General features: G+C 48.7%; 1 protein-coding gene and 2 pseudogenes across 1 annotated transcript; 1 reads left to right on the forward strand and 2 right to left on the reverse strand.

The window, feature by feature from the left end:
* Nucleotides 1-1379: 1379 nt before the first annotated feature.
* LOC123361211 lies at nucleotides 1380-16574 on the reverse strand (annotated as a pseudogene).
* A 6640-nt stretch (nucleotides 16575-23214) lies between these two features.
* On the reverse strand, nucleotides 23215-32547 carry LOC123361216 (tumor necrosis factor ligand superfamily member 10-like). The gene is made up of 5 exons (XM_045001344.1): nucleotides 32422-32547; nucleotides 28103-28255; nucleotides 25718-25763; nucleotides 24792-24884; nucleotides 23215-23749 (listed from the first exon to the last, which is right to left on the reverse strand). Exons 1-5 carry the CDS (start codon nucleotides 32545-32547, stop codon nucleotides 23298-23300), a joined length of 870 nt encoding a protein of 289 aa, XP_044857279.1. The 3' UTR covers nucleotides 23215-23297.
* Nucleotides 32548-32936: 389 nt separating this feature from the next.
* On the forward strand, nucleotides 32937-45720 carry LOC123361212 (annotated as a pseudogene).
* Nucleotides 45721-71510: the final 25790 nt, after the last annotated feature.

The following is a 71510-nucleotide window of genomic DNA, read 5'->3' on the forward strand; positions in this document are numbered from 1 at the left end:
AAATGCAGATATCAGTTTAGTGCAGTGGTTCTTCACCTGGGGTGCACGCACCCCCTGAGGCAGGGCAAAACCCTGGGCAAAACTTCCACCTTGCGCTCCCGCCCCTTGCACTTCACTTCATTGAGGGGCAAATCCCAATAAGCCTTTATAGACCCCAGGGGCCAGCCGTGCCCAGGGGCTGCTCCCCAGAACAGGTTCCTCTCTCCCTGCCTCCTGAACTCCCCTGGAGGGTGCACAGCCCCCCCGCGAGCCCTCCCCTCCCCTCCCCACCCCACCCCATCCCATCCTGGTGGCTTCCGCCCCGAGTCCACTCACTGGCTTTGCAGAGCTTGGGCCGCTGCAGCAGCCTAAGTTACGCAACTTCAGCTACATGAATAATGTACTGAAGTCGACGGACTTAGATCTACTCACCGCAGTGTCTTCACTTCACTTCAGTGAGTCAACTGCTGCCGCTCCCCCGTCGACTCTGCCTGTGCCTCTCGCGGCGCTGGAGTACAGGAGTCAATGGGAGAGTGCTTGGGGGTTGATTTATCGTGTCTAGACTAGACGTGATAAATCGACCCCCGCTGGATCAATCGCTGCCCGCCGATCCGGTGGGTAGTATAGACATACCATAATTCTGCTTCTGATTTAATTATTTAGCAATTCCCTGGAGACATGTGGTACCTTTATACCCACCACTTTGACGCTTTCCTCTCTATGACCCCCAAAATGAACACATTACAATGACTTTCATGCATTTGCCCTTCCGTTTGGAATGTTCTGACTCTTCTGTATACACCAGTCACCCGCAGCCCAAGTGCAAGAGAGGGTTATGACCTGCCACCAAACCATTAACTCCTTTGAGATTGTGACTATGTCAAAAAAAGGGATTTTTGTGGGGGGGGGGAGGTTTTTTTTATATAAGTAGCTGGGTAATGATCAAGTGACTATAAAAAAAAAAACAACCAAAAAAATACAGCTACTTATATAAATATATTAATCCCTGCAGGCAATGTGTCTCTTCAGCTTCACCAAAAAGGTTCATGAACAGATTGCATAAGCAAAGAATTTCTACATTCTTTACACTTCTCCTCCCCAGAAAAAGAAAGGGTTTTTTTCCTCTTCTTTATATTGCAGGCACAGAATGGCAACTCTGGCACTCGATAATCCATTCCCGGAGGTCCAGAAGTCAGCACCCCTACATTTAACAGGGGGGTGGTTTTTTTTTTTATATATATATATATATATATATATATATCTCAAATCATCTTGGCTAGAGATTAGTTCCTTCAGGAGAAACAGTGCTTTTAGACTTCTTATACAGCAAAATGGGGAAAAAAATAACCCCAAACTTCTATGGCTCAACAACAAAAAGCTTCTTGAATTACCAAGCAGTTTCACGGAACAGCCTTCATTGCGCAATAGTCTCCCGAAGAGTGGGTGCTGTGTGTGTCCTGGCGGGCGGGGGAATACTGCTCAAATGGCACGGAGAAGGTCAAGGTACTCCTGCAAGGAGAGAAGTCACATGGTTACATGGTCGGGGGTGAGGGAGGAGAGATAGCTAATGATGCTGCAACACTTTTCAGTTACCACAAGCATTAGGGTTAGAGCTGGGGATGCCAGAGCTGGGTTTTGAACACCCCCAAAGCATGAGGGTTTGGGGATCTGGGATTTTGGCTTAGCCAATTATAAAGATAGGGGCCAGGTCTGAATTTCAAGCCACCTCCAGAGCTCAACTGCAGGGCTCTGGTTCAGGCCCATCTCTGCTCAGGACTGATCTTTAGCCAGAGAGAAACACTTACCTCCGTTGGTGTTACAGTCAGGACCCTATCCAGGTCTTCCACTAGCTGCTTAAAGGTTGGCCGTTCCGATGGGACTACATGCCAGCACTCCTTCATGATCATGTACCTGAGGAGAACAAAGAGCAAGAGGCCTTCCCTGTGATGGGGTGGGGGAGAGAGAAGAGCACGTGTGCAGATCTACATGTCCCAGCACAGCCAGGCTTTGGCCCATGCACCTGCTGGGGCAGAACCAGCCCCCACTCCTTTGCATTGCTCTAAACAAAGTGAGACATGCAGCTCCTTCTGTGCCTGAACCCACTGCCCAGCCCAGATACAGCCACCAGTCTGTGCATTGCTACAGGGCGTAACACAACCCAGCTGGTATGCCTGCAGCAGAAGTAAAGAAAGGGGATCCCCTAGGTAAACCTCTCCAGCACGGGGCCTTAGGAACCCACAGTGCCGGAGCCCAAGAGGGGCAGGTATGGAAACTGGGTGTGAAGAGGGAGGGAAAGCCCAGGCTACAGAGTACTGAGAAAGGCAGCTGGGTCTATCAGGAGTTTTATTACTGTAGCTGTCTATCACACAGTCCTTGGCAATGGCATTGGGAGCATAGGCCTAAGGTTGCCAATGGCTTGGTGCTCTATGTAGCCCCAGCATTCATGGCCTTGGCAGCAGGACCAGAGGCCCCAAAGGGAAATCAAGGAGGAGGAAATTCACACTTCAACTTCTTTGACATGCACGCACACCCCTTTACAATAAGGTGGGTGACCTGCAAATCACAAAGCTAGCCATAAACTGTCACATTTGACTAGGAAGCCATTGGATTATCCAAACAGAAGCCCCTAATGTCCTAGTCGGAAATCTGGTTTGTATGGTAAACAATGCTAAGGCCTGGCTCTCGCCCTGTCACTTTGCTAGGAGCAAGAGGACACTCATCAGGGCCTATTGGTCTTGAGTGCCCTCTCCCTGAAGCAGGAACCAATGATGTTTACAGGAGAGGGCGTCCTCCCACAGAGATGCAGCACTTATGAAACAAGAGCAAATACCAATTTCATACAGATTGGTCTGCTTTGAAATCCAACATACAGCAGGGAAAGCTTTGCCTACAGCAGTTTTGTCCACAGTGTGGAGTAGGCAAAGCCAACAGGACCAGGGAAGAGTTAAGAGACAACAGCCGGGAATGGCGAGACAACAGGCTTAAAATGGAGTACTGCTAGCACGACACTCACCGAATAGTGATTCGTCCTGCCTCAGTCCCAGCGTACTGACTGGAGTTACACGCAGGCAATTAAATGTTACTTAATTCACATTTGTTTAGGGAGTTACTGAAGTTGAAACAACAAGGAAGGAAACTAAACGTAATGATGCCATTTTCAGAGGCTCAGAACCGGCCTCCTAGCAATGGTCTCAGGGCCAGAGAAAGTGTTTCTTGCCCGCACAGTGGCCAACGTGCCGGGAGCGGAGTACTGCTGCAATCAGACAAATACATCAGGCAGGAAATGCTGCATTCGAAGGGTAAGTCACCAGAGGCAGTGCTAGCCCACTGGGGGCTCAAAGAAGGACTATCCTCTTCCCCTGCTCCACCCCAACAAATACTGCTTGGGGACCTAAGCGATTGCTTAGTCTGCTTATGCCTGAGCCTCCCTAGGCAAATCCACAGACCTGAGCTGGGCATGGGTTGACATGAATCGACCAAGCATAGCAAGCGTAGCTGCATATTTTGACTGTCGGTGATGTAATGAGTCTAAATGCATCAGGCTCGGTAAGTCTATCTGGAGCCAGCCGGACAATCGCACAGCAGGACCAGCTAAACAGTAGTAAGTGGGGGTCAGACAAAGGAATGGGCAGCAATATTTATACACACACACACCCTGGAGAAACTGAATTAAGAAGGAAAATAAACTCGTGCGTCAGCCAAGGTTTCTAGAAATGAAGCCATAAAGCTACTCCCTCCCTCACTTACAGGTCATGAGTGCAGTTTGCTGGCTTGTCCAGCCGATTGCCTTCTTTTAAGAATTTGAAGAGTTCCTTGCTTGGAATTCCCGGATATGGAGACCCCCCCCAAAGTAAAGATCTCCCATAGCAGCACTCCAAAAGACCAGCTGGGAACCAAAGAAAGATGTTTAAAATTCAATGAGGTTTTTCAGTTTGTTTGTTTTTTTGCTTTATTTCAGTGCAGCCATGCACAGCTAACACAGCCGTCAATAGCATGACTAATTGCCTAGGCCATTTTCACTAGTTACTTGGAGATCTCTGCTGATCCAACTCACTAGCAAAGAACTCCCAGGCACCACGTCTGAAACTGAAATCAGCATTTAATCAGATAGGTGACAGCCCATTTATTACCCCTGGCTCTTCGTTAGGTCTTCCACCAGCTCCACTGAACGGAACAAATCCAATGATTCATGCCCAGCTTCACTGAATCACAGGCTAGGAACCACAGGCCACTGTGCAAGCTGATAGCAAAGCTTGCTTGTTACAACCCTTATTTCACTGGCCGGACTGGAAGAAACACCCCCTACAAAAATCAGCACAGATCTAATGTTAAATGCCTTGGCACTGCTGCTGTGCTACATTTAAAAGTCCACTTTTTCAAAATATATTTTGCCTCCATTTTCTTTTTTAAAATAGAGATTGTGTGTCTCTTTCTCTCTCTCTAATTTAGGTAAACTGACGTGTCCATTGCTGCATTACCTACGTGCTGAAACTACGATTTTGGATCACTGAAGCTACAGCATGTGAAATTTACAGAAGAGAGAATACAAATAATGCTTACACATCGCTCTGGTGAGTGTAGACCCCATCAAACAATGCTTCTAGAGCCATCCATTTCACAGGCAGCCGACCCTGTAATTAGGAAGACAAAGGGAATGTTCCATCAGCATATTCACTCAGCCACAAGGGCACTGTCATGGTCTCACCCCCACTTGGAACTGTTGGGCTCCAATGTGGGGACCTGACTTGGTTTTCCTCTAAACTAAAATCCTAGTTTAGATCTAGTAAGCTGCCACCACTCAATCAGGAAATATGGATTGAGACACAGTCCTTCCCCAAAATCCTAGGGGATTCCAAGAGCCCCAAATCCATGGAGTTCTTACACCCAGGAGAAATAAACCATTCCCCCTGCTTTCTCAGTGAAAGCAAAGTAACAGTAAACAGGAATAAAGAATTTTCTTTAGCAAAACACACAATTGCAAATGTAGAAATCAAATTATAAGACTAATTCGCCTTTCTAATTAATACTCACTATTAAATAGTAGAAACTACTCCAGGAGAACTTGGAGACATGACTGTCCTCTCTTAGATCCAAAAAAGAGCTTTTTAACAAAGAACACAGACAAAGGCTTCCCTCCACAGAGATTTGAAAAAATCTTGTCTCTGATTGGTCCTCTGGTCAGGTGGTCATCAGGTACTGCATGTTAACCCTTTACAGGTAAAAGAGACCTTAACCCTGATCTGTTTATTTATGACACAGCCTTCCAAGGGGAGTAGTGGAGACAAAGGACATATCTGGCTTCAAGACTAAGCTTGATAAATTTATGGAGGGGATGGTATGATGGGATAGCCTAATTTTGGCAATTAATTGATCTTTGATTATTAGCAGGTAAATATACCCAATGGTCTGTGATGGGATGTTAGATGGGGTGTGATCTGAGTTACTACAGAGAATTCTTTCCTGGGTGCTGGCTGGTGAGTCTTGCCCACATGCTCAGGGTTTAGCTGATCGCCATATTTGGGGTCGGGAAGGAATTTTCCTCCAAGGCAGATTGGCAGAGGCCCTGGAGGTTTTTCGCCTTCCTCTGCAGCATGGGGCACAGGTCACTTGCTGGAGGATTCTCTGCAGCTTGAGGTCTTCAAACCACAATTTGAGGACTTCAATAACTCAGACATAGGTTAGGGGTTTGTTACAGGAGTGGGTGGGTGAGATTCTGTGGCCTGCGTTGTGCAGGAGGTCAGACTAGATGATCATGACGGTCCCTTCTGATGCAGAGTCTATGAGGCAGGTCAGCAGCAAATGTAGCACTGAAGAGGAAGGGCCAATGGTTAGAACACTAGCTTAGGAAATGCAAATTCAAGTCCCAGCTCTGCCACAAAGTTCCTGTGTGACCCTGGGTGTGTCACTTTGTCTCTGTGCCTCAGTTCCCCATCTGTGAACTTCCCTACCGCACAGGGGTGTTCTGGGGGTAAATGAATTAAAGACTATGAGGTGCTCAGATACTATAGTATTGAGGGCCACCGAAGTACCTAAGAAGGTTAGATAGGGACAGGACTCAGGTCAGGTTCCCTAGCCAAGCGGCCACTGACAAACATCTCTCTTCAGAACCGACACACAAACATTAACTCAACTGCCTCACTGCCCTGTGGGCGAGCATTATCCTTTCCGTTTGATGGCTGGGAAGGCTTAGACATAGAGAGTATTATGTGAATTGCCTAAACCCACAGGGCTGGGACTCAAAGCCAGCATATTTTGGGCATTCAGGGAGTAAATAATAATAAATGACAGTCAAACCACCACTCTCTCTGCTTCCAGCTCCATTTTTTTCCCAAAAAAGGAGGACAATAAGGAAAAGCTTTTGAAAAACCAGTATCGATAACAGGTAGAGCCATATATATATTTGCTCCAACATCTAAAAGCCACCCAACTTCTCACTGAGCAAAGCAGTTAGTTATGTCTGTGCACACAATTAATCTTGTGGCTAATTCAGATGCATGAAGAAAGGGTGAAATCCTCCTGGCCTCTACACAGCCTGAATAAGAGGCTCCAGGAGCACAATATTACATTACAGGAGGAAACCCCTCTGCTTGCTGGGCCAGAAACCTGCAGTAGAGGTATGGAAAAGCAACTGTGTACACATAAGGCTGAGCTAGTACGGTGTGCACCACAGAGCAGAATGGGACTGCTTCCCACTGAAATCATGAAGTACGATGGAAGCATATGGCCTCTCTGAAACATACCATCCTGCGTGCAGGCGCCTAGGAGGTTAATGATATTTTTGTGGCTCCCAATCATTTTCAACATTTCCATTTCGGACACCAGGTCAGAAAGATCCTCGCCAGTAGCATCATCTGGAGAAGACGGGGGGAAAAAAGAGAAAGAAACTGTTAGGAAGGGAATAGGCGTTTCTTAGCCCTGGTCTACACTTACCTTCCCTTCCAACGCGGGGAGTTCGACTGCTCGGAGTTCGAACTATCGCGTCTGATCTAGACGCGATAGTTCGAACTCCGGAAGCGCTAGGTCGAACTCCGGTACTCCACCGCGTCAGGAGGAGTTGCCGGAGTCGACCTGCAAGCCGCGGACGTCGCTTCCCCGCCGTCTGGACGGGTAAGTTTTCGAACTAGGGTAGTTCGAATTCAGCTACGTTATTCACGTAGCTGAATTTGCGTACCCTAGTTCGAAATAGGGGGTGTGTGTAGACCAGGGCTTAGAGTCTAGAGAGTAAAAGCATAACTAGATTGCATTAGTACTATACAGTATGTTATACACTCAGTGAACGGAGGCTGGCCATGTGGCCATCTGAGCATTTCTGAGAGCTGGTCATCCTGCAGGAAATGTTAATCAGGAATCACAGAACTGGAAGGGACCTCGAGAGGTCATCTAGTCCAGTTCCCTGCACTCATGCAGGACTAAGTATTATCTAGACCATCCCTGACAGGTGTTTGTCCAGCCTACTCTTAAAAATCCCCAATGATGGAGATTCCACCCCCGCCCCCCAGGCAATTTATTCCAGTGCTTAACCGCTCTATTTGCTTTTGTCCCAAATCAGGGTGAAAACTTGAAACATCAAAACTTGTTGCCAAACAAAAAGTTCTGAAAAATTTTGACACGGAAATAAAACATTGTGAGTTTTGTTTTGATGTTTAGAAACTGAAAAAAAAATTGGATTGTCAACTTCAGTTTTAGGATTTTTTGGGCTTCACCGCCACTCTACCCCACCTTTTTACATCCATACAAACAAACTTTTTCCCATTTTTTGGTACTGCAAAAAGAATCAGGGGCAGGTAAAATATGTCTGGAATCGTGGGGTAAAAGCCCCCAGAATAAATTGGAAAACCAATTTTGTTTTTTAGTTTTCAAAATCAAACCAAAACATAAAACATCAAAATGTTTCAGTTTGGCAATGTTGAAATCTTCCCCATCAAAAAAAAGTTTAATCAAAATTGACCAATGAGGTTTTGTCAAACCCCACTTTCTCATGGAAAAATTTTTCATTTGGTGTTAGTATTAATACTGTGCAGCACCTCAGCACTTCTTGCTTTGGCTTAGCCATGCCACTCCCCTCCAGGTGTTTTCCACAGCTAGTCAAGTCACTGCAGCTTCAGTGCTTTAGGCAGGGAAAACAGGAGAATCTGGAGAAGCCCAACCAATCTCATTGTTTTGCCTCTTCTTAAACTGTTGAGATGTAGTCTCAGGGTATGTCTACACTACAAGACTATTTCGAATCAACTTAAGTCGAATTTGTGGAATCGACCTTATGAAGTCGAATTTGTGTATCCACACTAAAAACACTAATTCGACTGTGTGAGTCCACAGTAACGGGGCCAGCGTCGAATTTGGAAGCGGTGCACTGTGGGAAGCTATCCCACAGTTCCCGCACTCCCCGCTGCCCATTGGAATTCTGGGATTTCCCCCCAATGCCTGCTGGGGGAAAAAATGTGTCGAGGGTGGTTTTGGGTAACTGTCATCATTGAACCGTCAATCACGCCCTCCCTCCCTCCCAGAAAGCGCCTGCGGGCAATCTGTTCGTGCACTTTTCTGCTCAGTGACAGCACGGGCACCACAGCACTGCGAGCACGGAGCCCGCGGCAGTTATGGCCGTTATCAACTCCTCGCACTTTATCGTCCACCTCTTCCACAGTCAGCTGCTGAGAAATCAGGCTACTTTTCAATGGTGCTGTGAGCACTGGTGGACCATGGGGGACGTTTTACCAACATCAACGTCGGGTGGCCAGGCAAAGTTCATGACGTGCGTGTTTTCAGGAACTCTTGTCTGTTTAGACGCCTGCAGGAAGGTAGTTTCTTCCCGGACCACAAAATAACTCTTGGGGATGTGCAGATGCCTATAGAGATCCTCGGGGACCCAGCCTACCCGCTAATGCCCTGCCTCGTGAAGCCCTATGCAGGCACCTTGCACAGCGACAAGGAACTCTTCAAGTACCAGCGAGCAGCGAGCAGCGTGACCTGTGACTGTTCAGTTTCTTTACAGAGAAGCTGAACCTGCCCCTGTTTCTTTACCAAGTTACTGTTGACCAGCATCTGCAGTTACATACCCCGTCCACCCTGCTTCCCCCACTTCCAACACACGTTTAAAAATAAAATACATGTTCCACTGTAACTTTACAAAGGTTTCTTTATTGATGACTTTGCATTAAAGGGTTGAAACTGGGACGCAGACTGTGCTGGGTAGGGTGTGCGGCGATGTAAAGACCACCTCTAAACTCGAGGAATGACAGGCTCCTGCTCCCAGAGCGGTCTGCAGTGCTGGACCGGTTGTTTCAACGGAGCCTGCCATCCCTCCTTTTTGGGACTCTGTGTGCGGGGGCTATGTGGCCTTGTGGCGGGGGAGGACGGATACAGATTCCTCTGCTGCGTGGCTCTGTGGTCCAGGACAGGGACTGTTGCATGAGATCTGTAACCCCTCTCCCCCGCTACAAAGTCACGTACCCCCCCCCACCCACACAGAACCTGCAAACCACCTCCCATACCGACCAGGGTGCCTACTGACTGCACTGTGTGTGTGACCTGCTGCTGATCCTGCCCCCGTCTCTGTACCCTGCTAAAGGTGACTGTCCTATGCAATACCCTACCCCCTTCCCCACCCACCCCTTCAAACGCAGCATTGTGTAAAAAAGCATGACGGAAACAGTAATTAACAGCAAATTATTTTTAATAATTAACCAGACAGTCAGGGGATGAAACTGGGATTGGGGCTAGGATGAGTCCGGAAGGGAAGGAATTCTCAAAAATTAGGGTATGAGAGCTTCTGTGAACTTGAGCACTCGGCTGGGGTGCAGTGACAGTTTTCACGGCCCCTGGCACCACTCCTTCTGGTTACTTTGGGTGACGGGAGGTATGGGACTTTGTGGCGGGGGAGGGCGGTTGCAGATACACTGCGGGGGGGCTCTGTCCTCCTGGCTGCGGTCCTGCAGAACATCCATAAGGCGCCGGAGCGTGTCCGTTTGCTCCCTCATTAGTCCAAGCAGCGTTTGAGTCACCTGCTTGTCTTCCTCACGCCACCTCTCCTCCCGTTCGCTGTGTGAGCGCTGGTACAGAGAGAGGGTCTCCCTCCAGTGGCTCTGCTGGTCCGCCTCGGCTCGGGAGCACCCCATAACTTCAGCGATCATCTCGTCCCGTGTCTTTCTCTTTCGCCGCCTAATCTTTGCCAGCCTCTGTGAGGGGGATGCTGTGGCAGGTCTGGAGACAGTCGAAGCTGTGTGATGGGAAAGAGGGAGTGAATTCCTTGCAAAGATACATTTCTGCGAACAATGAACACAGTCTAGTCTGTGTCTGTGAACAACACCATGCACAGCACCTATCTCGTCCGCACTCCTGCAGCAGGCAATCCGGAAAGCATAAACTCTGCCCCTGTTCCACCCCATCGCAGTGTCCCCCGACCCTTGGAATTCCGGGTTGAGATCCCAGTGCCTGATGGTGCAAATTTCATTGTCGCGGGTGGTTCTGGATACATGTAGTCACTCATTCCTTCCTCCGGGAAAGCAACGGCAGACAATCATTTCGAGACCGTTTTCCCTGGATTGCCCTGGCAGACGCCATAGCGTGGCAACCATGGAGCCTGTTTTGCCTCTTGTCACTGTCACCGTATGTGTACTAGATGCCGCGGACTGAGGCGATTCAGCAGCGCTACACAGCAGCATTCATTTGCTTTTGCATGACAGCACAGATGGTTATCAGCCATATTGTACCATCTACCATGCCATTGTAAATTGGCAAGGTAATGATGGTTACCAGCCGTATTGCATTATACCTTCTGCTGCTGTCATAGGTGCCCCTGGCCGAGATCAGCCGGGGGCGCAAAAGACAAAACTGGGAATGACTCCCCGAGTCAATCCCTCCTTTATGGTATCTAAAAATAGAATAATTCCTGCATAGAAGATGGGGCTAGTGTAGTAGAGATCCAGTGTTTCAGAGAACCAGAGAGCACAGCCGCTCCGTGTCAGATTATGCAGGAATGATGAGCTGCATGGCATTCACAGGGGGTGCTCCTGCAACAACCCCACCTGTTGCTTCCCTCCTCCCCCAGCCTTCCCGGGCTACCGTTGCAGTGTCCCCTGATTTGTGTGCTAAAGTAATAAAGAATGCAGGAATAAGAAACAGTGACTTGTTACTGAAATGAAATGAGGGGAAGGCAGCCTCCAGCTGCTATGATTGTCCAGACAGGACATTAAGCAGTGTGGTGGGAGAGGAAAACAGCATCCTGCTGCTATGACAGTCCAGGCAGTACAGAATCTTTTCTTTACACATGAAGGGCGGGGGCTGATGGAGCTCAGCCCCCTGTTGCTGTGATGAAGACGGTTAGCAGGCCGTCTACTTATGGGCTGATGATGAGGACGGGTACCAGTCATATTGCACTACACCATCTACAGCAAGGCTGATGATGATGACGGATATCAGTCATACTGCACCGTCAGCCACCCATGAGGCGGAGGGGGGAAAGGATGCTACAGTACAGTGCCGCAGCATCACGTCTACCAGCAGCATTCAGTACACATAGGGTGACATTTAAAAGAGTCAAGAGACGATTTTTTTTCCTTTTCCTTCTGGGAGTGTGGGAGGGGGGTACATTGACGAGCTATGCCCTGAACCGCCGTGGACAATGTGTTTGACCGTACAGGTATTGGGAGATCAGCCAAGAATGCAAATGCTTTTCAGAGACTGCAGGAACTGTGGCATACCTTGCGTCCTCAGTCCCCCCTCCCTCCATGAGCGTCCATTTGATTCTTTGGCTTTCCGTTACGCTTGTCACGCAGCAGCGTGCTGAGTCTCTGCTACGCCGTCTGTCCGGAGATTTTTTAAACATACTTTGGACCAGGCGTAACATTACAGTAATTCCCCTAATTAGATGCAGGAGTCGCCGAGCGAGATCGCACTGAGGAGGGTCACTGAAGGAGATAGAGAGCGCATGCTGCGTGAAAGCCAGCACAAACCAGGGCCCTATGCAGCCGTGCTCGGGGAGGCAATGCTCATGAAAGCCTGGCGCGGAAAAGTGTGCTACCACAGAGCACCCAATAAGGCAGCTCTCCCCAGGAACCTCCTGCGGAGGCTTTTCGATTACCTCCAGGAGAGCTTCGTGGAGATCTCCCAGGAGGATTTCTATTCTATCCCCATATATGTAGAGACCTCCTTTTCACATACTTCAGCTTCCTGTTATATTAAGAATAAAAGTTTACATGTTTAAAGTACTTACCGACTGCTCCTTCCCCTGATTCAGGGTCCGGGTTAACGGCCGGGGAGGGTTGGTAGGGGATCTCCGTGACGGTGATGAAGAGATCCTGGCTGTCGGGGAAACCAGCGTTGTAAGCGCTGTCGCCTGCCTCGTCCTCCACAAACCCTTCCTCATCTTCCCCGTCCGTGAACATCGCCGAGGAACTGTCCGTCAACACTGTCCCATCGTCAGAGTCCATGGTCACTGGTGGGGCAATGGTGGCAGGCTCCGTAGCGTCCGTTTGCCGCTTTGATTTTTTGGTAGCCTTGTCTGGGGTCCTTGATTTTCACGCGGCGCTGCGTTGCATCCCGCCTGTATCCTCCGTCTCTCATGGCTTTGGAGATCTTCTCGTAGGTCTTTGCATTCCGTTATTTGGAGCGCAGCTCCGAAAGCACAGACTCCTCGCCCCACACACCGATCAGATCCAAGACTTCCTGGTCAGTCTATGCTGGGTCCCTCTTTCTATTCAGAGATTACATGAACTCCTCTGCTGGAGAGCTCTGCATTGCTGCCGGTGCTGCTGAGCTCGCCCCGATGTCCAACCACGAAATGAGATTCAAACTGTCCAGACAGGAAAAGGAATTCAAATTTTCCCGGGGCTTCTCCTGTGTGGCTGGTCAGAACATCGAAGCTCGGACTACTGTCCAGAGCGTCAACAGAGTGGTGCAGTGTGGGATAGCTCCCGGAGCTACTAAGTTCGATTTGCATCCACACCTAGCCTAATTCGACATAGCCATGTCGAATTTAGCGCTACTCCCCTCGTCGGGGAGGAGTACAGAATTCGAACTAAAGAACCCTCTATGTCGAATTAAATGGCTTCCTGGTGTGGACGGGTGCACGGTTAATTCGATTTAACGCTGCTAAATTCGAATTAAAGTCCTAGTGTAGACCAGGCCTCAGGAAGCTTGGCCAGGGTTCCGTTTGATAGGAAGATCTATTGAAGTGCTTATATGACCCTCATCACCCAAGTAGACAAGCACTTTACAACCCTGAATGGATTTTATACTCAATACACCCATGAGATCGGGAAGCATTATCCCTATTTTAAAGGCCAGGTGCTCTGACAAAGGGTAAAGAAAGTGACTTGTCTAACATCATAGAGGAAATCTGTGGTTGAGCTAGGAACTGAACCCAGGTCTCCTGTAGCCAAGTCCAATGCTGTATCTACTCAGCTACCCTTAAGATAACACTCACCACTTCCTGTGATCCACCCTAACAGAAATCTGTGGAAACAAGCATCAGTTATGGAAGCCAAAGGGAGAATTTGGCCTTAGGTTTGCTCTTCTTATGTAGTCATATTTTTTAAATAAAAAATGAACCCCAAACCAAGATAAATGCCAAGGGCAAATGCCTAACAGCCCCAACTCCTGCCATTCCTTCATGGTGCTGTTCTCTGTACCTTTTAACATCTTGACAGCTACAGTGATGGCCTTGTCTGGTTTGTCCTTATCGATCCCAGTCGCTTCTGCCATCACCACTTGACCAAAACAACCTTCACCCAGAGGTTTCCCCAGAGTCAGGCTGAAGTGACAGACACAAACAAATGAATTAATGTGTGACCAGGCTGAGGACTGGAATGAAGACAGAAGAACGACACGTTTAACTGACCGAGATCTCGCTAATTCCCACTTGGGATCAGCAGGCAGCTCGAGCTCTGAGACATTTGCTAGCTTCAGCCCATCGCTGGATGAGAGGTGGGTGAGATTGACCAGCGGGGTACCGGAATTCATGGAAGGGTTTGACTCCAATGACACCGGCTTCAATAGAGCAAATAAAATGTTATTACCAACTGCCTCTGTGTCAGATACATGCAGCGGTGCTTGAAAAGGAACCAGCCAAGAAAATCACTTTGAACTAATCTTTGATTATTGAAGACTTACAATCAATTGTAACCTGGAAATTAAAAATATCAGTCTCATATTATGGGAGTGTATCTATCTAGGCATGCAGAGCCAGATCCTCAGCCAGTGTAAACCAGAGCAGCCTCACTGAAGACAGTACTCTATTGATTTACACCAGCTACATCAGTTTAGAGCGGTTCTGGCCTATATGCATGGAGTGTGTTTGTGTCCATGGAGTCAGTCCCAGCTTTCCAGTCCCAATAGGTGGTTTACAGCCAGAGAGGCTGAACCAGCAGGGTTTGCAGTCCTTTTTAATTCCTACGCTTACTGCTCTGCAGTGCCAGTCCCTGATGCACGACTGGATGGGATTTTTATTGTACAGAGTGCCATCATTGTCCCTTGTGGAAAGAAGGCCCAATCCTGGACCCACAGAAATCAGTGGAAGTTTTGCGAGTGACTTCAGTGGGAACAGGACCAGGAATACACTTCTTTTCCCACTCCTCCCCTTCATGCTGGCTACGGGCACAGGACTGTAGGCTATTCTCTGGAAGGTCCATTTTCCCTGGGGTGTTGTTACGTGTGGCCAGCAGGGCTGGTTTAAGGGTCTGCTTTACTAGTCCTAGGTAAGCCCAGGGCTCTGTGGAATTGCTGGCCTCTGACAAACAATAACTGCAAACTAAAAAGAGAGTTAACTGCCACACACTACGTTTTCACTGAAAAAAAAAATGAATAAGTGAAACAAACTGAGACACGGGGCCTGACCCTCATTCAGGCAAAGGGCCCGCTGATGTTAATGGGATTGTTGCCTGAGTAAAAACATAGGGTCACGTTCCTAACGTAGAAAGGAAATGTAAAGGTAGGTTGGGGCTATAGGGGGGATAGGAATCTTGTATCTACTTTCTGTTACCTGTACAGTAGGGGTGTTCATGGCTTTTTTGTTGGTCATTTTCACCCTACAGACAATCATGATGACAACCACCAAGAAGAAGAAAATGAAGCCAACCCCACAGCGGAGGATCACAGCAAAAATGGAGCCAGAATCATCCACCTCCACTAGCTCTGTAGAGTAACAAGAGACGGAAGTGAGGAGTGAGGACAGGCGACAGCAGCCAACATGTACACATGTAGTGCGAGAAATTCAGGTAGGGCCTGAGCGAAAGCTCACTGTCACCAATAGGAATCTTCCCATTGACTTCAGTGGGAATTGGATCAGGCCTAGGTTGGACACATCTTTGTCTATGCGTAACCCTGTTGGACTTGGCCCAGGAGCCCTGCCAAATCTGAATGCCTACAACATTGCAAACAATGCAGGATCGGGCCCTTCCTCTATTTCACTCATCAGTTTTGACTCCAATGCTGGCAACAGATGTGCCCCAGACAAGGGATTAACAGGGCAACTCAAGCTAAGATTTCAGTGTATCCCACCTGAATCACGCCTGTCTCCAAAGTATGGTGAGGTTAAAAACACGATACTTGGGGGAGGATAAATGGGAAACTTGGCTTAATTATATTATAATTCATAATGTAAATATTTTGTTCAGACAAGTAAAGCAAGGACAGATGATCTCAATAATTTTAGCAAAAATCCCACCCCAGGATTCCAGAAAGTCGGAACTTCCCGTAGGCCCCTTGAACAGGCATGAGCGCAATCATTTTGATGGCTATAACATAATTAGCATCATGCACTCAGAGCTCAATCCTGCAACCCCCCCTCAAGCAAAGCGCAAATCAAGAATGATTCCCCACCTGCTCCCTTCAGTCCAGGCACTTCTGAATTTACAAGGGGTCAAGGCAAAACCAAAAACATACTAACAGAAAGAGGATGCCCCATGATTCTTTAATCAGCAGTGGAACTCCTTATAGTGAAATTACTCTGCTTCCTTTCACACAGTCACTTCACTCTGGGCTAAATGCTGAGCTGGGTAAGCGGGTGCACGTGGCTTGAAAGCAGTTGTACAGCTGCACTCGTGGGCACAGTAATGAAGAAAACTCATGGGGGAACACTAATCCTTCGTGGGCAAAGGGAATATGAAACCACTGAAGCTCCACCCCAAAGCCTATTGATTTCAATGAGTCTTTCCACTGACTTTATTGGACTTTGGATCAGGCTCTCAGTGACTGTGTCCATGAAGAAACATAGCAATGTGAAAAACGGGGGTTCCACTCATAATCAGGGCATGGCTATTGTCTATACATACACGTACAGACTGTGCAGCAAGCTACATGGCTGTGAGCCAGCTTAGCAGATGAGCTGTGGCATTTCTAAATTGAACACTGAAGCATCACCAAGAGGAAAGAAAGGGCACAGCGCAGAAGGAAATACCTGGTAGAACCATCAGCCAAGCAGAATGATGTGAAAACCCCATAGAATTCCCAGCGAGACAAATATATTCCCCTGCATCCTCAAAAGTAACTGACTTGGCCAAGGTGACAGGGGGCCCATCGGTTGCAGGGCGGAAAATGAATGTTGGCATCCTTGCCTCAAAGTGATTGATGCACGCGCACACGCACACGTGCTCGGTGTGCATAATCCCCGTGAGCAGAGTTAGTTAACCTTCCCAAGCCTCTGGACATCAGTTAGAAGCCAACTGCCCCCATACAGCTGTCAACAGTATTTTAACAACGCGTTTTGGAGCGGATTCTTGGTACACAGAATCAACTGGCATCAGTGATGCCAGTTCTGCACACTACAGAAAACCAAGGGCTGATGCAGAAAATGAGTGGTTAATCAGCTGTCAGCACTTTTAGCTACAGCAGGTGAATTCAAACGGAGCCACTGTAACCATCTTTCACTAGTGGTTATCTGGATCCCCATGCCTTGTTTGAAAGGGATCAGAGCACAATTAACCTGTCAAAAGCAGCGTTACTACTGGACATTGGGTGTAAGGGCTATGAAGCAAATATGGCTTGGTTTTAATGGAGGGTGTCACGCTCTTGCCATAAAACTATACTTTCCCCCCACCTTTTGTATCTCGGCATCTGCTCAAGTAACAGTGTTGACTGGCCTACATTCCTAACTTGTTTCTAAGTGTTGACAACAAAGCATGTCACTGCATTTAAATGTATACGTAATAGAAAGACAGAAAGGTTTTGACTGAAGAAAGGTTTTGGCTGCTGACGATGATGGGTTCAATTCTGATGCTCTTCCTGGAGATTTCACTGGGCATTCTGTCAGGTAATTTACAGGTGAAACTGGACCAGATTTGATGCCAGAACTTGGGGTGGGGAGAGGGGTGTCTCGATCTAAACCTGTTACTGATCTGTCTCTATAGTGGCTTATATCATAGCCTTGCATCTTCACACCCCTCTTTATCCTTCTCTCCTAGGCATTTGTAAAGCACCCATCATGGTAGTATCTAGGATCTGAACTCTGGTAAAGCTTGGCTCCAGATACGAAGCATGTGTCATAAACCTAGATCCAAACACTCCAAACATCCAACCACGTGTCTTGCCTATTCTAGATATAAAGTGTCCATCATCTCATTGTATGGGACTTGAGCTCTGGGGAAGTGGGCTCTGAATACAGATTCAAACTGTGGGTCAGAGCTCTGTTCCTGTGACACAGAAGGTGTCTGGAAAGGTTTTTTAAAAACAACTAAGGAAAAGTTTTAGTCGAAAGTTGAGTCCAGACCCAGGGGATCACAAGAAGGATGTTCCCAATTTTGGGCAGTCAGTGTACTCGATAAACCATTAGAAACATGAAGTAACTCGTTGCAGACTTTAATCAACATCAGTGAGACACTGGAAATCCCTCTGGTTTATTTGGTGTTGTCATCAGGGCTGACGAGAGGGTAGGGGGGAAGCCAGTACAAATTACCGGGGCCCGGCAGTCTAGAATGGGACCCTGGCTTCCCCAGCATCATCGGCCCTGTTTAGCCAGTCCACTCTTGCTGGGGGGCCTGAAAATTGTTTTTCGCTGGGGCCGGAACCTGCTCTCGGTGGCCCTGGTTGTCACTCTTGGCTCCTTGAGAGACAAACATTTGCAGACACACTTAGAAACTAAGACCATGTTTGCTAGACTGGTACGCAAGCCGGTGCAATGGTCTGGGGAAGGGATAATCCTCAGTCTCCCCCTTCCAGCCGCCCATTCCCTTCTAGGGTCATTTAACACACACAGGCTTACAATATTATAGATTCCAGCAAGGATTCTATAATATTAATTCTCTTTGGGAAATGTCATGTGATAAGTCATATGAATTTCACTCCTCTGCCATTTAAGAATGAACTGTATATAATTTATTTCAGCCATGTTTGGAAGTCTTCTCTTCCCCCGTTTTGAGTTTTGATGCACATTAGGGGGTATCTAAATGCCATTTACCAGAGGTAAAAATTAGAGGTTAGGATGGGATATTAAAAAAAAAAAAATCCAAACTTGCATGTTGCAAGTTCCAGCTTTCTTCTGCTGGCCACGGATTTCCAAAGAACAAAGTCTAAACTACTCTGAACTCTGGAGAAAAAGAGAAAGAGGAAATGTTAATTTGTGATTCTGGTCTTTGCAGGTTAATCCACTGGGCTTGATCCTCAGCTGGTGTAAACTGTCCAAGCTCCACCAGCTGTTGATCTGGCCATTCACTTTTACCGGGCCTAAATCCTGGGATAGAAACTCCATCGTACCTGAAGAGCTTAATCTTCAATAAATGATACACTGAACTGATTTAATTTTTACTTTCTTTCTGGCGCAGATCCTCACCTGATATAAATGGGCATATCTATCTATCTAAGCTCTACGAGGGTAGGAGGCAAGAAAGAGAGAAATAAAGCGATGTTTCTGTATCTAGAGAGAGAGAGATCTTTTTCTAGGCAGACAGAGGGATTACACTCCTATTGGTTTAACAGACCACACACTGCCTCCGATAGCTTTTTAAACATTTACTTATTGCTGGAAGGTGCCTCTAGAGAAAATAAAGTGCTATGGTGCAAGAGATGTGACTGTGATGCAGAGGATGAAACTTTTCTATCTGAACTCAAGGGTAGATTCACACCACAGGAAAGTGGGAAGTGGAATTACTTTTACCTTTAGGTTTAATTCTGCAAGCATAATTTAGTGCAGCTGTCGTCACACATTTTTGTATAAATGCACATGCAAGCCTGAAAGAGCATGTAATTAGTACAAAATGTTTGTGCTGCACTGGGTGACTTGGAAATGTTATCTATTATCAGATCAGTTGCAGAGAGGAGTTACCTCCCTGATTCTCCTCTCGCCTTAACTTCTCCAAAGATCTAGAACTGCCTGTGTGCCCTCAACCTTGTCAACAAACCACAATGTGCTGATTAGGAAGCTTCAAAGGTTTAAGTGAAACAAACATATTCAGCTCTTCCAGGAAGAGCCTGAGTGAAGGAGGAGGAAACAGTCTGGAAAGAGAGAGATTTTTCTTTCTTGTGACTCTGCTGTGTTTATAACCATCCCACCAACTATTCTGTTCCCCAAAATGGTAAACAGGAAGGCATTTGTATAGTACAAGAGGGGAAAAACATCAAGAGCAACTGATTTTCCTGCTAAGTTACTGCCTTATTTTGATGTACAATTACAAGGTGGCACAGAAATTGTGGTCAGATAAGTCGCCTGGTTAGGCATTCATTTACTGGTTTTCGGTGTCTGTGGGCTCGGTTTGTAGACATCAAAATCACGCTGCCAACCGGTCCCTCTTTTGTATTACCCAGGGCAAAGGGGCTTCCAGCATTTCACCACAAGAATGTTACTGGACCGAGTCTCAGTATTTCTGCCGGGCTCGTGTTACACGTCTGAATGATGACAGAGAGAGGTCTGTTTAAGAGCTTAGATCAGATTAGGTGAAGGTTTCTAACCATCACAGTGACGTTTTGGATCAGCCTCCCGAGGGGACCAATGGGGGCAAAAAGCTGAGCTCAATACCTTCATGGAGGGGATGGTATGATGGGCCTGCCGACAATGGCATGTCGCTGATCTGCGACTGCTAGCAGCAGATATCTCCAAAGGCTGGTGATGGGACACTAGGTGGGGAGGGATCTGAGTTACTACAAAGAATTCCTTCCCAGGTGTCTGGCTGCTGGGGCTTGCCCACATGCTCAGGGTCTAATTGACTGCCAGATTTGGGGATGGGAAGGAATTTTGTCCAGACTCAGATTGGCAGAGTTCCTGGTTTTGGGGTTTTCTGTGCCTTCCTCTGCAGCATGGGGCATGGCCTGGGTCATTTGCAGATGTAAACTAGTGTAAATGGTGGATGTTTTTTGTAACTTGAAGTCTTTAAATAATGATCTGAGGACTTCAGTAACTCAGCCAGAGGTTAGGGGTCTATTACAGGAGTGGATGAGTGAGGTTCTCTGGCCTGTGTTGTGCAGGAGCTCAGACTAGACAATCATGATGGTCCCTCTGGCCTTAAAGTCTGTGAGTCTATAAACTGTCTTGCATTGAACTATCAAAAGAACTTATAAGCGTTTAGGAGGAGGGACTGGATTTTTATTAAGTATGTCTGCTGCCTCGCTCAATTGGCATTTGTGAAAGAAATGAATTTGTTTCAATCGTTTGTAATCACATGTACTGTGACGTTTGGAACCGCATCACTGTCCGCTTTCAAATACAAACACATTTAGAGGAAGAGCACTCTCATTTAAGCATAGGTTGGCTTGTATCCTACGTACAGGGATCAGAACCACACTAAACCATGCTTGTTGATATGGGTGTAACTAGCAGGGTGTCAGTCAGTGTGGACAGGGATTTTTTTTCCCCTGAAAATTGTGCTAGTGAATTTTCTTGAAGACTAACTTTTTAGCAGTGTACCACTACGTTCGACTGTTCGCCTCAAACAAAACCCAACCCCACCACATTCGGGGAGACGTGGTTAAACTTTGATAATAGCTATGTATCAACAGAAGTGTCACTAGTACAGGTCTGTTCCAAGTGTGGACCAGGCTATATTACAAAAGAAGTTGCTGTGGTGGAGGAGCTGGTTTCACATTAATTCCCAATATGGTTAAAACACTATTTGGCCTTATAGATGGGCTCAGACGATGCTGTTAGTACCTGACAGAAATTGAGGCTTTATCAAACAGTAGAATGGATTTAGCAGTAGTTTATTCACTTCACCACAACCAGTAGCTTGTTCTAAAAACAGCTTCTTAGGTTGGTTTTAGGACTGCATCTTCCTCCCCAGTTTAATTCGCTTCAGTAGCTTCCAGAACTGATTAGCTGATTGCCATATTTGGGGTCGGGAAGGAATTTTCCTCCAGAGCAGATTGGCAGAGGCCCTGGAGGTTTTTCGCCTTCCTCTGCAGCATGGGGCACGGGTCACTTGCTGGAGGATTCTCTGCACCTTGAGGTCTTCAAACCACGATTTGAGGACTTCAGTAACTCAGACACAGGTTAGGGGTTTGTTACAGGAGTGGGTGGGTGAGATTCTGTGGCCTGCGTTGTGCAGGAGGTCAGACTAGATGATCATAATTGTCCCTTCTGCCCTTTAAGACAGGGTGACTCATAGACTTTAACGATACATCTTTGCAAATGCTTAGACACCGCAGCTCTTCTCTAGCTTATACAAGTGCAGCCAGGAGACTGAACGCTGTGAAATACTGACCAGACACTCCCTCCCCGAGCCCAAACGTCCACACCCCCTCCTGTACCCCTGCCCCAGGTCAGAGCCTGCACCCCTCACCCAAACTCCCCACAGCCTGCACCCCAAACAGGGCCGGATTAACCTTTTGTGGGCCCGCATAGGGGCGAAGGAGACATGGGGTGGGGGGGCAGAGTCCTCAGAGCGAGGGGCAATGGGAGATGGGTCATGGCACGGCAGGGACAGCCCCGCTCCACCCAGCCCAGTACAAGAGCACTGTTCACAACCCGGGAGCCGCCAGACGCACACTGGCCAGCCCAGCCCTGCGCTGCCATTGTGCTTCTTCCCCTGGGGGAAGGTCCGTGCTGCACCATGCTACCCCCCTGCCCATTGCCACAACCCCAGAGACCCCCACAGACCACCCTGCCCAGAAATCCCCTGACCCCCCAACACCCAGTGCCACGCCCCCCTCTGACCCACCCAATCCTCCCCGCCCAGTTCCCCTCTGACCCCCTGCGCCCAGCGCCACACCACCTGGAGACCCCCACAAAACCCCCCTGCCCAGCCCCCCTCTGACTCCTTATGCCCAGCGCCACACCCCCCAGAGACCTCCCCCAAACCCCCCTGCCCAGCCCCCCTCTGACTCCTTACGCCCAGCACCACACCCCCCAGAGACCTCCCCCAAACCCAGCTGCCCAGCACCGCTCTGACCCCCATGCCCAGCACCATGCCACCTGGAGACCCCCCCGCCCAGCACCGCTTGAACCCCCTACGTGCGGCACCACCCCCCGCCCCGAGACCCCCCCAAACACCCATGCCCAGCACCCCTCGGACCCTCTACGGGGAAGCAGACCTGGGTTAATTAATTAAAGTGGATAGTGGTTTGTGAGTTTTTCAGTTTGAGAAGCACCCTATACAATACCCTAATGAAGACAAAAATAACCAGCCTGTGATCCCATGCAGCACTTAAGCACGTTTAACTTTAAGCACAAGTATCCCATTGATTTCAAATGGAGTACTCGCATGTCAAAGTTAAGTATGTGCTTAAATGCTACTGTAGTTTAATTGTTTGCTAGCCTTTCATTTTAGGAAATCTAAGATTCAAACATAGGGCCTGATCCTGCAAACCTTATTACTCAAGAGAGCAGTCCAACTGGCATCAGAGGGACTTCTGCTCATGTAAAGATTACTCACAGGAGAAAGTGTCAGCAGGATAGGGTACAAAGTGTCGTTCATGATAAAATCCATTTTCCAACCTCAATCTAATCCCCTATGCAAGTCTACAGTCTCCATCTAGTCCCCGTGCAAATCCATCTTTCCTGCAGAGGGATTGTCACAAACGAGGTTTTGAGAGGCTTTGGTAGACTGTTATAGGGAACCTCAGACAGTGCCTGCCTGCACTTGATCTGATCCTAGCCAAAACCATTCACCTTTGACACGTTAAAATCCTGGCAAGTCCTAGAACACTGGCATGTTTGGGGATCTGTTGTGCTGTTATACAAGGCACAGTCATATGCAGCTGTAGCCACCTGCTGCTCTTCCGCTGGATCATTTATCAGAGCAATCAAACCTTTCACAGGATGAATTAACAGTGGGGGATTCTTGCATTGCCACTATTGCTTCGAAGTCACTGTATTGTCACAGTGGCTTCCTCCCTCCTCTGCCACCTTAGATTATAGAATTTAAAAAATGATTCCTTTAGGAGTCTGGTTTTCTGTTAATCATTTAGCTGATCAAAAAGGCTCCAAAAAAACTTGCTTCTTTGTCCATGTCAACTATGTCCTCGTTACTGACAGAGACAAAAATCTTATCATCCCTTTTTAGCTGAAATACTCCACCTTGATATATGGAGTAAAGTCCATATTCTGCCTTTTTAGACCAGCAGCTAGTTCTTGCACTTTTCATGAGAAGGATAGGCTCTGGATATGTCGTCAGTTTGTAAACATACTGGACCATTTGCTTAGGGTTTCTGCTTAGTGCTAACGGATCTGATTCTGAATCCTCGTTCTCAGGTTCGCTGAATCGAAAGTAAGTTTGAGAGTAGATGTAATAAAACCCTGTTCTGGGTATGATTAACTCCCCATTTTTCAACTCCACATTATAGAGGAATGAATGGTCTTTCCTTGAGGGTTCCCAGGTATTTATTTTCTGCCCAACACCTCTTCTGGATGAGGAATCTATTTGAGGGGGAAAAAATAGAGAAGAATATAGAGCTAAATAATGCTGTGTGCAACAAAGTCCACTGTCTCTTAGCTGATGAGACTGTTTTTCAAAAACTAAATAAGAGCTATGGGCCAGATCCTGCATCCATTGGCTTCAGATTGGGCCCAATCACTCTTAAAGGGTATGTCTTCACTTGCTGGTAGATTGGCACTGCTGCAATCGATGCATGGGAGAGCACTTGAGTACTCCACTGCCCCAAGAAGCATAAGGGAAGTCGACGGGAGACACTCTCCCGTCAACACAGCACAATGTAGCCACCGCGGTAAGTGGATCTAACAACAACAACTTCAGTTACATTATTCACATCACTGAAGTTGCTTAAGTTAGATTGGTTTACCGCGGTAGCGTAGACCAGCCCATAGATTTCAAGTTTCATTAAGTAGCAATTTGGCACATCACTTTGTGGGGACTTATTTTAGTTTTGATCTTTGAATCCTTCCCCACTGCTGCCTGAAATACAGAATGAAAATTAAACCAAGTTGCCACGTGGCTACTGAGCAAAATAATGTGAGAATCCTAACTCAGCCCTGGGTTTCCCCAGAAGATTTGGGAACTTTAGCAAGTCCTTCAATAAATCTGGTGTGAATTTAAATTTTTTTATGTGCTTCTAGGCCCTCATACACATATATTTCTCCAAAAAGACACTGCAGAGGAGATAGGCAGAGTTACAAAGAGGGAATTTTCATTAAAAAAAACAACTAAAGACATAGAAGGAAGGTGCACCATAGATACCCAAGTTGAATGGGGTTGATACTACTACTAGAGTGAGCTGAAGAATTATTTTGACCAAAACTAGAAAATCTTTGATTTTTTAAAGCTCTCTCTGTTTTCTGGCCAAAAAAATTGCATTAAGTCCATGAGAAACAATCAAAAAAAGTGTGCCTAGAATAATCAGTCAATATTCATTTCTGGAAAATCACAAAGCACACATATTCAGTGACCTTTCCCTATTTTGTATCCATTTTCTTCCTTCATCAATATAGCAAAATATCTTACTTGATGTGGCTAGAGAGCTCTTCTTATTGCGGCTTCCAGTTAAGTGAGCTGCTATTCTGTGTCCATGGTTCTGAGATCCCTGTTCTTCAGTTCCTGGAAGAGTTAGAGACATTTCAGTTACATGAAGATGAGAAATAACCATTTTAAATCTCAAATTAGAATTAGAGAAACAACAAAGCCATTGTCATCTCCATGGAAATACGTGACTGCCTAATTACTAAATTGACAGTATTTGAGGAGTTGTGTTTGTCAAAATATTTTATTTGACCAAATCAATGAGAGATTGAAGTGTAATGGTTGATATGGTCAAAATTTCTCTGAACTTCCCATACTCTCTTTGAAATGCCTTTTTAAGCCTTCTATATCTTCCCCCCCACTCAAAACCAGTGCCCAAACACCCTGTACTAAAAATAAATATGTGCTCATGGAAAGGGTAAATATCTTTTAAGGCCAAATTCTGTGGTCTTTACTCAAGCAAAATTTCCTCTGACTTCTTGAGCCAGAATGCTTCTTGATAGTCCTCCAGGGGTGCATCAGTTTCAGAGGAGAGCTGTGCCCAATCCTTAATTAATGTACCTGCACAACAACAAAGTACTATTTGTTCTCTGAAGCACGGAGAGGTTAAACGAATTGCATAAAATCACTGAATCAGAGACAAGAACAGAAGCCAGGCACTTTTCCTGAATCCTGGTTCCATACTCTAATAACTTGACCACATTTCCTGACTGCTTAATATGTCTCTTAAAAGAATACCAACTAATAACTGTTACTCATCTCCCATGCTTTGCTGCAGAAGAACTGTACAACTGAGTAAGAAATTAGGAACTATTCTCTACAACTGGAAAACATGTATGGAACCACTGCACATCTGCTACCATCACAGTTTCTTTTTTATGTGCTAAATAAATGTGTTACATTAAAAATACCTTTCACCGCAGATGAAATGTTTTCTTCATAGTTTCTTGATATCATCTGCAAACACACGTAAAGAAAACTGTTTTCTTTCTAGGAAATCAATAGAGCAGTGACAAAGATGCCAGAAACACAACTATTCCACACACTCTTATATGCCACATAACTGAACAAACTCCAGCATTTGACCATCAAACAAATTTGATTCCTATTTGTAAATAAAAGTGGACATCAAAAGGAAACTATCATTCATTTCTCACAACAAACTGTTTTGCAGTAATTTTAAATATCTGGGGCCAAACTGCAAGGGAGCTCATCCAATTGAGTGTTAAAGTTCTTTGTAAAATCTGGCCCTCAATAAGAGGAAATATAGAGTTCAGGGCATCAGATTCTGTTTGCAATTACTCCAGTGTAGGTCTGGAGAAATTTGATTGTGGAATAATTCACTGGAGTTACTCCAGATTAACTCTGGTACAACAGAGGAGAATTAGATCCAGCAGTTTTCACAGTGGCAAAACCATTGATATATAAATAACGGCAGGAATTTATCTGGCTTAGTCTTTGTCTACACTGCCACTTTCAGTGCTAAAACTTTAGTCTTTCAGGGGTGTGAAAAAATGCCCCCCTGAGCGACAAAAGTTTTAGCACTGAAAAGCACCAGTATACACAGCGCTTTGTAGCTCCCGGCGAAAAAGCTACCACCCCTCGCCAGGAGAGCTTTCCCCCGGCGATACAGCGTGACTAGGCTGCCCATGTCACAGCACTGCTGCAGCCGCGCTGTAATGTGGGCAGGGTAGACATACCCTTATTTACTGTAGTAAATCTCATACCCTGTTCTCAGGCAGTCTATCACAAAACTTACATTCAACATCTTGAGCTAAGATTCATGTGAAAAGTTCTCACTCATAAATTCCTGGCTTTCTTGAGGTTTTAATCAGATCCCACCTTATTTTCATGTAATTTTGATGTTAGTTCTTTATTAAGCAAAAATATTCTGTCACTTGAAGCCATTACTATTTCTCCACTGTAACTCATGGTTCCAGTGTCATGGGAAGGGTATTTTGAATGCACTGGAATAGTTTCCATTAAGCAATGATGGCTCCTCAATCGTAATAGCTCCATGAGAACAACAAAAGCATTGTCATCTCCATGGAAATGTAAGAGACACTGCCATTATCTAAGGAATACTGAGATTACACAATGTAATGGCTCTGGAATACCTTAATCTGCATTTAATTGACCAAACAGCTTTCTTTCTAGCAGAGTGTTTATATGGATATGGAAACAGCTACTATATGAATATGCAGCAATTGCTTCTCTAGGAAATTCTGAATCCTAAGTGTCTTCTCAGTGGTAGCAGTGTTAGAAGTTGTAGTGCAGACAGGGTGAAGGGCCTTTCTCCAACTATGTTGTATAATTGCAGGACTACACTGGTGCAGAAAAATATTTATGAATTTTCCCATTGTAAAAACCTACTAAGTTAATATAGTGAACCAAATTCTGCCTTCAATTATACCAGTTAAATTTGGAGTAACTCCGTGGACTTCAGTTTGGGCCAATATTTTATTTAAAACAGACCTCCAGTGCATCACTGTATACTAACTAAATCACTATTAGTTTACTAGATCAGTGTTTCTCATCCTTTTCAATTTGGCAACCCCTTATTCAAAGTAAAACTTCTTCAAAATTACGTTTGTGATAAAAGTGAGAGTAAAGTATCAATGATAACCCTATATAATTTATTAGTGTGTATGTGTGTGTATTTTGAAAGGCTGACACACAATACCTGACCTTGAAGGGTAAGGCTGTGTGGGGAATGGGGGGGAGTGAGATTTCCAGTTTAGATTGTAATAAAACCGTCAAGGCTTCATGACATACCTGTTCTTTGTACAGTTGTGAGGCAGGAGGTGAAAAGTGGTTTTCTTTATGATAACAGAGACTGTGGGCAAGATTTTGATCTCACACCTGTTACATTTCCTGTGGCTTGAGTGGAATCACTCCTGATTTGCTAGTGTGAGTGAAAGAAAATCAGGCCCTACATCTCCATGCTCTGTCACAAATGAGGAGAAGGATAGACAGACATTCTAAATAGTGGGCATGCTAGACAAACATTAGTGGATGAAGCCCTCTTTGGGATGAACGTAGTAATAACTGGTCACCTGTATTTTCCGTTTCCTAAATACAGTGAAACTCTTAGTGAAATGACAATTTTTGTTCTCAGAAGAACTTCACTGCAGACAGAATTCCTTTATATCTGGAATTGCGATTTGACCACTAAAATGCAAGGAAACAATTTGGGATTTGCATTTTATTTCACTAGTTGGAGCTTAACTCTCTGAACCATCTGGATTGTTATAACCAAGCTCCATTGTTTAGTTTGTGTGAAAGTTCCAAAGTACCTTTTTAATTAATTTTCCTAGTTGCCACTTCAGTTGCCAGCAGGGGTCACTCTCTCTTTCTTCATTCTCATTTACATCCACATGTTTTATGAAAGTTCCCAGATCTTCCCCAGTGAGACAAGCAATGCCACTCTTGGAATACGTGTCCTGGAGCTGTGGTAGAAGGCAATAAGCTAGTTAATTCACTTAATGTGCAGATATATGATGCATTTCTAAAACTCTTGTGTTTAGGAAAACTTTTTCTGTTCTAAGTAACACCAATATGCTACAGCAAGTTTATTTATTTTTATTTATTTTATAAAGGAGAGTTAATCCTGACTTTACATACTTATTTAGTTACAACCAGATACCTAATATGCAAGAATACACTTACATTTTTATTTCTATATGGTCATAAATTGGACATCCAGGACTCAGCTGAATACGTTTATGCACTTGCAATATCTACGTCACTAATGCTGACAATTATTTTATCAGCTCTGACATTGTTAGAATTTAGTTCCTCCACTGAGGACTGAAGATGAGTCTGAATCAGCCACTAACCCACTCCCCATGTCTGCACTTTGGGCAAATTCCACCCCAGATTCAAACCTTGCAGCTTGGGGCATTTTCTGTAATGGAAGGGGGCCAGAAGACCACATTCAAACCTCTTCCCTATGAATTTTGAGGAAGCTGGCATTCAGATCTGATTCCACATCTCGGTCTTGTGACTTGGGCCCATCTCTACATCATTCACCTCTCTAAAGAGAGAATTCCTTCTTCTGATGTGTAAAGAGAAAGAGTGAAATCAGAGCCCCACTGAAGTCAATGGCAAAAGTCCCAATGTCTTCACTGTGGTCAGGAATAACTTTCCTAGTTATAGTTTACAAATAGTAGTTTAAATAGTTTCAAATAGTAGAGAATATAGTGAACAACGAAACCCTTCCTCGAGCTCTGCTGCTTCTGCAGGGGATAACCCATTATCAAAACTGAAGCTGGCACTTGTTGCTTAATGTAAGAACACAGTAACCTAAGCAGCCTAGAGAGATCTCCTGATCCCATTGAGTTCAATGGTTCATCATCATCCACAACCCCTGTTAAGACCTGTATGCCCGTAAAGTTTGGAAAGGAAAGAAACTAGTGAACATACAAAGCATTCAGGCTGGCTGCTTCTTCTTGATTTAATAGTTTAAATTGAACCATTCCTATCTTAAAGGATTTTTGTTTGTTTGTTAATCTGCTGCCTCTGGAAGTTAATGTACTTAACATGTCACAGTTTAAACTATTCTTCAAGCTTGGAACATTCAGCACCAGAGAACAGGGGGACTGTTCTCCACCCCTCCCCACACCATTCCCATCCTTTCCCGTCTGCTTGAAAACAAAGGAGGCAAGCCACAGATTTCCCGCTGTAGCAGGATGGAGAGAATTCAACCATCTGACCCTGCAAATCTTACCTCACTTAACCTCAAGCTCCTGACCTTTGTGCAGCAGCATCTACAGAGAATTCTCTTATGTTTAAAAATACTACCCTATTCTATAATCATTGACACAAAATGCTCTGACGGACAGGAGTATCCCTACAGGCTTTTGGATCATTACTGCAGAATAGACTAGTATTTTTAATATAAGGCCTCTTACTTTCGGAACTTTACTTAAATTGGTGGAAGTAAGCTATACACCTTTATACTAGTGTAACTGCATCCATGAGAAGGGGTTGGTTTTTAAACCAATATAATTAAATTGATACCAAATCTGTGTGTAGACCAGCCCTTACCAGACCACTCTCCTACCAGATCTAGGGACCAGGAAAGGAGAGGGCGCTTCAAAACTTCTCTCTTCAATCTGGAAGCAAACAGTACTGCCATTTCTGCTTTCTGCTTACTTGTCACACACCTAGCCCCTTTACAGTACTTTACAGATAACTTTACAGTACTAGTACCTGGTGTTGCTGCAGTATCTTGCATCTACAGTGTTTAATGCACTCTGCAAACGTGAGTGTGGCAGGGAAGTATTATCCCCATTTTAGAGGTTAGGGAAATGGAGGTGCAGGGCATTATGAGTCTTAATGAAATGATATTTGTACAGCACTTTGAGATCCATGGAGGGAAGGTGCCACAGAAATGTTAAGTGGAGTATTATTAGTGAAGTATTTCTACAACTTCACCCATTACCTAAGGGCAACATTTGGATTATGCTTTTAAAGTCAATGAAGTCTGTTTTCTTCACTCTCCTATATCCTGGATGTGTAATTAACTCTACCGGGCTGAGTAACTGCTTTTCAGCACTCCCCTCCCATAAGCCAAACTAGGCTGTTCAAAAAGCTTTAGCCATCTTATGATCAACAGATGGTTACATTTAGCTAATCAGATGACTATCCATGTAGATTGAGAAAAATTACCTAGCATTAAATAAGATTTTTAATTTGTACAGACAGCTGAAAGGATCTGACCCCTGGCCAGTGATGATTATTTGACAGAAGTCTCGAAATACAGATACTATGAAACAGCAAAAAGAAGGGAAAAGAGGGACCAGGCTCACTGATAAATATCACTAACCATAACCCACAGGTACAATTAAGGTAACAAACTGTATTTACAGTTCTAATATAGCGATACCTTACATCTGTGTGCAGGAGAACAAAAAGGACGTGTGTAATAGAGACACCATATAATATTATGCAGATACTGTACCTAGGCTATTTTCAGCCCAAAAGAAACCCCCTTCAAAGGACTGGAGTCAGCCTTCACACCACAAAAGGGTTAGTTATTCTCCTGCAATAATAAGAGCTATATCTGAGGTAAGAATTGTTGGACGTGGTTTATTCAGGATAGTAGAGTACTCTTTCAAAAGTTCAAACCATACATAGTTGGAGGAAAAGCAACTAGGAGAAGGTGCTGTGGTTACTAATTGCTGATGTTCAAAAGTTTGATAACAAAGAACTTTGAACCAAGTAGACGAGGGTTGGAACAACTTTGCCTACATTTCTCTCTTATCGCCAGTACAGTGTAACCTATTTTCTTAAGACAAATGAAATGTTTCTGTAGATTCCTAATTTCACCAGATATGAAGCTATCAGAGCAACAAATTCAGCAGACAGGTCCCCAGATTTATACACTTAAGAAGTCTGGTATTGATTGTAGAGTGGTGCAAATCATCTGATAAGAATTTCCCAAACCATCTGATTTAGCCATCTCAAAAGAAGCGGTGAGTAGAGTACTACTAAATTTTGCAGGTGGTAAATTCAAGGGTTGCAATAGTATTTTATACTTATACAGCACCTTTCAAATGCAAGGATCTCAAAACCCTACAGAAATGATATACCTAGAATGCTGCTTGTGTTCAGCCACCTCTGGAGCTAGGGAGAGCACCCAGATGGACAGCACACTATAGTAGGGATGGCAGGATAGGAAACGTGGATGGACACCTAGACAAACCCACTATCCCTACAGAACTGCCATGGGGTCATGAATGTCCATATAGGACCATGGTTTTTAAAGTCTTGTGCAAAAGTCAACCAGCCAAACGTTGCATGGACCTTCAATTACGTACTTAAGAAAAGATAAATGGCTGAGCTGATATATGAACCTGTGGTTGCAGAGTGTGGAAGGCGCAGCCCCCTCCACAGACATTCCCCAACTCTCTGCGTGGGGGCAATGATCAGCTTGTGTCTGCCTGAAATTCTATCAGGATTAGTCACTGTCTGAAAGCAAAGTAGTGTCGTTGGGTTTCTCTTTAAGCGTGTGACTATTCGGGTGAGAAGGCTGACTCTCCTCCTAGCCCCGAGCGCTACTAATGTTCCAGCAGTGCTGACAAGGCACAAATTGGAGAGAAGAAAAGCGACTTTGGACCATTAATGAAAAGCGCATTTCTGTTTCGGGGGGAGGGGGGGAGGAATAAAAGTCTAAGGTGAGTTTTTAAAACCTCTCTTTTCGTGACCTTCGTGTTCTGCATAAAGAGCAAACAAACCCAGCCAACCAGCAAAACAAACAAACCCAGCCTAACCCACTTCTCCTACAATGAAAGCAAAAGCGCTGGATCTCTAAGGCTTTCCTGCTACAATAAACACTGCCACACTACAGTTCAGCTCGGGCCCAATCCTGCTCCCTGCAAACACTGGGAGTTTTGCCACTGCCGTCAGTGGGAACCGGATCACTCGTGCAGGAACCCATACAACCTTCCTTTGAGCAGGACAAGGGCACACACGATGCGTTGGTTTTTCGTGGCTAGATTTGCAGGGAGAGTGAGAGAGAGAACGAGGAACTGCCTGTAGGCTGGCCAAATCAGCCTGCAGATTGAGCAGTGCTGGATCCAGCAACCTAGATCGCCGCCGTGGTACTTACCTGTTTCAGCTCATTAGTGAAGTAAAGGAAAGTCACCGCCACGCAAATGGATTGCAGCAGCACAGCGGAGATCAGCACAAGCCCACAGGTCTGGCCAGTGCTGGGGCCGGCCGTTGGCAGCCTCATGGTGCGCCCACAAAGAGAAGACACACAGACTGGGAGAGCGAGCGAGGCAACAAGGGAGGTTGTTATTGTTTGCTGTGTTTGAGGTGGAGCTCTTCCTGGTTGAGCAGGGCTGCAGACTTTGTCTCTCATGCCAGAACTAGAGAGAATTTGTATTGGGGGCGAGAGGCACAAACATGGACAGGATCCAATTAACTCCCCCCCCCCGGGAATTTCCTGGCTGCCCAGAGACAGTTCAAACCCCCCCTCCCCAACTCCGGCTTCTCCCCTCCCTGCCTGACACCCCCCCCCAATCCCAGCGGTGCCGGGGCGGATCCTGCTGCAGCTCCCCGGGGGCCGAGGCAGCTCCGAGGCTTCTCCCAGGTTCCCCGGGGCAGAGTCACTTTCCCGGCCGCCCGCCCCCCCCCGGGGGTCTCTCACTCACCGGTTCACACGGAGGCGACAGCGGCAGCTTTATTCTCCTACCCCCAGCAGGGCTCACAGGGAGCATGCGCAGTTTTACATGCTGACCCCTCCCTTACCTGGGCTGGAGAGGGCGGGAGCGCCCCGGGGCAGGCTGGGAGATGTAGTTCGGGTTGCGGTTCCCGGCTCTGGGCATGCGCAGATCAGGGGGTGGGGCGGAGCGTGATCAGCTGCTGGATGAGCGCCGCGTGGCTGCTCCATTGTGAGCTGGGAGCCTGGGCGGAGCAGCGCGGTCTGTGCCGGGGCCCGTTAATCCCGCCCCCCCCCGTGCCCGGGCCGGGCCCTGCTCCCGCTGGGGCCGCCCCGGGCTCCGCCCCCGCTGCGGAGCTGCAGCCTCTAGGTACCGGAGCGAGCCCGGGGGGCGGGGCCACTGACGTTTTCCAATCCCGGCTTCTGGCAGTCAAAGTTTAGGGACACCTACAGCATGGGGTTGCGTCCCTGACTGTCTTGGCTAATAGCCATTAATGAACTTTTTTGAACCCATTTATACATTGGGCCTTCTTAACATCCTGTGGCACCAAGTTCCACAGGTTGAGCGTGCATTGGGTGAAGAAGTACATCCTTGTGTTTGTTTTAAACCTTCTGCCTGCTAATTTTATTGGATGACCCATAGTTTTGCTTCTTGCTTGCTTATATATACCTGCCCCTGGAAATTTCCACTACTTGCATCCGACAAAGTGGGTATTCACCCACGAAAGCTCATGCTGCAAAACGTCTGTTAGTCTATAAGGTGCCACAGTGTTAGGCCTGAATGAAAATATAGCAGGCAAAACAGTTATGCCAACCTGATTGAAATCAGGCTACCAGAGGTTTCTGGGTAATCCCAGAGTGGAAAAGTACTGAAAAGCAGCATTGTCTTACAGAGTCCTGGAAAACGTGAGATAAGCCAGGGATTGCATTGCTGGCATGCCATTAGCTGTGCTAAGGACAGTGTTTGAAGAGCTGATAAGGAACTCTAGCATCCCACGGTTCAGATTCTAACTTTTTGGTTGAGTTATAGGTTTGTTTAAAAACTCCCCTGTATTTCTAACTTTTGGGTGTTGTTAAGAGATAATTAATAATCTAAAGTTGTAGACATAAAGTCTAGGCATGTGTGTATATTAAAAGTGTCTAGTTTTAAGTTGTTAAACAAAGGGGGGTGGGTTTTGCTCAAGTGAGTGATGTATGACGTAATAAAACTGTCTATATAGGCTAATACTAAGCTGAAAAGTGCTGCTGGTTCTCACTGGAGACGAGCGGCCTTTTGTTGATGCGTGCACTTGTCAATAAAAGGCTTTTGATCGGACCTTGCTGGTGTTGCCTGTCTCTCTGTGAACAGACAACGAATTTCGCTGTCGGCGTTAAAGTCCCCAACAACAGGATTCTTAGTCTGGTTCTGTAAAAGCAGCAAACACGGCTACCCCTCTGATACTTGACACCATAGTTTTATGTTGTGTGTGTTGTCAGATGCTACCAGTGCGGTGCTCTGCTCTGTTCAATGTTGATATCAATCGGCTGCGTGCGTGTACTCCCCCTGTGTGCTGTCCCAGCTCTGCAGATAGCTGACACAGCAGACAGGGCCGGCTCCAGACACCAGCCTACCAAGCACGTGCTTGGGGCGGCACCTCGGGACGTAGCGGCGATCGGGGTTTGGTTTTGGTTTTTTTGGTTCGGTCGGGCGGCACTGGGGGGGCGGGGCATGGGAGGCGCGGCGCCGTGCTGGAGGGGCGGGGACTTGGGCGGCGCGGCGCTCCAGGGGCGGGGACTTGGGCGGCACGACGTGACGCTCAAGGGGCGGGGACTTGGGCGGTGCGACGCGACGCTCGGGGGGCGGGGACTAGGGCAGGGCGGCACGACGGGATGCTCGGGGGGGCGGGGACTAGGGCGGCGCGACGGGACACTCGGGGGGGCGGGGACTAGGACGGCGTGACGGGACACTCGGGGGGCGGGGACTAGGGCGGCACGGCGCGACGCTTGGGGGCGGGGACTAGGGCGGGGCGACGTTCGGGGGTGGGGTCTTGGGGGATGCTCGGGGGCAGGGACTTGGACAACGCGATGCTCGGGGGCGGGGTCTTGGGCGACGCAACACGGGGGGGCGGCCCTCTTTGTTTTTGCTTGGGGCAGCAAAAATGTTAGAGCCGGCCCTGCCTATGGTATGTATATTTATCAGGCTTGAAACATCATGCAGTACTAACAAATTCTGTTCACTTATTTTTAGTAGATCAAGAGAAGTTGTGTAGGTTGATGACTGAACTGGTAGAATATTGCAGCACTCAGAACAATCACTCCTTCAGACCAAAAGTGGGTGAAGCCTGTTGTGCCAAGTTTGCAGGTGAGACAGAATTCTTGCTAATCCTTAAAAAAGGAAAAGTGATCTGAATTTCTGAATTGCAAAACTGCGGCATGTTATAAAGGATAGATGGCAAAGTCCAAACCTTTAAGAAGAGAGATTTGTAAAATCCTTTATATGCTGCAAAACATTGCCATATTTCATTTTGTATATGGCTTCTGTTTAGTTACAAACAATATGTGACAGTCTAGGCTAGAAAGTAAGGGATGCCTCATGCGTCTGAAAATCCATGGAGTTTTAGGAGGGGCAATATAATGATCTAAACTGGAATTCAGTGAGGCTACTTGAGTGAACTCCCCTATTCCTAAGCAGTTTTATATGTTATCCAAAATAATTTTTTTCAGGCGCATCCCAGAGGGGAGGCTTGACTGAGTCATTTATTTCAGTATTGTTGCTAAAGGAGTTGGCCGATGAGATTGCAGAGCCATTGGCCATTATCTTTGAAAAATCATGGCGATCGGGGGAGGTCCCGGATGACTGGAAAAAAGCTAATGTAGTGCCCATCTTTAAAAAAGGGAAGAAGGAAGATCCAGGGAACTACAGGCCAGTCAGTCTCACCTCAGTCCCTGGAAAAATCATGGAACAGGTCCTCAAGGAATCAATCCTGAACCACTTAAAGGAGGGGAAAGTGATCAGGAACAGTCAGCATGGATTCACCAAGGGCAAGTCATGCCTGACTAACCTAATTGCCTTCTATGATGAGATAACTGGCTCTGTGGATGAGGGGAAAGCAGTGGATGTACTATTTCTGGATTTTAGCAAAGCTTTTGATACAGTCTCCCACAGTATTCTTGCCAGCAAGTTAAAGAAGTCTGGGCTGGATGAATGGACGGTAAGGTGGATAGAAAACTGGCTAGATGGTCGGGCTCAACGGGTAGTGATCAATGGTTCCATGTCTAGTTGGCAGCCGGTATCAAGTGGAGTGCCCCAAGGGTCGGTGCTGGGGCGGGTTTTGTTCAATATCTTCATTAACGATCTGGAGGATGGTGTGGACTGCACCCTTAGCAAGTTTGCAGATGACACTAAACTGGGAGGAGTGGTTGATACGCTGGAGGGTAGGGATAGGATACAGAGGGACCTAGACAAATTAGAGGATTGGGCCAAAAGAAATATGATGAGGTTCAACAAGGACAAGTGCAGAGTCCTGCACTTAGGACGGAAGAATCCCATGCACTGCTACAGACTAGGGACCGAATGGCTGGGTAGCAGTTCTGCAGAAAAGGACCTAGGGGTTACGGTGGACGAAAAGCTGAATATGAGTCAACAGTGTGCCCTTGTTGCCAAGAAGGCTAATGGCATTTTGGGTTGTATAAGTAGGGGCATTTCCAGCAGATCAAGGGATGTGATCATTCCCCTCTACTCAGCACTGGTGAGGCCTCATTTGGAGTACTGTGTCCAGTTTTGGGCCCCACACTACAAGAAGGATGTGGATAAATTGAAGAGAGTCCAGCGGAGGGCAAAAAAATGATTAGGGGGCTGGAGCACATGACTTATGAGGAGAGGCTGAGGGAACTGGGATTGTTTAGCCTGCAGAAGAGAAGAATGAGGGGGGATTTGATAGCTGCTTTCAACTACCTGAAAGGGGGTTCCAAAGAGGATATATCTAGACTGTTCTCAGTGGTAGAAGATGACAGAACAAGGAGTAATGGTCTCAAGTTGCAGAGAGGGAGGTTTAGGTTGGACATTAGGAAAAACTTTTTCACTAGTAGGGTGGTGAAGAACTGGAATGGGTTACCTAGGGAGGTAGTGGAATCTCCTTCCTTAGAGGTTTTTAAGGTCAGGCTTGACAAAGCCCTGGCTGGGATGATTTAGTTGGGTTTGGTCCTGCTTTGAGCAGGGGGTTGGACTAGATGACCTCCTGAGGTCCCTTCCAACCCTGAGATTCTATGATAAGAGTTCTGCCAAAGAAATCCATAAACATTACTTCCTGTAGCACTTGAATTTTCCTTGGCGGTCTCCTATCCAAGTACTGACCAGGCCTGCACCTGCTTACATGATTGGACATTGGTGTCAAGATCACAGTCCAAAGTGGTATAGCTGCAAGCAACAGAACATTCCTGTAAAGTGAATCACAAGGGTGTCAGATGTGTCAATGGTTCCAGGAGAGATGGACAGAAATACTACAAAACACTGTGTTAAATATAGGCACTGAAGTCAAGTACTAGATGAAAAGATGGCCAACAGAGTTGAAGTTCTGAGTTACTTTACTATTTGAATGAGTTGGGGGGTTGTAACCGGGTCCTTTCCTGGGCTGCCTCCCTGCTGAGCTCTTTCTCTCTACCAATAAAGCACTGTGAGGCTTTTCTTACTGCAGCACCCGTGGCTTTTATTTACAGACAGTTCCCACCACCAGCAATACTATTTACAAACTTTACAGGGAGTCTCCCTTCAGCCTAGAGACTGTCCCTTCCCTGGCCATTCCCCCCTTACACTGGCTGCCAGCCAGCCTGCCTTTATAGCTCATCAACGAGCAGGCCCACAGGTGCAGCCAGTTCCAGAGGCCAGGCACCAGACTTCTCCCCAGCCCCAATCTATTTCTCCTGATTGGGGCTGGCTGAGCAGGGGCTAATTAGGTGCTTTTGCACCAGCCCCCTGCTACAGGGGTTAAAAGAGATGTTGAGGAATTTGTGTCAATTAGAAGCTCAGGCTTCGGGGGAGGGGGGGGTCATTCAGCTACCTAATTAGCTAGTAGGTAATTAAAAAAAATACATAGCATTTGTATAAACACCCAGAAAACACAACTAATGTTACAGCAGAGATGTTATAGTTAAGACTGAGACAGCAGTTAATAAAATTTAATTGCTGCTTTAAGTGGTACAGTTGATGCTTAATTAAATTGTGTGAAGATCTCTTTCCCCTCCTTTTGTGCTGGGATGCAAAGAACTCCCCTTGTCAAGGCCAGGTCATGGGTAGTTAGATTTTAGTAGTTGCAGCCAGAGTCTGCAGTCATGCAACAGCAGTTAGGAGTCAGCTGAGTCAGGATACCGGGAGATCAGAAGACAAACAAGAAATTGGAACCAGAGTTAAGCCCAGATCAGGATACCAGGAGGCCAGAGCCAGGAAACAAACTGGAGGTCCAGAACCACAAGTCAGATGCCAGGATTCAAGCTGGGTAAGGATGCCAGGAAATCAAGAAGCATAAGGTGCACAGTCCAGAGCAGGGTGGAGCTCAGTTGTTTTGGATACTTTTCTGTGCTTGCTGCTGGCTTAAGTAGGGCCAGTGGGCCAATCAACTGCCCAAGGGCTTGACCAATTGGACATGTGGGTCTGGTCTGGTTTCGGGGTGTGGGGGGTCATTCTGAGGAGGGATGGGGGTTTGCTCCAGTTTGGCTTGGGGAGGGATGTGGGTTTGGTCCGGTTTTGGCGGGTGGGGGGTCGTTCTGAGGAGGGATGTGGGTCTGCTCCAGTTTGGCTTGGGGAGGGATGTGGGTCTGCTCCAGTTTGGGGGGGTTAGGAGTCGTTCTGAGGAGGGATGTGGCTCTGGTCCGGTTTGGAGGGTTGGCCCGGTCTTTTGAGGACACAGCTGGGTCTGATCCTGGTGTCTGTGCCTCTCTGCCTGCAGGGAAGGACAAGGAGCCGCTGGAGAAGCTGTACCAGGTGGGCCCGCTGCTGGGAAGTGGTGGCTTTGGTTCTGTCTACTTGGGCACCCGCCTGTCGGACAGCGCCCCGGTGAGTAGAACCTGGACAGGGACCCCCCACCCCACCCCTGAAGCCCGCTCCCCATGCACGCTGCTCTCTAGAGCTCCGCCTTTGGTGAGAAACCCGTCCCTTACCCCGTTACATCTCCTTTGCTTTGCCCTGGCATAGCCACCATCTTGCCTCCCCTTCACTGGTCCCTTGTTTGCCTCCCCCTCTTTCTGGGGTTGCCTGACCCGATTCTGATTGTCTGGCTGGTTCTGTCCTAGGTAGCCATCAAGCACGTGGACCGGGACCGGGTTTCTAACTGGGGAGAGCTGGTAAGTGTCTTGGGCAGGGATATGTGCTGTGGCTCTGCATTGCATGGTCTTGGCTCTGTAGTGAAGGTGTCGTAGGTGTCACTGAGTCCCCGGGCGATGCTCTGGAACTGCTCCCCACAAAGCCAGTCAGGACTTTGGGGAGCCTCCTCTCCCGTGGAGCATTCAGCAGGCCCCTCCGTGTGCTTCCCACAGCGAGTCCACCCCGGCGGGGTCCTGGGGAAGCCAGAGGGTCCTGCCCCCCCACTTTGCAGTCAGACGTGATTCTCAGCCAGCCAGTAACACAGAGGTTTATTTAGATGACAAGAACACGGTCCAAACCAGGTCTTGCCGGTACAGACCACAAGACCCCCCCTTAGTTAGGTCCATCTGGGGCCCCAGGGAGGCCACCGCCCCACCGGGAGGCCCGAGCCTCCTCGGGGCTCCCCTCCATTCCCCAGCCAGCTTCCAAAAACTCCCAAACCCCCTCCAGCCCCTCCTCTCTGGGCTGAGTCTCTTTCCCGGGCCAGGAGGTCACCTGATCTCTTTGGCTCCAACACCTTTAGCATCCCCTTGCAGGGGGGAAGGGCCTGGCCATTAGTTGCCAGGCAACAGAGGGTCAGGCAGAGCTGAGCCCTCCCCCCCCCCTGCAGTATTCAGAGGGAACATTAAAACCAGTCCCACTTCATCACACCTCTCCCCCCTTCGAGAACGAACTGAGCGGGGTCACTTCAGCCAGTGACCTGGGGAAGTTCCCAGGGATGCCCCAGCATCCCCCTCTTCATGGGGGAAGAGTTGCACCAGCCAGGCCCTTCCAGTTTCCTGCCCCCCTTTAGGTCGGGGGTGCTCGATGGCACCCGTAGTCTGCAGGGAGGAAGGGCCTGGCCATTAGTTGCCAGGCCACAGAGGGTCGGCCAGAGCTGAGGGCCCCCCCAGTATTCAGAGGGAACATTAAAACCAGTCCCACCTCGTCACAGTAGCTCTTGACTTGGTGGGTGGGTTTGCCTGCCTCTGATGGAGCTCTCCTTTCTCTCTCTGTGAAGCCTTGCGGGAGCAGAGTGCCTATGGAGATCCTGCTCCTGAAGAGAGTGGGCTCAGGCTTCCGGGGGTCATTCAGCTCTTGGACTGGTTTGAGAGACCGGACAGCTTCGTCTTGGTTTTGGAGCGACCGGATCCTGTGCAGGACCTGTTTGACTTCATCACGGAGCGGGGTGCTCTCCCCGAGGGAGCAGACCCGCAGCTTTTTCCACCAGGTTGTGGAGGCGGTTCAGCACTGTCATAGCTGTGGGGTATTGCACCGGGATATCAAGGACGAGAACATCCTGGTTGATCTGAACATCAGGGAACTGAAACTCCATAGATTTTGGGTCTGGGGCATTACTCAAGGACACAGTGTACACTGATTTTGATGGTGAGTGTCTGTTTCCATCCCCTTCTATTTTATCTGCGTAGGGAGGGAATCCAGGGAAATTCCTCTTTGAAATGAGTTGTTCCCTGCCTGTAAATGTGCAGTAACTTCCCAGCCAGGGAATGGTTTGTTCCCTCCTCCCCCTGCCATTCTCATTTGCTAAATATACTGTTGTGTGATGTGCAGCTTTGATACCTTTGGGGTTTTCCTCCCTGCCTTGTATCCAAAAAGCATTTCACAAATGTGTTTGCCCTTTGGTTGGGTGTTAACCGGTGGTAGCTGCCCATGTCATGCAGGGGCTGGGGGCGGGGCACATGGCAGAAACCGGGTGTGAACTCACAAGCATCAATCTCTGGAGTCCCTGTGAGCAATAAGAGGAGAAAGTTGGGCTCTGGTTCCAGTGATTTGGTTTTCTCTAGGTCCACGACATCTGTAGCATTTCAGCAGGGGTCTGGCTGGTATTCCACCCTCCAGGGGTGGTGCAAACAGGATCTGCCTCACCTCCTAGATGGAGAAAGATTGAGTGAAACCTCTCTGCAGTCATGGCTGCTCAGGTGCTGGATCCTAACCTAATCTACCAGCTAGAATGCAGGGGAGGGGAAGTCCTCCCCCTCCCCCCTCAAGGATAAAGAAGAGGGCTCTTGTGCAGTTTCTTTCTGTGGGGATGGATGGACATCAATGTGGGGAGGGGATCAAGAGGAGAAGCTGCTGTCTCCGCCATCTGGCTAAATTATTTGTTTCATTGGAAAGTTGCATTTTGTCACGAGATGAATGTTGTGAAATAGGATCGGTGGGAGATCTGCTTACAGCTGGCTCCCTTTCCTCTGCTCCTCAAAGGCACCTGAGTCAGATCTTTGGGGAGGGGGGAGCTCCAGACCCAGGGAGGACTGTTTGACCTTGGTTCAGGGATCTGCGTGGGGGACAGATAAACAGAGCAGCAGGCATTCTTTCTGACCCACTAGAAAGGCAGATTCAGGATAGGGCCCTTGACTTTCAAAAAACCAGATCAGTTTGTTGTTGAGGGTTTGTTTTGCTTCTGCCCTGCTGGATGGGTGCTGCATTTTTTGTTTTTAATGTAACGGCTCATGACAAGGGATGGGTTTGCCCCTCCCAACCACCCATCTCCTGCAGAATTTCCCAAGCTAGTGGTGCCCCCTGGTGGGACATCAGGTTTCTTTTTACAACCCAAAGTTTGTAAACAACAGTCAAGTGGCCAGAAACCAGACTAGGAGCTCTGACCTCAGTCTCCTCTTCCTGCCAGAAGGGAAGAGATCAGATACAACAAAGGCAAAGGGCGTAAGCCTCTGCAGAGGCCAAAACAGGGTTCCAAGCATAATTATCACATGCACAACGGTACAAACTAAAACCACTCCCTTGACGTTGTACAACAAACCTTTCTTCCCAGCTCTGGAGTAGGCAGGCTTTATCCCTGCCTGACTCAACAGTAGTCAGTGCCAGAAAAGGAATAAACTCTTCTTTGGGTTAAGCAAGGAAACACTTTTATGTAGAAAGGACTGTAAGGTTGTCTGGGGTCCTTGTGCAGTAGACAAGGCCTCAGCACCTCCCCAAATGCTCTGGCTGCACTGGGTCACCATGGACTGAAGCATCTGCAAGCTGCCTCTCTCTTTACCTCACTGAGAAATGGTTACATTGACAGAGATGAAGTCAGAATAACGGTGGCCTTAAGAAAGCTGTTACGTATTGTGGCTTGTATTGCAGCTGGGAAACATGGTTGGTTGCACTCCATTTGGTTCTGCTTCATTTGTAGTCTATGCCCTAGCACAGCTGCTGGGGTTTAAATCCCAATCAAACTGGGCTGAGAGTTAAACAATATTAAGATATTGCAACCTAAGTTTGGGGCTGAAGTACCAGACTTGGTCTCTTGGTCACCCTGATAACACCTGAACAAATCATTAATATCTGGTTGCTCTGCTTAGGGTAAGAGGTGAACTATTTCTGCTAACCATGCTCCTCTGATCTCCTCTACAGGGACCAGAGTGTACAGCCCCCCAGAATGATCCTCAATCACCAATATCATGCCAGGTCAGCCACAGTCTGGTCTCTGGGGGTCCTGCTCTATGACATGGTCTGCAGGAATCTCCCCTTTGAACATGATGAGGAGATTATTAAGGGCCGGGTCTGCTTTCCGCAGAGCGTCTCTCCAGGTGAGCACACTCCTTGGTAGTGTTAGAGTTGGGCGAACCGCTGCTTAGCCTGAATGCCACACTGACAGAGCGATAATATGACGACACAGAGGTGCATTTACCATCACTTCATGCAACCAATGAGACATGCAAGGCATAGTCTGTGATCTAGTGGTCCCTTCATGTCTTAAACTCAATGAGATGTTCCATGCTATTGAATCCCGGGGAAATGCTGGGGACCCCGCTGTCTTCCCTGCCTTAGTCAGCTGCTTCAGAGCTCACTGTTGTCGTTCACTTCAGCACTTGACTCTCCTGCCACTCGCTGGGGTCTTTAATGTGGCTACTGCCGCTGGCTGATGAAGCAGTCTGACAGAAAGTGGAAATGACAAAAGAGCTTGAACCGAGTAGCTCTCCCGTTTCATCATCTCACTGGGGAAGGGAAAGTTGATTTTTGCTATTAGCCTGCGTATGAATGGTGGGGGAGGATGGGCTGCTCATGGACTTGCCCTGCTAATTTGCTCCCTTGTGTATGTTTGGAGTCTCCATCCAAAGATGGGACCTGGTTCACCTACGTACTAGGGTGGGGGAAGTAACTAAGAAACCATATCTAGGGCAGGTCTACGCTCCGGCCGGAATCGATGCTGTGAGATCGAGCTGGGGGGGTCAATTTATTGTGTGTAGTCTAGATGTGATAAATCGACCCCTGAGCGCTCTCCCGTCGACTCCTGTACTCCAGCGCCATGAGAGGCTCAGGCGGAGTCGATGGGGGGATGGCAGCTGTCGACTCACCGTCTCCCCCACTGCTAAATGAGGGAGGGAACCTAGTGACAGAGGATGTGGAGAAAGCTAGTGTACTCAATGCTTTTTTTGCCTCTGTCTTCACAGACAAGGTCAGCTCCCAGACAGCTGCACTCTGCAGCACGGTATGGGGAGGAGGTGACCAGCTCTCTGTGGGGAAAGAAGTAGTTCGGGACTATTTAGAAAAGCTGGACGAGCACAAGTCCATGGGGCCGGATGCACTGCATCCGAGGGTGCTAAAGGAGTTGGCCGATGAGATTGCAGAGCCATTGGCCATTATCTTTGAAAAATCAAGGCGATCGGGGGAGGTCCCAGATGACTGGAAAAAGGCTAATGTAGTGCCCATCTTTAAATAAGGGAAGAAGGAAGATCCAGGGAACTACAGGCCAGTCAGTCTCACCTCAGTCCCTGGAAAAATCATGGAACAGGTCCTCAAGGAATCAATCCTGAACCACTTGAAGGAGGGGAAAGTGATCAGGAACAGTCAGCATGGATTCACCAAGGGCAAGTCATGCCTGACTAATCTAATTGCCTTCTATGATGAGATAACTGGCTCTGTGGATGAGGGGAAAGCAGTGGATGTGCTATTTCTGGACTTTAGCAAAGCTTTTGATACAGTCTCCCACAGTATTCTTGCCAGCAAGTTAAAGAAGTATGGGCTGGATGAATGGACGGTAAGGTGGATAGAAAACTGGCTAGATGGTCGGGCTCAACGGGTAGTGATCAATGGTTCCATGTTCACTTGGCAGCCGGTATCAAGTGGGGTGCCCCAAGGGTCAGTGCTGGGGCCGGTTTTGTTCAATATCTTCATTAACGATCTGGAGGATGGTGTGGACTGCACCCTCAGCAAGTCTGCAGATGACACTAAACTGGGAGGAGTGGTTGATACGCTGGAGGGTAGGGATAGGATACAGAGGGACCTAGACAAATTAGAGGATTGGGCCAAAAGAAATATGATGAGGTTCAACAAGGACAAGTGCAGAGTACTGCACGTAGGATGGAAGAATCCCATGCACTGCTACAGACTAGGGACCGAATGGCTGGGTAGCAGTTCTGCAGAAAAGGACCTAGGGGTTACGGTGGACGAAAAGCTGAATATGAGTCAACAGTGTGCCCTTGTTGCCAAGAAGGCTAATGGCATTTTGGGTTGTATAAGTCGGGGCATTTCCAGCAGATCGAGGGATGTGATCATTCCCCTCTATTCAGCACTGGTGAGGCCTCATTTGGAGTACTGTGTCCAGTTTTGGGCCCCACGCTACAAGAAGGATGTGGATAAATTGGAGAGAGTCCAGCGGAGGGCAACAAAAATGATTAGGGGGCTGGAGCACATGACTTATGAGGAGAGGCTGAAGGAACTGGGATTGTTTAGTCTGCAGAAGAGAGGAATGAGGGGGGATTTGATAGCTGCTTTCAACTACCTGAAAGGGGGTTCCAAAGAGGATGGATCTAGACTGTTCTCAGTGGTAGAAGATGATAGAACAAGGAGTAATGGTCTCAAGTTGCAGAGGGGGAGGTTTAGGTTGGATATTAGGAAAAACTTTTTCACTAGTAGGGTGGTGAAGAACTGGAATGGGTTCCCTAGGGAGGTGGTGGAATCTCCTTCCTTAGAGGTTTTTAAGGTCAGGCTTGACAAAGCCCTGGCTGGGATGATTTAGTTGGGTTTGGTCCTGCTTTGAGCAGGGGGTTGGACTAGATGACCTCCTGAGGTCCCTTCCAACCCTGAGATTCTATGAAGACGCCGCGGTGAGTCGATCTAAGTACGTCTACTTCTGCTATGCTATTCTCGTAGCCGCAGTTGTGTATCCTAGATCAATTCCACAGCCATGTGAAGCAAGCAAGGCAGATCCCAAAGCAGACTTGCAGGTGGTAAAAGAGGGAGGCTTGTAGGCTTCCCAGACATTACTCAGCAGCACATTCTCACTGACTGCTCGTTTTCTCTCCCCAGAGTGCCAGCACCTCATTGAATGGTGTCTGGACTTGAGGCCCTCCGAGAGGCCATCCTTTGAAGACCTTCTAAATCATTCATGGATGCAAGACGTCCCTTTGCCACAGAAAACAGCAGAGATGCACCAGCACAATCTAAATCAGGAGTCTGGCAAATAGCAGTTCCTCTCATCCATTGGATGTAAAAAAGAAAACTCTTGCCGGTGGCTGCCTGCCTGTTACATGGGAACATTCATATCTCATTCCAGAGGCCAGCTAACTGGCGAATCTTCTGGAGGCTGGAGGTTAGGCCCTGCCTTACTTGATGTCTTGCCCAGGGGCAGCTCCAGGCCCCGGCGCGCCAAGCAAGTACTGCTGAAGCTGCGGGACCAGCGGACCCTCCACAGGCAAACCGCCGGAGGCAGCCTGCCTGCCGTGCTTGGGGCAGCAAAATCCCTAGAGCCGCCCCTGGTCTTGCCAGTAGACTTTTTGTTTTGTTTTGTTAATAGTTAATATTGTAAAGGGGAATTCAGAAATCCTGTGGTTTTTTTTATATACATGCAATTATAAATAAAAATGAATCACTTGACTTAACCTGAAACCTCGTCTCTTTCGGGTGGAGTAAAAGTGCCAGTTTGACAGCGCAGAGAAGCGGTAAACATCAATGCTACATTGAGGCTGCAGTATGTTACCCATGCACGTGGCACGTTGGATGCTAACCAGCCGTGTCAGGGCACAGTGTGTTTCAGTAACACAGATCCTGTGGGGTGGGCTCTGGAGACGCTAATGCTTCACATCCGTGAAGGGATTGTTAATAGTTGCCTGTTACGGATGTCTGATTCGTTAAGTACTATCCCATCTACAGCCAGGTTGGGACTGGCCCAGAGCCACGGGGGCTGTTGGGGTCCAGGTTAGGAGACCTCGGTCGTTTTCACACTCTTCAGCATAAACATGCTGGGCTTCCCCTCCTTAGACTAAGGCGCCCACACGTTGCAGGCGACTGCCTATCGGTATGAACAGTGACTTGTGCAGCACGGAATCTAACGCAAACTTTAAAACTCTGCTTTATCCTGGTGGAGCCAGGATCTATTCTTTCCCTGTTCCGTTTGAGGCTGCCTGCCTGCGGGCTGAACGGAACAGCGCGCTCCCCCTGGCTATAATCTTCATGGCGTTGTCTAAAACCGACGCCGTTAGTTCATGTGTAGGGCTGTCAGATGTTCAGAGATGGCGCGTGACTGCAAGCATTGTTTGCACAGTGCATTTCTTTTTAAGACCCTGTTGGTTGGAGCCTCCCAGGGAAATATTTGACCCTCTCGGTGCACTACCCGTTTGCTGCTGCTAATCTCCAGCAAGTTGCCTGCCACCAAGTGAGCGCTGGAGTTGCCTGGAGACTTCTAGGATGGGGCTGGAGTACTAGCATGAGCAGCAGGATATAGGAGTTCTATTCCTGCACTGCAACTTCCTTGCTATGTGCTTTGGGCCAAGTCATTTGCCGCTCTATGCCTCAGTTTCCCCACCTGTAAAGAGCCCCCTGTGCAGTCCTTGCAGGTCCCTTTGAGGAAAGGCAGTAGGGAGTTCATTTTTCAAACATCTCCGTTTTCATTGTAGGTGGGCTGAACAAGACAGCTCAGCTCCACATCTTCAGAGGCTGGGGCCTACTTCGCTTTGTGGTTTTCATTTAACCGCAGGCTCTTGTTTTGAGAAAGTCCATCTCACCCGTTTATAGCAGCAGATGAGTCTCTCGCGGTGAGTGAAATTTAGCTGGGTGCAGTTACCGTATCACAGCAAAACTGCTCCCCCACTGCATGCGGGCTCTCCCTCCTTCCCGTAAACACTGCTCAGCTGCTACTCCCCTTCTTGGAAACCTCACCACAGAAAGGCCAAGTAAGATCAGAGTGTCAAGCCCCGCAGGGACCGATGTGATGATAGTCACTATGTGTCCTGCTGCAGCTTATGTTGCTTGCCCGGCCCGGCCAGCTCAGTAGGAGGGAAATGCTGTCAGGGAGACATGATGTCCAAATGGCACAGAGTACCTCATCCGGCCCTTTGCCAGGTAGGCAGAACTCCTCACTGAGCTTGGGACTTAAATCTAAGGGCCTGGTTCAGGAAAACACTTAAACATGTGCTGAGGCCCTGGGAAGTCAATGGCCCCTAACTGGGTACGTTTACACTGCAGCTGGGAATACCCTAGAACGGGGTAGGCAACCTGTGGCGTGGGTGCCGAAGGCGGCACAAGAGCTGGTTTTCAGTGGCACTCACACTGCCCGGGTCCTGGCCACTGGTCCTGGGGGCTCTGCATTTTAATTTAATTTTAAATGAATCTTCTTAAACATTTTAAAAACCTTATTTACTTTACATACAACAATTGTTTAGTTATATATTATAGACTTATAGAAAGAGACCTTCTAAAAACATTAAAATGTATTACTGGCACGCGAAACCTTAAATCAGAGTGAATAAATGAAGACTCGGCACAGCACTTCTGAACGGTTGCCGACCCCTGCACTAGAAAATAGCAGCGTCAACATCTTAGTACCGGTACCGGTAATGGTGCCGCAGCAGTGGGGACGCAAGCTGTGAGTGAACGCGGACTTTCTGTATAGAGCGTATCATGCAATCAAATTAAAACGCAAAGCCACTTTTTGGAGACATTAGGGCAGGTGTGGGCAAACTTTTTGGCCCAAGGGCCACATCAAGGTTCCAAAATTGTATGGAGGGCCAGGTAGGGAAGGCTGTCTCTCCCCAAACAACCTGCCCTGCTCCCTATCCGACCCCCACCCACTTCCTGCCCCCTGACTGCCCCCCCTCAGAATCCCCGACCTGTCCTGCTCCTTGTCCCCTGACCGCCCCCCCCGAAGTCCCTCCCATCACTGCCCCGGGACCCCACCCCGCTCCCTGTCCCCTGACTGCCCTGACCCCTATCCACCCCCCTCCAAGTCCTGACAGACCCCCCAGAACTCCCACAATCCAACCCCTCCGTTCCCGGTCCCCTGACCACCCCCGCCTCTAGAACCTCTGCCCCATCCAACCCCCACCCTGCTCCCTATCCCCTGACTGTCCCCAGGACTCCCTGCCCGTTATCCAACCCCTCGGCCCTGGCCCCTTACCATGCTGGTGAGTATTTGCTTCAGGTTGGGGGGCTGTCTGTGAGCGAGGACTGGCCTGTCTCCCAAGGTCTGTGAGAGTGAGGGATCATCTTTCGGGATAGGTTGTAGATCCTTGATGACGCTCTGGAGAGGTTTTAGTTGGGGGCTGTAGGTGACAGCTAGTGGCGTTCTGTTACTTTCTTTGTTGGGCCTGTCCTGTAGTAGGTGGCTTCTGGGTACTCTTCTGGCTCTGTCAACCTGTTTCTTCACTTCAGCAGGTGGGCATTGTAGTTTTAAGAATGCTCGATAGAGATCTTGTAGGTGTTTGTCTCTGTCTGAGGGATTGGAGCAAACGCGGTTGTATCTTAGAGCTTGGCTGTAGACAATGGATTGTGTGGTGTGTCCTGGATGGAAACTGGAGGCATGTAGGTAAGCGTAGTGGTCAGTGGTACTTAAGAAATGAAGCAAAGTCATAGGGTTTTTGGTAAAATTTATACCCATTTCGCATGTAACTGCACAATACATTTGTTGCACCACTAGCATAGAGAGCAAAGGAGAATTCTGGAGAATTTTAATAAAACTAGAGATCCCAATCCTGGTGCCAATGAAGGGAAGGTTAACACTCCAAATAATCCCAGTGTTGGAACAGCAGGACTGAAGTTTACAGGCTGAAGTTTTCAGTGTAATGTGTCAGCATTATCTGAACAAAAGTCTTTGGAAGGCAAGGAATACAAGTTGACAGCAAATCAACGCAGGTTCAGTCTGCCTGCTTTCTTCATTCCTTTCAGGATAGGTGCTACTCCTTAGGTATGCCAAAACATTTGCATTTTTGTCCTCAAAAGATTTCCTCAAGAATTGTTTACAAGAGAAAACAGTTACTTGAGTGCAAACATGGCATGTCCACCCATCTAAGACTCAGCGTGGAGTTAGAAGGTATGAGCTGTACACTGCAGTCCTATAAGCAGGGTAACCCTACATCAACAATGCATCATTCGTAGACCAGTCACAAGACAGCCATGAATAAATCGCAGGCATGTGCATAATATTTCCCCATGCTTATCCTTCCCCCGTCCCCCCAGTTCCTTACATCTTGTCAATTGCTGGGAATGGGCCATTTTCATTACCACTACAAACTGTTCTTTTTCTCTCCTGCTGAGAACAGCTCACCTTGACTGATCGCTCTCCTTATAGTGTGCATGGTAACACCCATTGTTTCATGTTCTCTGTGTATATCTCTCTCTTCCTACTGTATTTTCCACTACATGCATCCGATGAAGTGGGTTGTGGCCCACGAAAGCTTATGCTACAATAAATGTGTTAGTCTCTAAGGTGCCACAAGTCCTCCTGTTCTTTTTGTGGATACAGACGAACATGGCTGCTACTCTGAAACCTGTCATACACCTATCAGTATCACCTCATTCTCAGCTATGCCTTTCATCGGTCATTTTACTGTAATTTAACTAATCAATCCAAACATAATGTCACTTGATTATTTAACAAATTAGATCCCACCCCCTTCATTGGTTTACACCCAGCAAAATTACTTGATCAGCAACAAAAAAAAAAAAAATCAAAAAATCAACCAACCAGGCAGAGACCAGAGAGATAAACAATAGCGAAATGGGGACCAATAAAATCACCATGATTACAGGCATGCAAACCATTTCAGAAATGCCTATGCAGTTATTGTAAAGACTCTTGATTATTCATGCAGTTGAATGGTGGCGGTGTGGCACTAGGCATAGGGCGTCCGAGGGGTGGTGGGCAGGGGGGTTGTGAGGGTCTTCGGGTGTAGGGATGCTGGGTGTAGAGGGTCCGAGGGGTGCTGGGCATGGGTGTTTGTGGGGGTCTCTGGGGGTGAGTGGTGCCGCACGTAGGGGGTTCGAGCGGTGCTGGGTGGGGGGGTCTCCAGGTGGCATGGCGCTGGGCATGGGGGTCAGAACGGTGCTGGGCAGCTGGGTTTGGGAGGGGTCTCTGGGGGGTGTGGCGCAGGGGGTCAGAGGGGTGGTGAGCTGGGGGGGTTGTGGGGGTCTCCAGGGGGTGTGGTGCTGGGCGTAAGGAGTCAGAGGGGGGCTGGGCAGGGGGGTTTTGTGGGGGTCTCTGGGGGGTGTGGTGCTGGGCGCAGGGGGTCAGAGGGGAACTGGGCGGGGAGGATTGGGGGGGTCAGAGGGGGGCGTGGCACTGGGTGTTGGGGGTCGGGATTTCTGGGCAGGGTGGTCTGTGGGGGTCTCTGGGGTTGTGGCAATGGGCAGGGGGGTAGCATGGTGCAGCACGGGCCCTCCCCCAGGGGAAGAAGCACGATGGCAGCGCAGGGCTGGGCTGGCCAGTGTGCGTCTGGCGGCTCCCGGGTTGTGAACAGTGCCCTTGTACTGGGCTGGGTGGAGCGGGGCTGTCCCTGCCGTGCCATGACCCATCTCCCATTGCCTCAGGCAGCCCCTCGCTCTGAGGACTCTGCCCCCCCACCCCATGTCTCCTTCGCCCCTATGCGGGCCCACAAAAGGTTAATCCGGCCCTGTTTGGGGTGCAGGCTGTGGGGAGTTTGGGTGAGGGGTGCAGGCTCTGACCTGGGGCAGGGGTACAGGAGGGGGTGTGGACGTTTGGGCTCGGGGAGGGAGTGTCTGGTCAGTATTTCACAGCGTTCAGTCTCCTGGCTGCACTTGTATAAGCTAGAGAAGAGCTGGGGTGTCTAAGCATTTGCAAAGATGTATCGTTTAAGACAGGGTGACTCATAGACTTTAAGGGCAGAAGGGACAATTATGATCATCTAGTCTGACCTCCTGCACAACGCAGGCCACAGAATCTCACCCACCCACTCCTGTAACAAACCCCTAACCTGTGTCTGAGTTACTGAAGTCCTCAAATCGTGGTTTGAAGACCTCAAGGTGCAGAGAATCCTCCAGCAAGTGACCCGTGCCCCATGCTGCAGAGGAAGGTGAAAAACCTCCAGGGCCTCTGCCAATCTGCTCTGGAGGAAAATTCCTTCCCGACCCCAAATATGGCAATCAGCTAATCAGTTCTGGAAGCTACTGAAGCGAATTAAACTGGGGAGGAAGATGCAGTCCTAAAACCAACCTAAGAAGCTGTTTTTAGAACAAGCTACTGGTTGTGGTGAAGTGAATAAACTACTGCTAAATCCATTCTACTGTTTGATAAAGCCTCAATTTCTGTCAGGTACTAACAGCATCGTCTGAGCCCATCTATAAGGCCAAATAGTGTTTTAACCATATTGGGAATTAATGTGAAACCAGCTCCTCCACCACAGCAACTTCTTTTGTAATATAGCCTGGTCCACACTTGGAACAGACCTGTACTAGTGACACTTCTGTTGATACATAGCTATTATCAAAGTTTAACCACGTCTCCCCGAATGTGGTGGGGTTGGGTTTTGTTTGAGGCGAACAGTCGAACGTAGTGGCACACTGCTAAAAAGTTAGCCTTCAAGAAAATTCACTAGCACAATTTTCAGGGGAAAAAAAATCCCTGTCCACACTGACTGACACCCTGCTAGTTACACCCATATCAACAAGCATGGTTTAGTGTGGTTCTGATCCCTGTACGTAGGATACAAGCCAACCTATGCTTAAATGAGAGTGCTCTTCCTCTAAATGTGTTTGTATTGGAGAGCAGACAGTGATGCGGTTCCAAATGTCACAGTACATGTGATTACAAACGATTGAAACAAATTCATTTCTTTCACAAATGCCAATTGAGCGAGGCAGCAGACATACTTAATAAAAATCCAGTCCCTCCTCCTAAACGCTTATAAGTTCTTTTGATAGTTCCCCTCAAATTTAGCTGTGTGATTTTGGATATGCAACAAATATGTGAAAGGGACAGAGCAGAAGAGAAGCTTTGTTTGGAGTATTAAAGAACTGAAAAGAGGAAAATTGGCTCAACTGAATCTCCTAAAAAAATAGTATGAACACACAGTCTGCAACAGATTTCAGAATTCTTCATTTCAATGATGTGCCTTCCGCTGACATCTTTATGTCAACAAATAGGTTTTTTACACGTCATAGCATCAGAAAAGCAAAGCAAGGAGGCCGATGTAAATTTTGGTGAAGAAGTACAGTAAAGTAAGGTTTGTATAAGGGCTGTCAAAAGTGATTAAAAAATTTATTGTGATTAATCGCACTGTTAAACAATAGAATGCCATTTATTTTCAATATTTTTGGATGTTCACTACGTTTTCAAATACATTAATTTCAGTTACAACACAGAATACAAAGTGTGTAGTGCTCACTTGATATTTATTTTTATTACAAATATTTGCACTGTAAAAAAAATTGGATTTTTCAATTCACCTAATACAAGTCCTGTAGTGCAATCTCTTTATCATGAAAGTTGAACTTACAAATGCAGGGGTTTTTGGTACATAATTCTACATTCAAAAATAAAACAATGTACAAATTTAGAGCCCACAAGTCCGCTCAGACAAATAAGGTTGGTTACAATTTGCAGGTGATAATGCTGCCTGCTTCTTGGTTACAGTGTCACCTGAAAGTGAGAACAGGTGTTCGCATGGCACTGTTGTAGCCGGCGTTGCAAGATATGCATGTGCCATATGTACTAAAGATTCATATGTCCCTTCATGCTTCAACCACCATTCCAGAGGAAGTGCTATTTCTTTTGCTTACCATTTTTACAGTGCATATATTTGTAATCAAAACTAATAATATAAAGTGAGCACTGTGCACTTTGTATATGTATTGTAATTGAAATCAATACTGAAAATGTAAATATTTAATAAATTTCAATTGCTCTTATATTGTTATAAGTGCAATTAAAAATTAATCACAATGAATTTTGAGTTAATCACCTGTGTTAACTGTGATTAATTGACAGCACTCGTATGTATGTATTATGTTTGTGGTGTGGATATTAATAAACATTTACACAACAAATAGAACTTTGTAGCGGGGTGGCTACCGCTCCTGCCCTGTGGGGCTTTAAAACAGCCCTGGGAAGGGGCTTTTTGGCTGGGCTGATTGGGGAAGTGGCTGCAGCTGGAGGCCACGCCCCAAACTGAACAGGGCTTATAAGAAGGCAGGGAAGCCAGGAGCAGTCAGTCTCTCTCTGCTTCCAGAGGGAGATGGGCCTGGCTGCTTAGAGGTTGAAAAGATACCTATGGTGAAGCAGGGCTGGGGAAGGGCTGAGGAGCTAGGGAAGCTCCAGCCTGGAAAGCCCCAGGCTGCGGCCTAGGAAAGGGCAAGAGGTACTGGGGGTTGCAAGGGACAACCCAGGAGTAGGTAAAGCAGCAGGTCCAAACCCCTTTTGCCTGTGATGAGTGGGCCGATGCTGCAGTCTGCCCCAGGGTGTGGGGCTAGACCATGACTGTCAGTGGCCACTACTGAGGCAAAGTGGGGATAGTAGGGTGGGGGCTCCCCTGGGAGGAGGAGACCCAGTTATAGGTAAAGAGGCACCGGGTCCAGGGAGGGACACGGGGCCGAGAGCAAAACAGGTGGATCACCAGCCTGCAGAGGGCGCTCCAGACTGGAAGAAGAGCTAATTCCCGGAGTAACCAGTAGGAGGCGCCGCAGGGGTGAGTACCGCCCTGTTACAAACTTATTCTTGGTTAAATACACCTTTGTTTGGCAGAATTTTGGAAAATCTAGACTATTCAATCGGAGGGTCTTACAATATTGTAGACCTGTCCAGGCAAGGTGAATAGGTTGGGTTTTAAACCACGTTAGCAAACACATTTTTTAAAATATAGTATTATCCAGGACTAGGCAAGGTCTGTCTCCATGTGTTAGGTAGTCATGGGCAATCCCAAACTCCTGTTTTTCTACTCCAGACAGAGCCTAAATGTTTTCTAGACTCCAGGCTTGATTTCTTTACACAGCTGCAAATCCATGTCAGAGGTCATGCAGGTTGAAATTTCAACGTACCAATAATTCCACCAAACTGAGAACAGAAAGCACACCTATATCAAATCAATCAAATATCGGTGTGAGAGTCTCAGAATATATGTATACGCACACACGTACACAAAGCACCAATGAAATGCAGCATCCTCTAAGGTGAGAGTGTGGTAACCAACCAGTCTACTGCACAGTGCACAACAGCTGAGGATGGAAAGTTTTTAGTCCAAGCACAGCAGGAAAATTCATTGCTACTTCAAGAAGTGTAATTAGGTCTTTAATGTTTATGGAGGGAAAACAGGACCTTGCTTAAAAAAAAAAGGTTTAATTTAAATTAAACTATTTTAAAATCATTTTAACCAGGGCTAAACAAGTTTTGTTAAACTCTTGGCCACATATCCACAGATGTCAACACTGCTAGATGTGATCAAACCCAGCACCAGAAGAATCCATCACTTGTACTAAGGCTAGTCTAGGGAGTTGGCTTCACTGCAGAGTTAACAGGGTTCTAACTTGAGCGTTGCCCCCAGATCAAATCCCATCCACACACTATCTCTGAACTCAAGCATGGGAGTTCTTTAACTTGATTTGGCTGGCCGGTCAATGGAGCTCAAGTGAACACAACTCAGCGGGCAATTCAATCACTACGATCTGAATGTTATTTCACTGTGTAGCTGCTCTCATCTGACTTAGGCTAATTTGAGGTATTATTACAAAGAAAATAACCAAACCGAGATGCCATCCTGCAAGCTGTTCCCAGTGGGGCTAGCCTCCTGTGCCTCTGTGGAGAAGCTCACAAAATCAGCCCATAACAGTCACCAGTCAGCAAAATTAGTCGAGTTCCTACTCTACCCTTTCTCTTCAAATGAACCTCACTCCTGCTCAGACAGGCTTTGCAAAGGAGTTTTTCAGGCCACAACAGGAAGAGGGGCCCTCACAGAACATATTCAAAATCCCCACTCCAACTGGTAGTATCAGGAAGGAGCTGCAGGATAGACTAGGCATGCACACTAACGTTCTTCCGCCTGGTGACGGTACATTGTTAGTGTGGTGTAAGGCTTGCACGGCCACTGCCCTGCAGTTTTGTTCTGCAAATAAATAGAAGTCATCAGCACTCTCACTTACAGGAGCATGGAAAAAGACTAAGAAAGACGGAAATGCCAGCAAGCGGGCTTTTAGAGGATTTTTTTTCCAGCGCGATTGGCAATACCACCCATCAAGCAGATACAATTAAACCTGCTCCAGGTGTGGGCATCCTGTTGATTTATACAGAGGCAACAGGATATTTTCTGTCTGTCTTGTTATTGATCCCTTTCTTAATGCTTCCAACCATTGTTCGCTGCTCTGGCTGCAGGGCCGGCTCTACAGTTTTTGCCGCCCCAAGCAGCACGCTGAATTGCCGCCCTGGGCTGGGGGGAGGCGGGGGTGCAGTCTGTGTGCCCTTAGGGCGGCAGGTGCTTTTAAAGGGCTCTGGGCTCCCCGCGGTTGCAGGCAGCCCAGAGCCCTCTGACTCCCGGCCGCGGCTGGGATTTAAAGGGCTCTGGGCTCCTCGCTGCAGCGGGCAGCCCAAAGCCCTCTGACTCCCAGCCATGGCTGAGATTTAAAGGGACATGGGCTCCCCGTGGCTGCCGGCAGCGCAGAGCCCTCTGACTCCCCGCCTCGGCTGGGATTTAAAGGGCTCTGGGCTCCTCGCTGCAGCGCGCAGCCCAGAGCCCTCTGGCTCCCGGCCGTGGCTGGGATTTAAAGGGCTCTGGGCGCCCCGCCGCGGGGGTGCTTTGGCGGTTGCCGGTCTGCGGCTCCGGTGGACCTCCCACAGGCATGCCTGCGGGAGGTCCACCGGGGCCGTCTGCTGCCCTCGTGCGGGATGCCGCCCCAAGCGCGTGCTTGGCGCGCTGGTGTCTGGAGCCGGCCCTGTCTGGCTGCCACTGCCCATTGAGTGGATAATTTCAGAGAACTCTCCACAGTGACCCCAGCCTTGGCTACGCTGGCACTTTCCAGCGCTGCAACTTTCTCGCTCAGGGGATGAAAACACCCCACTGTGACCCCCCTGAGCGGAGCGAGTTACAGCGCTGGAAAGCGCCACTGTAGACAGGGCCCCAGCGCTGGGAGCTGACCCCTCGGCCGGGACTGGGAGACGTGGGGGCCGGGCTGGGTCTGAACTGCTCCCCAGGCCGGACGAGGAGGAGGAGGAGGAAGGGGCCATGCAGCCCAAGCTGGGGGAGCTCTCGACCTCCGACGTCACCAAAGACTCTGTCCACCTCTCCTGGACCGTCCAGGCCGGGGCCTTCGACTCCTTCCTCCTGCAGTACCGGGACACGGAGGGGAAACGCCAGGCGCTGCCCGTGGACGGGGGATCCCGCACGCTCGTCATCTCCGACCTGCTCCTGTTGCCGGCACAAAGGCCTGAGGCGACAGCAACAGTGGTTCGTTGCCCGGAGTGCCTCGCTCCAATTAGACACACCAGGGTGGAGAAGCAAAAAAAAGTTTATTTGAGATCTCAAAGCGCACGTGCTCGGAGACACAGACAGGTCTCAGATCAAGCACACTTCATACAAGCAGCTCTTTCTCTTTATACATGATTTTAGCTAAGCATGTCTATTACCCCCAATGCCCAGCTCCCCCCTTCTCCCCCCCTCTTCTCCCTCCTTTTTAGTTCCCATACAGCAAATACATTATAACGTAGCAATTACTCTAAACAGGTTAGATCATACTTGGCAAAAAACATATTATCTCGTTAGTAACTTTTCTTGACCGGTCATTCTGTTTCACTCCCTTCAGCCAGGTGCAAGCAGGCTGTATAATTGCCTCCTGGTACTGATAACTAGTTGCCACACATTCCATTCTTTCCATCTAGCCTGTGGAGTTAATTAAAGTCTAAACATGGAAGTGGTTCGGACAAGCAGAGGCCTAATACAGGGAGCCTTCATTGGCACTGTCATTTTCCACCCTTCTGTTAACACTGGGCCATGCCTGGTGCCACCAACAATTCCCTCCTTTGAGAATACTCAAACCACCTTTGGCTGAGTGTTCTCATATACTGTGGACAAAACGTAATTGAGTTCTACGGAGCTGGGGCTGTCAATGAGAGGGTACATAGGGACCTTCGGGGCACGGGGGGTACAAAGTTTACGGAGGAGCAGTTTAAAACAAGCAAGCAGGAGGAGGGTGACCAGGCACAGTATCACACCTGTGAGGAGGAGACGCACAAGGCCACTTCCCAGTCCTCCTAGGTTGGGCAACCAACTCCAAAGGGAATCAAAAATTGTGGGTTCCCTTTCCTGGGCCTTCCACTCCTCGAAAGCCTGTTCGGCTGACAGGATGTGTTTCCATAGCAAAGAGTAACATTGTGGCAAACCCTAGGCCTGGGATCCATACTGGGCAAGTGATCCTAAGGCCTAACAATTACAATTCCCCAAATACCCACAAAATTACTACTACTACTAACAAGCAGATTAAAAACAAAAGGGACCAGGCCCACAGGTTAGGCTGGCCCTGTGAAAATAAACACAGCCAACGCTCAGAGTGTTCACGGGGAGTGCGCTGTAACTGTCCAAAGGGGTCACAGGGCATTCCCAGCAGGCCTTACTGTCGCCTGAATAACAGCTTAAGTCCCAGATCGTCGTTGGCAGTCTTCTCCGCAGGTTGGACGGTCCACCGTTCAGGAGCTGGCACTGCTTTCAGACGGGAGTAGTGGATCCAGTTCTTGTATCCCTCGACCTTTGCTGCTGTGTGGGTGATCAGCAGGACGGTGTGAGGTCCCTTCCACTTCTCTTGGAGAGGCTCGTCCTTCCAGGTACGAACGAGAACGGAGTCACCAGGCTGCAGGGAGTGGACAGGGGCATCCAGCGGGAGAGGCTGCAAATCTTTGGTATACCTGTGGAGAGAACAGAGAACAGCAGACAGAGAGCACATGTACTGAGATAAGAAACCGCAGCCTACCTCCCACTCCCCTAACAGAACCGGTGTACCATTCATAGGCCATGCCCTCCCAAACATAATCTCGAAGGGACTAAGCCCTAACCTGCCCTTTGGGAGAGCACGAACTCGGAGCAAAACAAGGGGTAAGGCATCAGGCCACCGAAGAGAAGCCTCTTGGCAGACCTTTGAGAGATGCCGCTTGAGTGTCTGATTAGTACGTTCCACTACTCCACTGGCCTGTGGTCGCCATGGAGTGTGGAGCTTCCAGGTGATCTGTAGAACATCCGAAATCCCCTGAATGACTTGCGATGTGAAGTGTGTTCCATTGTCAGATTCCATCCACTGGGGGAGTCCAAAGCGAGGAATGATCTCCTTGACAAACTTGAGAGCCACTGTTCTGGCAGTGTTGTTACGGCATGGGAAGGCTTCAGGCCATCCGCTGAATCGATCCACCATGACGAGGAGGTACCTGAACCCTTGGGTCCGGGGGAACTCAGTGAAGTCTACTTGCCACACCAATCCTGGCCCTGGGGTAGGTTCCAGAGTGGCTGGTGGCACTGACACTCCTGGTCGAGGGTTGTTCTTTTGACAGACTAAACACTCAGCCTGTACCTGGGAAGCCAGGGGTCTAAATCCAGAGGTTAGAAAATACTTATTCATAAGCTGGGTGAGAGCCTCCCTTCCAGCGTGAGTGGTCTGATGTAGTTTCTGTAGTACTGGCCGTATTAGGCTTTTAGGTAGGAGGATTTTTCCTTCTGTGGAGTGGAGCCATCCCTCCTTTTCCTGGAGCCCAAGGGAGTCGGCCAGATTCCTTTCTTCACGAGAGTACTGAGGGGCTGGGAGCTCACCCACTGATGGGATGAGGGCATGCACATGGGCCTCCTCAGCTTCCAATGGTTCCAGGGTGGCAGCCCGCTTGGCTTCCCTGTCGGCCCTGGCGTTGCCCTTGGCTACGTCCTGGTCTTCTCGTTGATGAGCTTTGCAGTGCACCACTGCTACCTCTGAGGGGAGCTGCACCGCTTCCAGAATCCGGAGAATCTGTGTCCCATGCTTGACCGGGGACCCCTGAGCTGTAAGCATTCCCCTTTGTTTCCACAGACCAGCGTGAGCATGCAATACCCCAAAAGCATATTTTGAGTCAGTAAAAATATTAACCCGTTTGTCTTTTGCCAGTTCAAGTGCACGGGTTAATGCTACAAGTTCAGCAAGTTGGGCAGATGTTCCAGCAGGTAAACTCTCTGCTTCCACTGTATCGTAGAGGGTCACAACAGCATAGCCAGCCCTCCTTTGCCCATCTATGACAGCACTGCTCCCATCAGTATACCACTCACAGTCTGCATTTGAGAGCGGTTGATCTTTTAAATCTGGACGGCTGGAGTACTGGGCATCTATGATTTCTAAACGGTCATGTTCCTGCTCCTCTGTTTCTGGTAACATAGTGGCTGGGTTGAGGGAGGGGCAGGTCTGCAGGGTAACTTCAGGATTTTCTAGGAGTTTAGCCTGGTACCGAGCTACCCGAGCTTGCGTGAGCCAGAGACCACCCTTAGTGTCCAGCAGGGCTTGAACCATATGAGGGGTATACACCTGCACAGTCCCCCCCCAAAGTCAGTTTCTCTGCTTCACCAAGCACTAGGGCAGTTGCCGCGACAGCTCGCAAGCAAGCTGGCCACCCCTTGGCAACTTGATCCAGTTGTTTAGAGAAATATGCCACAGGACGTTTCCAAGTGCCTAATAATTGAGTAAGCACCCCTAGAGCCACTCCCTTCCTTTCATGCACATACAGTTGAAACGGCTTAAAGATGTCTGGGAGACCGAGTGCCGGGGCTTTCATTAGCTTTTTCTTTAATACTTTAAATGCCTTGTTAGCTTCTGAGGACCAGTGAAAGGGGTCGTGATTCATTCCCTTAACACATTCATACAAGGGCTTAGCCCACAGTCCGAACTCTGGGATCCATATTCTGCAAAAGTCTGCCATGCCCAGAAAAGCCCTGAGCTGTTTACGATTGCTTGGGACAGGAATTTGACAGATTGCTTCCTTCCTCTCCTTTGAAAGCTGTCTCTCCCCCTGTCTTATGTGAAATCCTAAGTACTGTACTTCTGAGAGGGCAATTTGAGCCTTGCTCTGAGCTACCCGGTATCCTCTGAGTCCAACAAAGTTCAGGAGGCTCACAGTGGCGTGGAGGCAAAGGGTTAATCCCACCGCCCCAATTAACAGGTCGTCCACATACTGCAGGAGGAGAATCCCGTCCGGAGTATTCCACTCCTCCAGGTCTTTGACCAGAGCCTGGCCGAAAAGCGTAGGGGAGTTCTTAAATTCCTGTGCTAACACAGTCCAGCAGAGTCTTAACCCGTTCATTAACTGCCCTCAGGTCCTGGACCAGCCGATAGGTGCCATTGGGCTTTCGAACAGGCAGGATGGGGGTGTTCCAGGCTGACTGGCATTCTCGCAGTACCCCGTACTTCAGAAACTGATTTATAGTTTCCTGCAGCCCTTCTCTGGCCTCCCTCTTTATCGGATACTGCTTGATCCGCACCGGACTTTTTCCTGGCAGGAGCTGAACTTTAATGGGGGTGTGATGTGCTGCCTTTCCTGGGACCCCCGATGCCCATACTAGAGGAAAAACCTGGTCCTTCCACTGGCTCCACTCTGGGGCTTGCATGGCTGAGGGCTCAACTGCAAGAGTCATTATCCAGGCATTCTCTGGGGGCAAGGTGAGGGTGATTTCATCTTGGGTGAAGTGCAGGGTGGCACCTAAGCGACAAAGCAGATCCCGTCCCAGTAGAGGCGTTGGGCAGTCGGGGAGGTAAACCAGCTTGTGGGAGAGAGTTCTGTCTCCCAAAGCACATTCTGCTGGGGCATACACTGGACATTTGATTCCTTTTCCTGTAGCGCCGACCACAGTGAGGGAATCTGCCACAGGCAGCTGGAGGGGTTGATTTACAGCGGTTCGAGCTGCTCCAGAGTCTACTAAAAAGTCTATTTCAGAATTTCCCACCCGCATTTTTACTCGGGGTTCCGGGGGCAGGATAGTCCGTCTCCCCTGACACCCCTAGTCTTGATTCTCTGCTGCCATCATAGGGGTATCTTCCCTCTCAGGGCACTCATTTTTCCAGTGTCCCTCCTTCCGGCATATGGCACACTGATTGCGACCCAAACGCCTTTCCTGTGAGCCAGGGCGCCCACGTCCACGACCTCTCATTCCCCGGCCCCTTCCACCACCTTCCTGAAACTTCCTCTTGTCACTGGCCTGTACTGCTGCAACCATCATCTTCACTTGCCTTTTTTCCTTCTCTCCCTCTCTAAGGCTGTAAACCTTGTTTGCAGTTTCCAAAATCTGTGCCACAGACATGCCCATCAAATCCTCCTTTTTCTGCAATTTCCTTTTAATGTCAGGGGCAGCACGGCTGGTAAAGATACCTTTTATAATTGCCTCAGTTGCTGCATTATCAGGGTCTGCGTTAGTGTTTTGCCGAATGGCATCCCGGATGCGCTGCAGAAAAGCGACCGGACTTTCCTTAGGCTCCTGTATGAGCTCATAAGGTTTGGCCCAATTGTTATGGCGAACAGCTGAGCGTCGGAGTCCTAGCAGGAGCAGCTCCTTGTACACAGTGAGGCGGGTCTGACCATTAGGCTCATTAGGATTCCACCTAGGATCTGCTAGGGGGACCATATTGGCAGGAGTGGCAACATTAGCTGGATCCCGATCATGCCTTAGTTGTGCTTCTTCTCTTGCCTTAGCTATAACCTGATTCCTCTCCACTTCAGACAACAGGGTCCTCATAAGGATATTACAGTCATCCCAGTCAGGCTTGTGACTGGCAAAACATCCCTCAAAAACTGAAATAAACTTGCTGGGATTCGTGGAGAATTCCCCTGCCTGTGCCTTAAAGGCTGCTAAGTCCACTGGGTTAAAAGGCACATGTGAGTAAACTAGCATAGTAGTGGCCCGGCGCCCCTCTGCTCCCGGGCGAGCCACCACAGTCTCAGTAATCAACGGATAAAATCCCACTGAAGGAGCAATCTCTGAAACCTGAGGCACCTGGTCTTTATACGGTGGGGGTGTAGGAGCCGAAGGGGACACCGACTCTGCCATTACAACCGGGGAGGGGTTCGGGGAACTAACAGTGACTGCCGAGCCTGTCGGAGTCAGATTACACTCTTGCAACAGATCTGACCTATCTCTCAACAACATAAACAACTGTGCATACATAAATTCATTCCACTTATTCATTCGCTGACAAAACAAAGCTAATTGAAGGATCGTGTTGTAATTAAGTGATCCCTCCGGTGGCCACCTTTCCTGGCCCTCTAGCTGGTACTGAGGCCAGTTTACTGTACAGAATCTTTTCAGTTTACTTTTAGTCAATGGATCTTTTTCAAACACTTTCCAATTCATCAGAATGCATTCTAAGGGTGTACACCGTACCCTGCCTGTACTCTGTCCCTGCCCCATACCTATGGGAAGACACTGGGCGTCCCCAGGTCTTAACAGGCAAACAAAAGGTTAACAGCACTGGACTGTTCCTACCTTGTCCACGAGACCGGTTCCCCACCGTCGCCCGTAGCTGCTTCTCCACTATCTGAGCGCGTTGCACCGTAGTGCCCTTCGGGGTCGACCACACCGCGTCTCCGCCGAGGCCCCCGATGAAGTCACCGGTGCGCGCTAGGCATCGGTCGTCGCCGCAATCCATCGACCTCCAGAAGGGGTCTGGGCAAGGCTAAATTTAGCCTCAAGCCCACCCAGGGACGCCAAAACTGTTGCCGGCACAAAAGGCCTGAGGCTACAGCAACAGTGATTCGTTGCCCGGAGTGCCTCGCTCCAATTAGACACACCAGGGTGGAGAAGCAAAAAAAAGTTTATTTGAGATCTCAAAGCGCAGGATGCTTGGAGGAACACACCTCAGATCAAGCACACCCCAGACAAGCAGCTCTCTGTCTTTATACATGATCTTAGCTCAGCATGTCTATTACCCCCAATGCCCAGCTCCTCCCTCCCCCCCCCTCTTCTCCCTCCTTTTCAGTTCCCATACAGCAAATACATTATGAAGCAGCAATTACTCTAAACAGGTTAGATCATACTTGGCAAAAAACATATTATCTCGTTAGTAACTTTTCTTGACCGGTCATTCTGTTTCACTCCCTTTAGCCAGGTGCAAGCAGGCTGTATAATTGCCTCCTGGTACTGATAACTAGTTGCCACACATTCCATTCTTTCCATCTAGCCTGTGGGGTTAATTAAAGTTTAAACATGGAAGCGGTTCAGACAAGCAGAGGCCTAATACAGGGAGCCTTCATTGGCACTGTCATTTTCCACCCTTCTGTCAACACTGGGTCATGCCTGGTGCCACCAACAATGTGATAATTATGCTTGGAACCCTGTTTTGGCCTCTGCAGAGGCTTACGCCCTTTGCCTTTGTTGTATCTGATCTCTTCCCTTCTGGCAGGAAGAGGAGACTGAGGTCAGAGCTCCTAGTCTGGTTTCTGGCCACTTGACTGTTGTTTACAAACTTTGGGTTGTAAAAAGAAACCTGATGTCCCACCAGGGGGCACCACTAGCTTGGGAAATTCTGCAGGAGATGGGTGGTTGGGAGGGGCAAACCCATCCCTTGTCATGAGCCGTTACATTAAAAACAAAAAATGCAGCACCCATCCAGCAGGGCAGAAGCAAAACAAACCCTCAACAACAAACTGATCTGGTTTTTTGAAAGTCAAGGGCCCTATCCTGAATCTGCCTTTCTAGTGGGTCAGAAAGAATGCCTGCTGCTCTGTTTATCTGTCCCCCACGCAGATCCCTGAACCAAGGTCAAACAGTCCTCCCTGGGTCTGGAGCTCCCCCCTCCCCAAAGATCTGACTCAGGTGCCTTTGAGGAGCAGAGGAAAGGGAGCCAGCTGTAAGCAGATCTCCCACCGATCCTATTTCGCAACATTCATCTCGTGACAAAATGCAACTTTCCAATGAAACAAATAATTTAGCCAGATGGCGGAGACAGCAGCTTCTCCTCTTGATCCCCTCCCCACATTGATGTCCATCCATCCCCACAGAAAGAAACTGGACAAGAGCCCTCTTCTTTATCCTTGAGGGGGGAGGGGGAGGACTTCCCCTCCCCTGCATTCTAGCTGGTAGATTAGGTTAGGATCCAGCACCTGAGCAGCCATGACTGCAGAGAGGTTTCACTCAATCTTTCTCCATCTAGGAGGTGAGGCAGATCCTGTTTGCACCACCCCTGGAGGGTGGAATACCAACCAGACCCCTGCTGAAATGCTACAGATGTCGTGGACCTAGAGAAAACCAAATCACTGGAACCAGAGCCCAACTTTCTCCTCTTATTGCTCACAGGGACTCCAGAGATTGATGCTTGTGAGTTCACACCCGGTTTCTGCCATGTGCCCTGCCCCCAGCCCCTGCATGACATGGGCAGCTACCACCGGTTAACACCCAACCAAAGGGCAAACACATTTGTGAAATGCTTTTTGGATACAAGGCAGGGAGGAAAACCCCAAAGGTATCAAAGCTGCACATCACACAACAGTATATTTAGCAAATGAGAATGGCAGGGGGAGGAGGGAACAAACCATTCCCTGGCTGGGAAGTTACTGCACATTTACAGGCAGGGAACAACTCATTTCAAAGAGGAATTTCCCTGGATTCCCTCCCTACGCAGATAAAATAGAAGGGGATGGAAACAGACACTCACCATCAAAATCAGTGTACACTGTGTCCTTGAGTAATGCCCCAGACCCAAAATCTATGGAGTTTCAGTTCCCTGCTGTTCAGATCAACCAGGATGTTCTCGTCCTTGATATCCCGGTGCAATACCCCACAGCTATGACAGTGCTGAACCGCCTCCACAACCTGGTGGAAAAAGCTGCGGGCCTGCTCCTCGGGGAGAGCACCCCGCTCCGTGATGAAGTCAAACAGGTCCTGCACAGGATGCGGTCGCTCCAAAACCAAGACGAAGCTGTCCGGTCTCTCAAACCAGTCCAAGAGCTGAATGACCCCCGGAAGCCTGAGCCCACTCTCTTCAGGAGCAGGATCTCCATAGGCACTCTGCTCCCGCAAGGCTTCACAGAGAGAGAAAGGAGAGCTCCATCAGAGGCAGGCAAACCCACCCACCAAGTCAAGAGCTACTGTGACGAGGTGGGACTGGTTTTAATGTTCCCTCTGAATACTGGGGGGGGGCCCTCAGCTCTGGCCGACCCTCTGTGGCCTGGCAACTAATGGCCAGGCCCTTCCTCCCTGCAGACTACGGGTGCCATCGAGCACCCCCGACCTAAAGGGGGGCAGGAAACTGGAAGGGCCTGGCTGGTGCAACTCTTCCCCCATGAAGAGGGGGATGCTGGGGCATCCCTGGGAACTTCCCCAGGTCACTGGCTGAAGTGACCCCGCTCAGTTCGGTCTCGAAGGGGGGAGAGGTGTGATGAAGTGGGACTGGTTTTAATGTTCCCTCTTAATACTGCAGGGGGGGGGGGAGGGCTCAGCTCTGCCTGACCCTCTGTTGCCTGGCAACTAATGGCCAGGCCCTTCCCCCCTGCAAGGGGATGCTAAAGGTGTTGGAGCCAAAGAGATCAGGTGACCTCCTGGCCCGGGAAAGAGACTCAGCCCAGAGAGGAGGGGCTGGAGGGGGTTTGGCAGTTTTTGGAAGCTGGCTGGGGAATGGAGGGGAGCCCCGAGGAGGCTCGGGCCTCCCGGTGGGGCGGTGGCCTCCCTGGGGCCCCAGATGCACCTAACTAAGGGGGGGTCTTGTGGTCTGTACCGGCAAGACCTGGTTTGGACCGTGTTCTTGTCATCTAAATAAACCTCTGTGTTACTGGCTGGCTGAGAATCACGTCTAACTGCAAGGTGGGGGGGCAGGACCCTCTGGCTTCCCCAGGACCCCGCCGGGGTGGACTCGCTGTGGGAAGCACACGGAGGGGCCTGCTGAATGCTCCACGGGAGAGGAGGCTCCCCAAAGTCCTGACTGGCTTTGTGGGGAGCAGTTCCAGAGCAGCGCCCGAGGACTCAGTGACACCTACGACACCTTCACTACAGAGCCAAGACCATGCAATGCAGAGCCACAGCACATATCCCTGCCCAAGACACTTACCAGCTCTCCCCAGTTAGAAACCCGGTCCCGGTCCACGTGCTTGATGGCTACCTAGGACACAACCAGAGCCGCCCAGACAATCAGAATCAGGTCAGGCAACCCCAGAAAGAGGGGAGGCAAACAAGGGACCAGTGAAGGGGAGGCAAGATGGTGGCTATGCCAGGGCAAAGCAAAGGAGATGTAACGGGGTAAGGGACGGGTCTCTCACCAAAGGTGGAGCTCTATAGAGCGGGCTGCAGGGGTGGGATGGGGGGGTCCCTGTCCAGGTTCTACTCACCGGGGCGCTGTCCGACAGGCGGGTGCCCAAGTAGACAGAACCAAAGCCACCACTTCCCAGCAGCGGGCCCACCTGGTACAGCTTCTCCAGCGGCTCCTTGTCCTTCCCTGCAGGCAGAGAGGCACAGACACCAGGATCAGACCCAGCTGTGTCCTCAAAAGACCGGGCCAACCCTCCAAACCGGACCAGAGCCACATCCCTCCTCAGAACGACTCCTAACCCCCCCAAACTGGACCAGACCCACATCCCTCCCCAAGCCAAACTGGAGCAGACCCACATCCCTCCTCAGAACGACCCCCCACCCGCCAAAACCGGACCAGACCCACATCCCTCCCCAAGCCAAACTGGAGCAAACCCCCATCCCTCCTCAGAATGACCCCCCACACCCCAAAACCAGACCAGACCCACATGTCCAATTGGTCAAGCCCTTGGGCAGTTGATTGGCCCACTGGCCCTACTTAAGCCAGCAGCAAGCACAGAAAAGTATCCAAAACAACTGAGCTCCACCCTGCTCTGGACTGTGCACCTTATGCTTCTTGATTTCCTGGCATCCTTACCCAGCTTGAATCCTGGCATCTGACTTGTGGTTCTGGACCTCCAGTTTGTTTCCTGGCTCTGGCCTCCTGGTATCCTGATCTGGGCTTAACTCTGGTTCCAATTTCTTGTTTGTCTTCTGATCTCCCGGTATCCTGACTCAGCTGACTCCTAACTGCTGTTGCATGACTGCAGACTCTGGCTGCAACTACTAAAATCTAACTACCCATGACCTGGCCTTGACAAGGGGAGTTCTTTGCATCCCAGCACAAAAGGAGGGGAAAGAGATCTTCACACAATTTAATTAAGCATCAACTGTACCACTTAAAGCAGCAATTAAATTTTATTAACTGCTGTCTCAGTCTTAACTATAACATCTCTGCTGTAACATTAGTTGTGTTTTCTGGGTGTTTATACAAATGCTATGTATTTTTTTTTAATTACCTACTAGCTAATTAGGTAGCTGAATGACCACTCCCCCCCCAAAGCCTGAGCTTCTAATTGACACAAATTCCTCAACATCTCTTTTAACCCCTGTAGCAGGGGGCTGGTGCAAAAGCACCTAATTAGCCCCTGCTCAGCCAGCCCCAATCAGGAGAAATAGATTGGGGCTGGGGAGAAGTCTGGTGCCTGGCCTCTGGAACTGGCTGCACCTGTGGGCCTGCTCGTTGATGAGCTATAAAGGCAGGCTGGCTGGCAGCCAGTGTAAGGGGGGAATGGCCAGGGAAGGGACAGTCTCTAGGCTGAAGGGAGACTCCCTGTAAAGTTTGTAAATAGTATTGCTGGTGGTGGGAACTGTCTGTAAATAAAAGCCACGGGTGCTGCAGTAAGAAAAGCCTCACAGTGCTTTATTGGTAGAGAGAAAGAGCTCAGCAGGGAGGCAGCCCAGGAAAGGACCCGGTTACAACCCCCCAACTCATTCAAATAGTAAAGTAACTCAGAACTTCAACTCTGTTGGCCATCTTTTCATCTAGTACTTGACTTCAGTGCCTATATTTAACACAGTGTTTTGTAGTATTTCTGTCCATCTCTCCTGGAACCATTGACACATCTGACACCCTTGTGATTCACTTTACAGGAATGTTCTGTTGCTTGCAGCTATACCACTTTGGACTGTGATCTTGACACCAATGTCCAATCATGTAAGCAGGTGCAGGCCTGGTCAGTACTTGGATAGGAGACCGCCAAGGAAAATTCAAGTGCTACAGGAAGTAATGTTTATGGATTTCTTTGGCAGAACTCTTATCATAGAATCTCAGGGTTGGAAGGGACCTCAGGAGGTCATCTAGTCCAACCCCCTGCTCAAAGCAGGACCAAAATCAACTAAATCATCCCAGCCAGGGCTTTGTCAAGCCTGACCTTAAAAACCTCTAAGGAAGGAGATTCCACTACCTCCCTAGGTAACCCATTCCAGTTCTTCACCACCCTACTAGTGAAAAAGTTTTTCCTAATATCCAACCTAAACCTCCCCCTCTGCAACTTGAGACCATTACTCCTTGTTCTGTCATCTTCTACCACTGAGAACAGTCTAGATCCATCCTCTTTGGAACCCCCTTTCAGGTAGTTGAAAGCAGCTATCAAATCCCCTCTCATTCTTCTCTTCTGCAGGCTAAACAATCCCAGTTCCCTCAGCCTCTCCTCATAAGTCATGTGCTCCAGCCCCCTAATCATTTTTGTTGCCCTCCGCTGGACTCTCTTCAATTTATCCACATCCTTCTTGTAGTGTGGGGCCCGAAACTGGACACAGTACTCCAAATGAGGCCTCACCAGTGCTGAGTAGAGGGGAATGATCACATCCCTTGATCTGCTGGAAATGCCCCTACTTATACAACCCAAAATGCCATTAGCCTTCTTGGCAACAAGGGCACACTGTTGACTCATATTCAGGTTTTCGTCCACCGTAACCCCTAGGTCCTTTTCTGCAGAACTGCTACCCAGCCATTCGGTCCCTAGTCTGTAGCAGTGCATGGGATTCTTCCGTCCTAAGTGCAGGACTCTGCACTTGTCCTTGTTGAACCTCATCATATTTCTTTTGGCCCAATCCTCTAATTTGTCTAGGTCCCTCTGTATCCTATCCCTACCCTCCAGCGTATCAACCACTCCTCCCAGTTTAGTGTCATCTGCAAACTTGCTAAGGGTGCAGTCCACACCATCCTCCAGATCGTTAATGAAGATATTGAACAAAACCCGCCCCAGCACCGACCCTTGGGGCACTCCACTTGATACCGGCTGCCAACTAGACATGGAACCATTGATCACTACCCGTTGAGCCCGACCATCTAGCCAGTTTTCTATCCACCTTACCGTCCATTCATCCAGCCCAGACTTCTTTAACTTGCTGGCAAGAATACTGTGGGAGACTGTATCAAAAGCTTTGCTAAAATCCAGAAATAGTACATCCACTGCTTTCCCCTCATCCACAGAGCCAGTTATCTCATCATAGAAGGCAATTAGGTTAGTCAGGCATGACTTGCCCTTGGTGAATCCATGCTGACTGTTCCTGATCACTTTCCCCTCCTTTAAGTGGTTCAGGATTGATTCCTTGAGGACCTGTTCCATGATTTTTCCAGGGACTGAGGTGAGACTGACTGGCCTGTAGTTCCCTGGATCTTCCTTCTTCCCTTTTTTAAAGATGGGCACTACATTAGCTTTTTTCCAGTCATCCGGGACCTCCCCCGATCGCCATGATTTTTCAAAGATAATGGCCAATGGCTCTGCAATCTCATCGGCCAACTCCTTTAGCAACAATACTGAAATAAATGACTCAGTCAAGCCTCCCCTCTGGGATGCACCTGAAAAAAAATATTTTGGATAACATATAAAACTGCTTAGGAATAGAGGAGTTCACTCAAGTAGCCTCACTGAATTCCAGTTTAGATCATTATATTGCCCCTCCTAAAACTCCATGGATTTTCAGACGCATGAGGCATCCCTTACTTTCTAGCCTAGACTGTCACATATTGTTTGTAACTAAACAGAAGCCATATACAAAATGAAATATGGCAATGTTTTGCAGCATATAAAGGATTTTACAAATCTCTCTTCTTAAAGGTTTGGACTTTGCCATCTATCCTTTATAACATGCCGCAGTTTTGCAATTCAGAAATTCAGATCACTTTTCCTTTTTTAAGGATTAGCAAGAATTCTGTCTCACCTGCAAACTTGGCACAACAGGCTTCACCCACTTTTGGTCTGAAGGAGTGATTGTTCTGAGTGCTGCAATATTCTACCAGTTCAGTCATCAACCTACACAACTTCTCTTGATCTACTAAAAATAAGTGAACAGAATTTGTTAGTACTGCATGATGTTTCAAGCCTGATAAATATACATACCATAGGCAGGGCCGGCTCTAACATTTTTGCTGCCCCAAGCAAAAACAAAGAGGGCCGCCCCCCCGTGTTGCGTCGCCCAAGACCCCGCCCCCGAGCATCGCGTCGTCCAAGTCCCTGCCCCCGAGCATCCCCCAAGACCCCACCCCCGAACGTCGCCCCGCCCTAGTCCCCGCCCCCCAAGCGTCGCGCCGTGCCGCCCTAGTCCCCGCCCCCCCGAGTGTCCCGTCGCGCCGCCCTAGTCCCCGCCCCCCCCGAGTGTCCCGTCGCGCCGCCCTAGTCCCCGCCCCCCCGAGTGTCCCGTCGCGCCGCCCTAGTCCCCGCCCCCCCGAGCATCCCGTCGTGCCGCCCTGCCCTAGTCCCCGCCCCCCGAGCGTCGCGTCGCACCGCCCAAGTCCCCGCCCCTCGAGCGTCACGTCGTGCCACCCACGTCCCCGCCCCTGGAGCGCCGCGCCGCCCAAGTCCCCGCCCCTCCAGCACGGCGCCGCGCCTCCCATGCCCCGCCCCTCCAGTGCCGCCCGACCGAACCAAAAAAACCAAAACCAAACCCCGATCGCCGCTACGTCCCGAGGTGCCGCCCCAAGCACGTGCTTGGTAGGCTGGTGCCTGGAGCCGGCCCTGTCTGCTGTGTCAGCTATCTGCAGAGCTGGGACAGCACACAGGGGGAGTACACGCACGCAGCCGATTGATATCAACATTGAACAGAGCAGAGCACCACACTGGTAGCATCTGACAACACACATAACATAAAACTATGGTGTCAAGTATCAGAGGGGTAGCCGTGTTTGCTGCTTTTACAGAACCAGACTAAGAATCCTGTGGCACCTTATAGACTAACAGACGTTTTGCAGCATGAGCTTTCGTGGGTGAATACCC

The sequence above is a fragment of the Mauremys mutica genome, unplaced genomic scaffold (genome assembly GCF_020497125.1).
Source record: "Mauremys mutica isolate MM-2020 ecotype Southern unplaced genomic scaffold, ASM2049712v1 Super-Scaffold_100412, whole genome shotgun sequence".
NCBI lineage: Eukaryota > Metazoa > Chordata > Testudines > Geoemydidae > Mauremys > Mauremys mutica.

What these genes read in the sequence shown, in the direction of transcription:
- LOC123361216 (XM_045001344.1), bottom strand. Translation starts at nt 32,547, where the DNA reads ATGAGGCTGCCAACGGCCGGCCCCAGCACTGGCCAGACCTGTGGGCTT. An exon ending in TCACTAATGAGCTGAAACAG is followed by an intron (nt 28,256 to 32,421) that starts GTAAGTACCACG and finishes CTTCTACCACAG; the next exon opens with CTCCAGGACACGTATTCCAA. An exon ending in CATTTCATCTGCGGTGAAAG is followed by an intron (nt 24,885 to 25,717) that starts GTATTTTTAATG and finishes TAACTCTTCCAG; the next exon opens with GAACTGAAGAACAGGGATCT.